Here is a 72,089-nt window from a genome sequence, read left to right on the forward strand (position 1 = left end):
GGGAGGCCCGGGCCCCCCGCGAAATCAAGTGGCATAAGCAAGATGACTGAACCCATAAGCAAGATGACTGTCGTCCGTTACCTCGTCTGTTTTTCCCTAATTATATAGCACTTTTCGTGCAAAATTGGCAACTGGAAACAAAAATCGCAAGGAGTTGAGAAATTAAGCGATCTACTAAGGGAGAGAGCCAACGCAACAACCAAAAATGTTGACCGTTGTTTATGAGAATATTTATGGATCAACATCTTTTTATTTAAAAAGGAAGTAGAGGAAACGGCGCCGGAAGTGGAGAATAATTATTTCCTTTGAATGACGCTTCTACAGTTATCGGTCGAACCGCCTCACGTAGCCACTTCTCTGCTGTGCTTATGTGGGTGTTTTTCTAACCTTTCTCGGTGAGCGCAGTACGTCTAGAATCGCAGAGTCCTGCGCTCTACGCGGTTGTATGGGACTGGCGGCCGCACAGCGTTACGCAATTCGCGGAACTGTCAAAACTGATCCACAAGACGAAAATAACTGATATTCGAAACTATAACATGAGAAAGACTGAAGAAGCCGTAAAAAAATGAACGCAGCCTGAAATCAGTAAAAAGAAACCTGGCATAGGACAAACCATGATGTATGCACTAAAAGATAAGAAGGATAATATCATAAGCAATCTCGAAGGTACAGTAAAAGCAGCGGAAAAATTCTAAGCTGACCTGTATACAGTACCCAGAGGAGTCACAATACCGCTTAGAAACAGTAATGAACAGGATACAGAAACTCTCCTATAACTAGCGATGAGGTCAGAAGGGCCCTGCAAGACATGAAACGATGAAGAGCGGGAGGAGAAGGTGGAATAACAGTCCATTTAATCGAAGATGGAGGAGACATAATGCTTGGAAAACTGGCGGCTCTTTATACAAAGTGTATATCGATTGCAAGGGTCACAGAAAACTGGAAGAATGCAGACATTATACTAATCCACAAAAAAGGAGACGTTAAAGAAATGAAAAATTATAGGAGCATTAGCTTGCTCCCAGTATTATATAAGATATTTGCCAAAATAATCGCCAATAGAATAAGGGCAACGCTGGATTTTGTCATCCAAGGGAACAGGCTGGCTTCAGGAACAGATACCTTACAATGGATCACATCCATGTCATCAATCAGGTTATCACGAAATCTGCAGAGTACAATGAGCCTCTCTATGTGGCTTATATAGATTACGAAAATGCATTTGATTCAGTAGAGATACCAGCAGTCTAGAGGCACTACGTAATCAAAGACTACAGAACGCTTACGTAAAAAGCTTGAAAAATATTGCTACATGCGTGTGGTATTTGTTTGTTTGAACGAGGTGCGTGGGCGCCATCACTCCAGAAAAGAGGAGGAAGAACGAACTGGGCTCGCGCTGTGAATCTAAACGGTCAGCGCTGCAACCATTGTTGTAAATATAATCTGTAAATAGTTTCTCGTCTTACTGACTCGTCCTTCGCGTAAGAATATATACAGAGGTTTTACAGCTACCTTAATTCTGCACAAGAAAAGCAGGGAGATACCTATAGAGAAATGGGTCAAACAGGGAGACACAATTTCTCCAAAGCTATTCACTGCGTGCTTAGAAGAATTCAAGCTATTAAACTGGGAAGGCTTAGGAGTAAAGATCGACGGCAAATATCTCAGCAATCTTCGGTTTGCCGGTGACATTGTTCTATTCAACAAGAATGCAGACGAGTTACAACAAATGATTGGAGACCTTAATTAACAGAGAGAGTGTAAGAGTGGGGTTGAATATTATTATGCAGAAGATGACGGTAATGATAAATTGCCGGGCAAAGGAACAAGAGATCAGGATCGCCAATCGGCCACTAGAGACCGTGAAGGAGTACGTATACCTAGGTCAATTAATCACAGGGAACCCTAATCATGAGAAGGAAATTCACAGAAGAATAAAAATAGGTTGGATCGCATACGGAAGACATTGCCAGCTCCTGACTGGAAGCTTACCACTATTATTGAAAAGTAAGGTGTGCAATCAGTGCATTTTGCCAGTGCTGACATATGGGGCAGAGACTTGAGAATGAGTTAAGGACCGCGCAAAGAGCGATCGAACGAAGATTGCTAGGCATAACGTTAAGAGAGTGAAAGAGAGCAGTTTGGATCAGAGAGCGAACGGGTATAGACGATATTCTAATTGACATCAAGAGGAAAAAATGTAGCCGGGCAGGTCATGTAATGCGCCGGTTAGATAACCGTTGGACCATTAGGGTTACAGAATGGGTACCAAGAGAAGGAAAACGCAATCGAGGACGACAAAACACTAAGTGGAGCGATGAAATTAGGAAATTCGCGGGCGTTAGTTGGAATCGGTTGGCGCAGGTCAGGGGTAAATGGAGATCGCAGGGAGACGCCTTCGTCCTGCAGTGGATATAAAACAGGATGATGATGATGATGATGATGGTGATGATGATGATGGAGGTGGTGGCCCCCCCCCCCGAAAAATAATCCTGGGTACGTGCCTCTCTCGAAAGGTTACCAGGCTACCGCGTCAGTGACTTATTGGCCACTTTTTTCTTCTCGCTAAAATGTATGCTGCGCTTGAGCTGGCAGGAATACGGGTGCGGCGCAACAATGAGCCACGTCAGGCGGGTGTAAGCTTTGCAGACTCCTGTTCAGCTTAAAAGGTCCTCGGAAGACTTAAACTGCATGCTGCCGCGCAGCCTGAGGTTTTAACCCCCTTACACCACGCAGTGTAGAAATTTCTTGGGTTGCTACTTTGGCTCTGTTTTACTTTTGTGGCTTTTCAAGTGGGTTATTATTTATTCAGCGATTGCGTTCGTTGGTCTTCTTACCACTTTGGGGTTTGTGTGTTTCTGGCCATTTTTGAGACGCAAGTCCACTTGGGCCACAAGGTATGTACTGGCTGCTGCTTTGCTGAACGGATAACATGGACCATAGGAGGAGGTCGCTTGTACGAGGTTCCGAACTGGTCCTTGAAGAAGTGATGCTCGAGGTAGCGTTTGGCTCCCGCATACGGATAAGGCACGGTGGCACGGAGAGTGTCACCCATAACAAATAGTGCAACGTAGTGCCACAAAAAACCTACCTCCCAAAGCTTGCTTAATGCATTCTTAGAGAGCAGCCAGGGTTGGTTATTCATAATTTTACAGAGTAAGCTGTCATTGGCTCAATGCAATAGCCGTTTCGCTTGGCGGCCTTGTTCGCCGCCGCCAACTATTTCAGTGAGTGACCTTTGATGCCGCTGCGGGCACAAAGAGTGTTTTTGAATCGACACCACATAGACTAGGCAATGTTTTGTGCCCATTGTTGTGACGTCACGCTCTGGCACAAACGTTGACATGGCAAACAGCGCAGTGACGAAGCTATGGACATAATGAATCCTAATCTGATTTCGGGAGACAAGAGAAAGCACTCTCGACTCGTTTATCTATTGCAGTGGAAGGCCATGGAAAGGCGTGCGCCCCGTTCCTGCTTTCCAGTGTGAAGTGTTGAAAGGGATCGCCGCCTTGAAGGTACTCACCATGTGGCTGGTTACCTTTGTTCCTTGATAACCAGATGTTCACCACTCTAATAACTGCAGCTTCGTTAACGTATCATTCGATGTCACTATGTATTTTCGGCAATCGCTAGTTCTTCAAGAAATAAGTAGTAAAATCGTTTGGAATTTCCCAAAATGAATACTGTTAGATTTCGCTTGTCATCTGACCTTAAGAGCTTTGCTACTCGTTTAACTGACAGCTTATGCATTCCTGAGTTTCGTGAACTCAGGAATGAGTTTCCTCGGTGTGTTTAGTGTCAATCGAGACTCAATTCACTTTGATAATTTACCAACATTATGTAATCGGTGTTAAAGGCCATTTGAGGCGTTGTTGCTCTAGAAGGATGTGCAAATCTTCACTCTAAAACAAGTTTGCACCCTTTGAGTGGTATCGTGCGACACAGCAATAAAAGTCATCTGTCTTGTTCGCATTTCCTTTCTCTAACGGTGCGAGCCTGGTACTTCCCAGTAACGAACGGCATGCGCGTTATCACCGTGACATAGCATTGCCGACAGGAAAGTAGCGGGCGCGGCGTTTTCAAGAAAAGAAACGCTAGCAAGTCAAATGACAATTATTGTTGTGTGGCAGATATACACCCTTTTGGGTGTAAATATTTTTGAGAGTGTTATCGTTCATTGTCAGTCTGCATTTATCCCTCGCTATAGTTTGGTATGCTTTTCTTTGTAGAAGTAGAATAAAAGGCGCACTCTTTCCTCGGTTTTTTCTGTCATAGAGGGTGATCTTTAGCTGAACATGTTGTTAAATACGTAAGCACTTCTGTGCTCACCTATTGAGAATCCTGTCCGTCTGTAACTTAAGACTAATGGAATGCCTCATACTCCCCTAAACAATGGCTCATACCTTCGAAAGCAAGCAAAAAATACTATGGCTCATACCCACGTAAGGCCAAGACTACAGGAGGAGGAAAGAGAAAAGTAGAAGACAGGGAGGTTAACCAGAATAACGTCCGGTTTGCTACCCTACACCCGGGGCATGGGAAAGGGGAAAACAAAGATCACAGGGAGAGAGAGGAGGGAAGGAAAGAAGGAAATTTTGGCAAGTTCGCTGACGCGTGTGGTTTTACATAAATTGCAATAATAGTCACAGATGGTCGCACAAACCCGTCGTCCTTAAGAAACACAAAAGCGCCTTCACCGCTTTATGGGCCGACGGGCGATGGGGGTGGTGTTCCAGCAGCACCTGCACAGAAAGCGGCCGATTGTCCCGTTTTTGGAAAGCTTTGGCAAGTTCTTGTATCTCTAGGGCATATCTTGGACAGTGGCACAGCAGGTGGTCGATGTTTTCTTCGGTGCCACAGACCTCGCATGCTGCACTGTCAGTCACTCCAATTAATGTAGAGTATGCCTTTGTGAAGGCAACTCCTAACCAAAGGCGACAGAGAAGCGTAGCTTCACGTCGAAGATGTCCGAGTGAAGGTCGGAGTTGCAGGGAGGGGTTTATTCGATGCAGTCGTGTAAGTCGTAAGTTTGGCGAGTTCCACTCGGCCACTGTGAGACTGCGTGCCAGGTGTCGAAGCTGCCTTGCAGCGTCAGTCCTCGAAAGCGGAATTGTAACGCTGTGCTCTTCTTGATGTGCTGTGCGAGCAGCGTTATCGGCGGAATCATTGCCACTGATTACACAGTGGCCAGGTACCCATTGAAAAACGACCTCGTGGCCTTTTTGTTGGACATCATGGTAAAGTTTCACGACTTGGTATGTCAATTGGTCATAACATTCGTGTCGGAGAACTGACTGCGTGTACTGTAATGCCGGTTTTGAATCACAGAACACAGCCCATTTTCCAGATCTTTCAGAATCAATGAATTCCAGTGCTCGACGCAGGGCCATTAGTTCTGCCGCCATTGAGGTCGTGACATGCGATGTCTTGAACCGCAGTGTCATTCCTCGCGTTGGTGTAACCATGGCACCACCAGAACTGCACGACGTAGTCGATCCATCTGTATAGATGTGCACGTGGTTGGTGTACTTTTCATGCAGAAGAAGTAAGCTCAGCTGTTTTATAGCAGGGGCCGGTAGATCTGTCTTCTTCTGTAGTCCTGGAGTCATTATATGTACTTGTGGACGGCTCAAACACCACGGAGGAAACGCTGGCTTGGCCGCAGGTGCGTACCCTGAAGTAAACGACGCACGATGTGCACTGACAATACCGCTAAATGTCGAGCAGGGCCTTGCAGCAGTGAGGCTGGCCAAGTGGTGGGAAGGGGTCCTAGCATAATGCCTGAGATGCATACGCATTGTCTCAACGATAATAAGCGTCGTGATTGGGTAATCCTGCGCAAGGGCAATGGTTTCAGCCGTTGATGCACTGCGTGGTAAGCCAAGACATATCTTAAGGGCTTGGGCTTGAATGCTCTGAATCGTACGCAGGTTAGTCTTGCAGGTGTTGGATATTGCAGGCAGGCTGTATCGCATGAATCCAACGAACGACGCCATGTACAATTGTAACATAGTGTGTATAGATACTGCCCAACTTTTTCCTGCAAGGAACCTGAACAGGTGACAGTTAGCAGTGAGCCGCTTTTTCACGTAATTGAAGTGCGGAATCCAAGACAGGTCTCTGTCAATTACGACTCCCAAGAACCTGTGTCTTCTTCTGTATCGTATAAGTTTTCCGTTAATAGATACGCCGTAACCAGACATTGGCTTCCTCGTGAATGCCACCATTGCACACTTTCCGCATGAAATTTCAAGTCCTTGTTCACGAAGGTAGCAAGATGCCATTGTGACTGTCTTCTGAAGCCGAGCGTGAAGCTGAAGTCATGTCACACCTGATGCCCAAATGCAGATGTCGTCCGCATAGATGGAAAGTCGTACGGTGCTTGGCAGGTTGTAATCTAATCCACTGAGGGTGAGTCGGGCTAAGCACTCCACCTTGAGGGACTCCTCGGCTACCGTAATGCTCGGATGTCGGGCCATTTTCTGTGTGCATGTAGAATGGTCTCCTCTGTAAGCAGTTGCACACCCACATATACATCTTACCACCAAGTCCGACGGCTTTTAACGTGCGAAGGATGGCTTCATGGGTGACATTATCATAAGCTCCTTTAACGTCTAGAAACAGAGCAGCAGATAGTCGCTTAGAGGCCTTTTGGTGTTGCACAAATGTTATCAATTCAACAATACTGTCTGTTGACGAACGGCCCCGTCTGAATCCGGCCATAGCATGTGGATAGATTTCATGGTACTCTAAGTACCATTCCAGACGTGTTAAAATCATTCTTTCTATTGTTTTGCTGATACAGCTGGCAAGTGCGATCGGACGGTATGAGGAAATGTCCAAAGGCGACTTGCCAGCTTTGAGAAGTGGAATGAGGCGAGTTGACTTCCACGCTTGCGGAACCGTACCCGTCTGCCAGGAGTCGTTGTACAAGAGCAAGAGTCCCTTCCGAGCTTGATCTTCTAGGTTACACAGGGCACGGTATGTAATACCGTCAGGTCCTGGCGCTGGAGAACGCCTGCACAAAGCCAGCGCAGCTTCTAGTTCTTCCAGGCACGTACCCAGGGGGAGGCCCCGGGGGGGCCTGGGCCCTCCCACCTCCCCACCCACCCATGCCACCACTCCTCACACATTCCTATAGCGTCGTCAGATCAATGTTGAGACTTGACAGCTGTTCATCGGTCAGCATTATGCTGCCTTTCTCACCCCTTTTAGATTATAGTTATCGGCATCTCTTGTAATGTGAAGGACAGTTTTCTCATAGATTCCGCACCCGCGCGATTAACTTGAGATGCGTTCAGTTGTCACCATCTATTAAACCGTCACGCGCATAGCTGTTGCTTTTGTTAGTTCAACCTTCTTTGTTTAGGCTGATCCTGGGACCAGGAGAGGGATGCGGCTGTTGCTCAGCTGGTCTGTACTCTCATGGAGCGAGTTGCGGACGGAGAAAACGCCAATTGCGCTTATCTTTTCCCTTTGCTTCATTATTTCCTTGAGTTACGACTCGCCGCGACGCTGGCAGATGCCCGGAACCATATGCACGTGATATGGGTTAGATAAGGTGGGAAATAAAATAATGTGAAAGAGCGTCCATCATGAAACCCTGCAATAACCCTTAAACCCATAAGCAAGATGACTGTCGCCCGTTACCGCGTCTGTTTTTCCCTAATTGTATAGCACTTTTCGTACAAAATTGGAAACTGGAAACAAAAATCGCAAGGAGTTGATAAATTAAGCGATCTACTAAGGAGAGAGCCAAGGCAACAACCAAACTGCAAGCAAAAGCGAATAATAAAAAGTTAACCGTTTTTTATGAGAATATTTATGGATCAACATCTTTTTATTTAAAAAGGAAGTAGAGAAAACGCCGCCGGAAGTGGAGAATAATTACTTGCTTTGGATGACGCTTTTACAGTTATCGGTCGAACCGCCTCATGTAGCCACTTCTCTGCTGTGCTTATGTGGGTGTTTTTCTAACCTGTCGCGGTGAGCTCAGTACGTCTAGAATCGCACAGTCCTGCGCTCTACGCGGTTGTATGGGACTGGCGGCTACACAGCGTTACAAAATTCGCGGAACTGTCAAAACTGATCCACAAGGCGAAAATAACTGATATTCGAAACTATAACATGAAAAAGATTGAAGAAGCCGTAAAAAAATGAACGCAGCCTGAAATCAGTGAAAAGGAAACCTGGCATAGGACAAACCATGATGTATGCACTAAATGATAAGAAGTATAATATCATAAGCAATCTCGAAGATATAGTAAAAGCAGCGGAAAAATTCTAAGCTGACCTGTATACAGTACCCAGAGGAATCACGATACCTCACTTAGAAACAGTAATGAACAGGATACAGAAACTCTCTTATAACTAGCGATGGGGTCAGAAGGGCTCTGCAAGACATGAAACGATGAAGAGAGGGAGGAGAAGGTGGAATAACAGTCGATTTAATCAAAAATGGAGGAGACATAATTCTTGGAAAACTGGCGGCTCCTTATACGAAGTGTCTATCGACTGCAAGGGTCCCAGAAAGCTGTAAGAATGCAGACATTATACTAATCCACAAAAAAGGAGACGTTAAAGAATCGAAAAATTATAGGACCATTAGCTTGCTCCCAGTATTATATAAGATATTTACCAAAATAATCTCCAATAGAGTAAGGGCAACACTGGATTTTGTCAACCAAGGAAACAGGCTGGCTTCAGGAAGAGATACCTTACAATGGATCACATCCATGTCATTAATCAGGTTATCGCGAAATCTGCAGAGTACAATAAGCCTCTCTATGTGACTTATATGGATTACAAAAATGCATTTGATTCAGTAGAGATACCAGCAGTCTAGAGGCACTACGTAATCAAGGACTACAGAACGCTTACGTAAAAAGCTTGAAAAATATTGCTACATGCTTGTGGTATTTGTTTGTTTGAACGAGGTGCATGGGCGCCATCACTCCAGAAAAGAGGAGGAAGAACGAACTGGGCTCGCGCTGTGAATCTAACCGGTCAGCGCTGCAACCGTTGTTGTAAATATAATCTGTGAATAGTTTCTCATCTTACTGACTCGTCCTTCGCGTAAGAATATCTGCAGAGGTTCTACAGCTACCTTGATTCTACACAAGCAGGGAGATACCTATAGGGAAAGGCAGACACAATTTCTCCAAAGCTATTCACTGCGTGCTTAGAAGAACACAAGTCAAGCTATTAAACTGGGAAGGCTTAGGAGTAAAGATCGACGGCAATTACCTCAGCAACCTTCGGCTTGCGGATGACATTGTTCTATTCAACAACAACGCAGACGATTTACAACAAATGATTCGTCACCTTAACAGAGAGAGTGTAAGAGTGGGGTTGAATATTAATATGCAGAAGATGAAGATAATGATAAATCGCCGGGCAAAGAAACAAGAGATCAGGATCGCCAGTCGGCCACTAGAGACTGTGAAGGAGTACTTTTACCTAGGTTAATTAATCACAGGGAACCCTCATCTGGAGAAGGAAATTCACAGAAGAATAAAAATAGGTTGGATCACATACGGCAGACATTGCCAGCTCCTGACTGGAAGCTTACCATTATTATTGAAAAGTAAGGTGTGCAATCAGTGCATTTTGCCAGTGCTGACATATGGGGCAGAGACTTGAGAATAAGTTAAGGACCGCGCAAAGAGCGATCGAACGAAGTTTGCTAGACATAACGTTAAGAGAGAGAAAGAGAGCGGTTTGGATCAGAGAGCGAATGGGTATAGACAATATTCTAATTATCAAGAGGAAAAAATGTAGCTGGGCAGGTCATGTAATACACCGGTTAGATAACCGTTGGACCATAAGGGTTACAGAATGGGTACCAAGAGAACAAAAACGCAATCGAGGACGACAAAACACTAAGTGGAGTGATGAAATTAGAAAATTCGCGGGCGCTAGTTGGAATCGGTTGGCGCGGGACAGGGGTAAATGGAGATCGCAGGGAGATGCCTTCGTCCTGCAGTGGACATAAAACATGATGATGATGATGATGATGAAGGTGGTGCCCCCCCCCCCGTAAAAAAATCCTGGCTACGTGCCTGAGTTCTTCCATGGAAAAATGGCATTCCATGCGGGGCTCGCGTGAGAACAGTGGGTGGCCGAGCATTCCCGTACCCGTTCCATCGGACTTTGCCCCACCAGCAATCTTTCTGTAGAAAGATTCAGCGACGTCAGTATCTTAACATTGTAGATAAAGTGCCAGAGATTTAAACGGCTGGCGCTGACCAAAGGTTGTGCGAAGGCCACGAGCAGTCCTCCATATAAGCGACAAAGGTTTTCGCGGGTCCAGGGACCCGCAAAAGGATGCCCATTGTCGCGAAGCCAGCTTGTTCATGTGACGTTGTATTTTCTTTTGCGTTCGTCTAGCCAATCTCAAATCATGATTGGATTTCGTGCGTCTATATCTTCGCTCCGCACGACGGCGAATTGCTCGAAGTTTTGCTAGTTCGATGTCGAAATCGGTGCGGGGAGAACTCCTCGAAAGCAAATTCGTGGTTGTTTGTGTGGCATCCTTTATCGCGCCCTGTAGGTTATAAGAGGTGCCGTCACGACAACAGTCTTCCATTATTATTTTGTATTTAGGCCAATCGGTGCACTGGACGGTTGTGGAGGACTTGGAGCTAGTCAAACCTTCGATCTTGAAATAGGTTGGGATGTGGTCGCTACCCCGTGTTTCTAAATCGGAAAACCAGTGCACTCTTTTCGAAAGCGACCGTGAAACGAAGGTTAGGTCCAAGCAGCTGCTATACGCTGATCCACGCAGATAAGTAGGCCTACCATCATTTGACAAGCAAAATTCGCGTTCAGAGGCAAAGGACACCAACGTTCTGCCTCTAGAGTTAACTTTGGGGTTTGCCCTTAGGTAATGGTGGGCATTAAAGTCACCAGTGAGCCCCCACGGCTGTGGAGTCGATGTCAAGATTCCCCGTAGGCGCTCACAATCTAGACGGCTTGCTGGAGATAAATACGCTCCAAGAATTGTAAACGTGAGCATTGTTCTTCACTGTTAAGCAAACGTATTGATTTGCTTCGTCAGGAGGCACTGGGTGATGTACATAAGTCAAGTCACGGCGTATAAACACAACAACCTTGCTGCACTCTCCGTGGGTAAAGGACATAAAGCACTCATACCCGGACAGTCTGATGGGAGCTGACCGGTTGGGCTCGCAAATCACGATAATGGGGAACTGGTGCGTAACGGCAAACTGTCCAAAGTCGGACATGCGTGACTTAAGCTTTCTGGCGTTCCACTGAACGACAGATGCACTCTTGACTTCCTCTTGAAATGACGGCATCTCTCGGGCCGTGGTTTCACCCTAGAGCCGCAAGCACCGGACTCAAGGTGTCCAGCCCCTGCAGTGCGCTCTGTGCCGACGGGGTTTTCATGCTGTTCAGTAGAACGCGCATGGTGTCCATAAGTGACTTCAGCATCACTATGACTTGGCGATCCTCAGTCGTCGTCCCATCCGCGGTTCGTGAGGTCATTGAGGGTGGCGCAATTTGATGCGACTCCGAGGCAGGTTGTGCTCGTGGAAGTGTAGGCCACTCTTCGTGAGGTGAGAGTGTTGCTCCAGTCTTCGTTTTCGCAGTGTCTGTTTTTGTGGAAGTCGGCGTTGATACGGTAGCCGCTTTGCCGGAAGATGGTGTATATCTTTTAGCAGGCGTAACTCTTCCTGCTGCTCTTCGGTGCCAATGTCGCCTGAGAGTAGCGGCAGCCTCTTTGTGTGTTGAATGGTCCCGTACCATACGTTTGAGTACCGCACGCTCGTTCCTCCCCCGCGGGCAATCATTGGATGAGGCCTCATGAGTACCATGGCAGTAAGGGCACTTTAACACAGTTGCGTGGCAGGCATCTGCTTAATGAGATTCGGCGCACCATGGGCGCACGAGATTATTCCTGCAGACACCTTTTATGTGTCCCATCTTGCAGCATTTGTAGCATTGCAGGGGCTTCGGTACGTATGGGTGGACTGGATGGCGGACGTGGCCAACTTTGACGTGTGAGGGAAGGCTGTCTCCATCAAACCACAGCTTCAGGCAACGGGTGTTGCCAAGTCTTGTGATGTGCATGATAAGAGTGCCCTCTGTAGTTGGCTTTATTAATATTGGTAAGTCGTCGGTGGGTATAGAAATACCGACATCATAAATGATGCCGATAGTCCCATTGCAGCCAGTAGGTATCATGGGATCGCACTTCTACTTTGTCGATCTCCGTTACGTGCCGCAGGCTTTGCAGTGCACTACGGTGTAGAACATCTACTGCAAGGACATTCTTTCGTGCGTTTATTACCACGTCCTTTATCTCATTTGGCGCGATTCCCTGAAGAAACGCAGAAAGGACTTGCCTGTTTAGGAGTCGCAGATTTGACACTGGGTCCACAGGCATGAAGAGCATAGTGTGCGGCCAGTGCTATGGTGTTGTCTTCATGGTGGAGAAACTTGGCGACGATGACCTCCGTAGCAGTCTTCTTTTTGTGTTTCGGCTCATGACAAGCATGAAATCGTTGTCCGACGAGTCGACGCTGTCCGAGTACAACTTGGTTGCCTCGCTGTCCGTGTCACTTGACACATTTCCACGTTTCCTGGACGCGACCCCATGTGATGGCTTGGCTCCAGGAAGGTCTTCGAGGGCATCTTCGTCCATTGCCACAACACGGGAGTGGCAAAGCACAAGACGGGCTCAGCAAATCAAAGCGGACAGTGCATGAAATCAGCCATACAATACACAGAACAGCATAGTTTTCAATAAAAAACAAGCTCAAAACAAGCATCTGAACCATCAATAAAGGATTGCATACCCCCATCAGCAAATGTGGTGGTTTTGCAACAGCTTCGCCGGAGATCAATGTTGATAAGAACCAATAACAGTTGATAAGGGTCGTATCATGTTCAATCAGATTGATAACGACTGATTAGAGTTGATAAGGGTTTTAAGGGTATTATCAAATTTCATACCAGTTATAATCACACTGGGCTCCGTGGAGATGAGAAAGTGGCACAATGCTTACGCTTACTTAGGCAACTTCCAACGGAATTTCCGCGTGAATCTTTTTCTACAAGAACTTCGCAATACTTAAATTTCACCAGACAAACGTACTTCCTGAAAACAAACTAAAAACCAAGTAATGTTCGGTACTACAAAAAAAATAAATTAGGCAATTAATTATTGATTTACTCCTAACAAGGAGGAAGCAAACAAAAACAAAACTAGTGGCACAATTTAAAAAGGAGAAGCACTGACTAGTAACTAGAGTGTTTTATTAACTTGAGAGGCATTACATGTTGTCCCAGCTAACGCGGGCTAAACTGCTAAAAAAAAAGTGGTAACGAAATGCGAGGATCGAACCAATTGTATTTTGCTAGCCATAATCGCCTTGCGCAAACTGGGAATCATTTTCCGATATCCTTGATTAGCGTTTTATTAAAAATTAATGACTGAACAAATACTTGCATAACTGCGTAATCTCGAATGTGAAATTGTGCATCGCATTCGAAACGACCATTAGAATAGTTTGCTGCCCGCTGCACTTTCATTAGAAAGTATTTTCTTCGAGTTTATAAGTTGTGGCGCAAAACCTGAAAAAAGAAATTCGAACTACATTTAATATTACAGGTCGCAAAACCTACTTGAAGCAGACTATGAAAACATCGATGCACTATGCAGAACTAATCAAACATTCTACGGGCGAAAGACAGAGCCTCTGTATTTGGCGGTCAAAAAAATAATACGATGCATATTTCAAAATAACTAACCCATACTGGTTAAAACTGTTTATTCCGGCACCTAATAAGACATGTAAACTTAGTTAAGACAAAGATTGAACCTAACATTTATAAGATATAAGGTTCGTCACGAGGATTAATAAAAATCTAATTGTTCTGATCGCCTTGTGTTCATGCAACTATTTTTATTGGTCCTTTGCCTTTTAGGGACGACCCAGGGAACTCGTAGGTTGCCTGGTTGCCTGGTTGCCTCGTAGGGAACTCATAGGTTGGATTTTCAGAATACAGCAAGTCCTTAAATGGCAGCTTTCGTTCCCATACCAAGTTTTGAACTCTCAGCTAGCCTAAAATCACGCGAAACTTAAGGTCAGATGACACGCACGCTTGCCCACACGCTCACTCCTGGCCGCTCTAGGCTAGAGCCCTTGGCAGGCTTTTCTTCGTATTCAGCTATTGACAGCACTTTGAAAAGCGCAATTGGAAATAGGTTAATATCTGTCGCTCAAGCTGGTGCAGGACGAAGCCGGTCCGCTACCAAGTAACACGGCAAGACAGGAGCATATGAGCGTGCGCGCGAACTCAAACCCTGTCGTGCACAAAGCAAACACTGCGCATGCACTGCATTTCCACGTACTCGTATACCTGCGGTCTGCTATGTAGCGTAGATACCGCGGCCACCGCTCATAGAAAGCAATCGCGTTTGGCACGTCTGGCGCATCGTAGTGGCCAAAATCAGAAATATAATGGCGTCTACGGGAACATCCAAAGTTAAATCTGAACTGCGCGCCTCGGTGACGTTCAGTAGGTGGAGTGTTATGGTCGCGCCCAGCTCCGCCGTATAGTCTTTCATGTGCAAGGCATCGCGGAAGGATCACAGGATCATAGGTGACATTCAGTTGCCAGTAACTCCGCTTCTGCTGAACGCACTGAAGTACTTTTTTTTTTTTACGGAAAGTATTTCTGAAATAGTCTATTTTACTTCAAATACACTTCTCGATATTAATAAAAAGTGGTTCAGGGCCCGCTAAAGGCTCACTCTTTGCCCCACAAGTGCTGACCAATTATTATTTCTGCATAATTATATGTATATGACGTCACTTACTGCCCAGAAAAGTACAGATTATTTCGTTAGCCACCGTCTAATACGCGTATCTTGGTAATGTTACTTAAGGACCTCGAACGCCATTATTAGAACTTATTTGTTGAAACGTAATCACACCTAGTGCCCCCACCGCGCAAACCGCATTGTCGCAGGTATCGGAGAAGAAACGGTGGATAGTCATTCGCCCCCGAATGTGTGCGAAGTGCGATGTTGCCGGTGCAACCCATGCTGCACACCCTTGACGAAGGACCTGCAGCCCAAATATCCTAATATGAGAAACGTAACGGCACTTGCCGTGAAGATTAGTGGTGATGACGGTGGCGATGAAAATTTACAAGAGTGACATACTCAAGAAACCAGGGATCAAATAGCTACTACGTTTAATCAAGAGGGTCGCATAGAGCTACCACTGTCTATTTACTCATTATCATATAAGGCTGGGGGGCATTTAGAGCGCTTTGAGAATGCTGCTTTTGTGCCCATGTACTGTGCAAGAACGCGAGAAACCCAAATAAACTTCAGTTGCTATAGAGAGCTTCCGCATGTGTAGTGGCGTGTGTGGCTTAACATACACGCTGTGTCCTTGTGGAATATTCCTGAACAATATATATTTTCAGCAGCCTGCATCAAGCCTCACTGACACAGAAACCACGTGAAGTTTATTTAACAATGAAGTAATCGTTTTGCGGGCGCGTTGCACTGAAGGAAATAAAGCATGCTTTGCTCAACATTGAGCGCCTATGGTAACTTGTTTTTTCCAGTTAGGGTACAGTGCACTTGTTGCGGGTGACGCAGGCCTTGTGCTGGTATCGACAGAAGCCATCAGCGCAGTAGCAGCCGTAGCGACAGTCATCGGTGCACGCCGGTCCCACCACCGGGGGATCGCAAGTGGCCTCAGCGCAGCTGCTGCTCACGCACTCCTTCCACGTCTCGCCTTCGGCGCATGGCTCAGCAGGTGGCGGCCGCCCGCTTGCCCTGCTGTCCGACTCATCTGCATTTGAATAGGGCAATCAATGCGTATCAGGAAGGAAGGCAGACATATTTTATGCGGTGCCGCCAGCCTGCGTCGCGTGTATCTATATACAGACTATGAAAATAGCGGTTTTCTGTTTTAGACTACGGGAGCAAGGAGCCCGAAGCCGCTGCGCTCTGGTTGCACGCTGCTGGGTCACGTGCTAGAACGTCGCCACTAGGGACGCGGCTTTGCGCTCGCTGCAGCTTTCCAGTTTCGGTCTTTCGCGCACTTATAGCCGAAATTCGATGGGCCACATTCCACGGGTAATCGCATCTATCCAGATCCAAAAGGTAAAATCGTTTGTAGAGAGAGTTCGCTTCAATTTCCTCATTACGATAAGCACCCTGCAACGAATAGCTTAAAGAGGTAATTGGTGGCTTTTTTTTTTTAGGTTGAGAATAATTACCCCGTATCACTCGCCACCCCGTGGTCACCACCGCTTAAGGCATGTCTCCGAAGGAACCTTACTTTTATTTCATAACAGCTATTTTTAACTATTACTTAAGGTCTTCGTAGAAACACCTAGTATATCTGTGAAAGTTTCACTATAACAGCAAGAAGGAGTGAACGCTGTCGAAGTGCGTCAATTATCATTCAATCAGCCAGTCAATTAATCACTCAGGAACGTCATTAAACAATAATTCAGTTAAATCAATGAAGAATTAATTTTCAAGCATTCTAAGTGCTATAGGCACACAGTCAATCTTGGAAGGTTACAGACCACGGCATCTGAGAAAAAGTTGAATTTTCAAACCATTTCTTGCCGTAGCCAGTCATGCCATACGACGTGTTTCTCGCATTTACTAAATAGAGGTTAGAAATCCATACACCAGGTTGTATTTCGACGCTGCGAAGATGATGAATTCATCTTTACCTGAGATCTCGTGGTCCGTAAGCCTTTGCAGTTGACTCTACGTGCATGAAAGTTTCATCATAACAGCAGGAAGGTGGGACGGCACTCGGAATGAGGCAACCATACTGTTCAGTCAGTCAGTTAATTCATCACTCAGAAATTCTGTCAGTCAATTAAACAGTTAGTCAAATCACGTAAATAAAATCATCAGCCACTCCACTCTGTGAAGGTGGATGACCAGCGAAGCTGTTTGGCACGCGGCACAGAGGTGACACAGAATTTTGAACAAAGCTACGAACTCGTTTACAGTGACTGTTATATATATTCGCGTAGACCACGGGACCGCCACCCCGACGAGCCGGAGGAAACTAGACACGCGTGACGTTTCGACGAGACTGCCCCCAAGGGAGAGCGAAAGGAAAGGAAAGGAGGTAGGCAAGCGCTTTGAACGCAGACAGAGAGAATGCGGTGCGAACGTAGACGTGGCCGATGGGGGTCAAAGTGCAGTATCTGTTCGTATCGGCTTAATATCTAATACGTGTTCTATTTGGACCGAAGGTATTGAACTTATATTTGCAAGTTGGCGGAGTGCTTGAAGCCTGCTCGACCTCCGCCTCGGGTCGGCCCGATATCGCACCGCCTCCGCGATCGGCCCATGGTTTTTGCACACGCAGCAGAAAAATGCACGGAGCCCTAGCCATAAGCATCTTCACTGTACAAAATAATTTGCAGCTGTTATAAATTTTAGACGTACCGTATTAAGTTGTTACAAGATGTCTTGCCAATGCAAGCGCTACCCACGCTCTCCCACGCAGTAAGCAATCTTCTAGGCTGAATTTATTGTCTCCCGGAACAGTATTGTCCCGTCCTCGATACTTGTGGATGCATGTGTTTGCGCTGTAACAATTTTTATGTCAAGTATAACCAGAGTCATTCTAATTTGACATTTCTGTAATTAGGGCTCAAATAAAGATGTGTGAAGCCGCCAGTAGTAAATAGTCGATGGCGTCTCTTTCTTTCCTCCGTGCAAGTTCCTATAATCCTTGCAGGCCCGCGTACACCGTATGCGGATCTAATGACCTTGGACATTTGATTCGCGTTTAAATTTACACCTATTTTTCACCTACACTGAAAGCTATTACAATTGTTGACTTTAATGAATGAGCAGATGTACTAGAATTATGCTGTACACCACGGCAAACTAAAGAGACTACGCTGGGCTGGAATCCTACAATTACTTCGAAAACTATAATGTATTAGTTTCAAAGTTACCTTTGCAATATCGCAGGCAACCATACATACGTCAAGCATTTATTAATAGTCACCTCCTAAATGCTGCGCTCCAAAGCGATAAATGCAAGTCAGAGGAGTATATGTACTACCGGCTACCGAACATTATTGAGTTGACAAAAGCAACCTGTCATATGATTTTTTTTTCCTTGACGAATGTTTTAGGACCGTTAACATTAGCAATTTTTTCTCTCTGGTTTGGTCAAGACGCTGGTTCGCCTGTTCAGAATAATGTTTACCAAGTTCTGGGTAAACCGGTGCACATTATTCGCATTTTGCTGGTGCACATTATACGCTGACAACGACGTCAATACCAAAACGAAAAGGGAATGGACAAAGCGCTTCCTTTCGTGATTTGTTCATGGACTGTGAGCATTGTGACATCCTGTAAAATTATGTGGTACAAGATACCTTATCAATCCATTGAAATCCACAGTCAAGAATCGGGCTGACAGACGTATTGAGAGAGAAGTCATAAGGCAAAGGCAGGGAGGTTAAACAGGCTGAGCCCGGTAGGCTACCTTGCACTGGGGAAGGGGGAAAGCGGGTTCGAGTTGCATACTTTGGTATAAAGGTTATAAACAGGGACAATGTGCCTCAGAAAAGCTGGAACGCGTTTCGACAGGATGATCTATCGTCGTCAAGGGCCCTTGACAAGGCTAGGTCCTCCTATCGAAACGTGGGCAGCCTATCTCGGCCACTTAGAGATACACTGCACACCGGTTACGACGGAGTGTTCTTATCAGAGTCTTTCATCCAGCCGATTTTTGGCTGTGTCTCTGAGACATTTTCATGTCAAAAATAAAGATTTGATTTGATCTGATTTCTCATTGAGTGTTCTGCGTGAGTACGCCGCCTTGGGGTCAATATTTGCAGGCAAATATTGCTGTGAAAAAAATTTCCTTACTGGTACTATATCAGACTGACCTTGTGCTGTCTCTTTTTTCTCTTTATTTCTCAGCATTTCTTCCATAGCAATATGTCAAAGTGAGACGCCATTTCAAAGAACAAACGTCACTATTGCCATTTATCTTTAGCAGAGAGAGCTGCTCGAAGAAATTTTACGTCGACAACAGAATCTCACTATTAGCAAAAAGGAACGTCTCCATTGGATCAGGCCAAGTCAGTTAATTTTTTTAGAGACCCCTTTACCAAGGGTGTTACGTAGAGATCACAGAACCAGTAATCAATATTCTAACGTAATAATATACGCACACAAAGAAAAGCAAGGCACACTTCCAAGAATAAAACAAAATAATAAGTAGAATAATAATAAAGCGCACATGTTCGGACCACGCGTTAAAAAAATATCACTCTTATTTTGGCAACACTGAAGACACATATTCAATGAACCTAGAATGGATAGAAATGACAGCAACATGGAGGGAAATTTGATGCTGTTCAGAAGAAAAAAAATTAGATCAGATTGTGCTTGCGTGTGACTGCGGGCGTTACCAGTGCTTCGTAATATTCTGATGGGCGGCGTGACACATAGCACACGGTTTAGTAATCTATATAGATATGCTTCTGTGTAATCAGTAGTATGAGTGAACCTGAACTGAAGTGCAATTTGGAAAAGACATTGACTTACATGTAAAGGCCCCCTTCTCGAGGTTTCATATTTACAAACCTTTCTCTGCTACAATGTTTTAGGCGACATTCTTCGAGCTGATAATTGGCGACAGAACAATGTTTTCTTCGAATCCGTTCAGGAATTTTGGTCGTACCAAATTCGCGAGCAAGACTCATATTCAGCCGGGGTTCCGCGGGTATGCGCTGATCTGTTAATTAAACAGGTATAAAAAAATCAATCAAGAGGTTTTTCACTCGCCATCGGAAGCCAAGGTCAGTGCAGCGCAGCACAGGAAAGCTACCACAAAGGTGACACTTTTCACTGAACCTAATATCGAGTCTTCAGGCTAGCAATGCCAAAAAAAGGCTTTTACGAAAGCAAGAAAGATGGACACAGCGCTGGACACTGCGTCTGTTATATATCAAGTTATTAGCGAAGATCAGCGAAGACGCTGATGTGTTATTGTCGGCACCTGCAGAAGGCGCTTCAGCTACATCTTTCACCCTGACTATCATCCCAGAGCTATCATGAGCGATAAGCGCTTGCCTAGAATTTCATCCTACTCCATGGTCCTCTAGAGAATTCTTGGGACGAGAACGACGCTCCCGTAGATATGTTTAGCAACACATGCTGTCTAGACGATTTTAACGCGAAAGCGCTAAGGACCCCATCTCGAAAAAAATCCGGCGTTGGCGTCCCGAGTCGGAGGTCGTTTCGGCAAAAAGAATTTCGTACCACGCATACCCAGGCCCTCCATGTGGTGCAAGAAAGTTTCTGAACTAATTGAATGTCTGAAACTAAAATAGATAGAAAAATTGTAAAGTATGACTAACACAACCTACAGACATGATAGGGTCGGATTGTAATTTGAATATACGAGAAAATATAATTATGTTATGCAAGAACGCAACCAAACCTGTTTTCCAGTGTTTCTACCATCCATAGAACGGCCCCGGCGTTCGCCATTTACGCGTGCCGGAGCACGGAGATCTTGGAGGCCACGGAGCGGTGCGCCCGGTTCCTTGAAACAACTCCAGATGGCGCTAACCTCCGCTGCCTTGCGGCCCAAGCAAGAGGTCGGGTTTCTACCAGAAAGCCTGCCTTTGCGTATAGCGTTTGCCACCAGCGTTTCCTGGTAAATGTTACGGTTACATGCGCTGCAGTTGCCGGGAAGCGTGAGACGCCGTCAGCGATCTTTGAATGCCGTCGCGTTCCAACCTTAAAGGAGAAACTAAAGCGTCCTCTGAAATTTTTAAGCGATGACGATGGTATACCGACAGCGTAACGACGACATGAGGGCCATAGGATGATGGCGAGTGTATAACGACAATTGCATGACGAGAGTCAGATGACAAAGCTGGAATGACGGTGACAGAACGACCACCACGGCATCGTGACCACGAGGACATGCATAGTGGCGCAAGCTTATAGAGAACTTGGCCCACTGGTCAGGCGTAAGGAGAGAGATAGATAGATAGATAGATAGATAGATAGATAGATAGATAGATAGATAGATAGATAGATAGATAGATAGATAGATAGATAGATAGATAGATAGATAGATAGATAGATAGATAGATAGATAGATAGATAGATAGATAGATAGATAGATAGATAGATAGATAGATAGATAGATAGATAGATAGATAGATAGATAGATAGATAGATAGATAGATAGATAGATAGATAGATAGATAGATAGATAGATAGATAGATAGATAGATAGATAGATCAAAATGGGTCAAGTAGGCAAAGAATGCTAATCGCATTAATAAGGAAAGCATAAATGAATGGGCTCGTCACATTTTCCGCCTTACGCATGCAAGGCTCTTCCTTCAAGCTGCCATGGCGACCGTCCTTCCACACACTTTTTCCGGTATTTCCGCATCTTCTGGGAGTGTTAGCCAGCGCCATTCACGACCCTTGGCTCAACGTATTATCGAGGGCTCAATTTTAGCCCTGTGGGCTGGTTTGGCCAAGTTATGAAAGCTTACTTGCCGCATGAATTCCAATGGTCATTTCATACATACCGATGATTGACGGACAATTCAGAATACCTTGTCATTTGTGTCTTTTTTCCTTTGTCTTACTCGCAATTCAGTAACTTACGGAGGAAATAAGATTTCATACAACGCTGCCACATGTAAGCATACACTGCTGCGTACATTGTTTTCCCGTGTTCATGCTTTAAGATCTACCTAGCTGCCGTAGGAGAGAACAAAGCTAGAACATTCCAGCTGAATTTGAAACATATTAAAGGCAACAGCCACGAGAATGACCTGGCCATAGATGTCCAACATGCGGCCGCATTAGGCAACTTGTGCAAGATATCAGACATTGCTGGCATGTAACTCTGCTATAATGTTGCGTGGGGCAAACAGGTCACCACTGGTGTTATTTGCGGCATCAACAAGGCATTTACGATGCTAAATTGCAATTACTTCAAAAGCGAGCTAACAATAAAGCTGATACCATACAAGTATACAAGCGTCCTTCGTTGTCAACTCATTGTCGGAAGGTTATGCCTTAAGCAGCAAGTCCCGTCTGCCGTATATCAGTGGGGGTCATTCTAGAGATGTAGTTTGTTCTTCCATGTCGAGACCGCCCCAGTACCGAAAATACATAGAGCTAAAATATGTGAGCAGTCTACGCATGAACACGAACACATGCTCCCGCTGCACAGACCCGCGCAGCCTTGGCACCTTCAAGGCTACTGCTCTGTTAATGCTCTGTCTCGGGACCAACTATGTCACTTCCAAGGAACGCTCCCGGATTCAGAATTAAATGGCCATACCGAAGCAGACGTAAACGTATCGCGAACAACCCTCTAGCGCCTGTTTTTATCTCGACGCCCCCAGAGGTACTGCATGTTTTTAACCAGAACTTCTCCCTGTGTTCATTGATTGTGTGTAACGTAAATGTAAATACTATGGTAACATATGCTAATACTTGCGATAAAGAGTGTCTCCATTTATTTGAAGGCTCCATTTATTCAGAAAAAAACTTTTATTTAAACAATTCCAGTTAGAAGCTTCGGCATACTATATTTCTTCTCGTATCTCACTTGATGTTTGCTTTCTTTGCTCCTTAACGTCCGCTGTCACCCACGATTGTCGACCCCTGCTGCCTGCAAAGAGAACAATGAGCGCTATGTGAAAGGCAAGAACTCGCGTCGCTCGCTTGATAATGTTTACTATGCAATACTGCAGCCCATTTGTTTCTACTGCCTTGTGCGAATTGATTAATTCATGGCGTGCCCCTATACACCGAAAGCGTAGGTGATTCAAGGCGCCTGTACGCCTCGCAATCATGATCTCTACACCTGTACAGCTTATCCGCGTCGCGGCCTCGTGTACATTTTCGGAACTCATTAGAGGGTTTTAGAATAGGGGCCCCAAACGTTTTGGGGCCCCAAAGAAATAGCGTCGAAGCCACATGCGTCCACATGCGTCGAAGCCACAGCGTCCCGCATGCGCGAGACGCAAACTGCGTTTGGGTTTTGCGTTGGGAACGCTATTTCACCGATTTAGCGGGAGCTCAAATAGCGTTCCCAAAAGCTTTGCGTCAAAAACATGGTGGCACCCATCGAAGCGACGGCTCTAACCTAGCACCAAACTGGGTTCGATTCGCGGTAACGCGTGAAGTTCGCAAGCTAGGAAAAATGACTGCAGTTATCGCTTTCTCTACACTAGCGTGTGTTATTAAGATTGATTCATTAGACGCCGCTAATTCCGAATTCGAGTGTGGATTTTATGGCTCGTAGGCCTAACACGGCTAAGCTTAGCTGGTGAAGGCACGTAAAGTTGGTTTTGTTGCTCAAAACTAAGCACAACTAATTGTTTGCTGCTTTAAGAATAACCTCTAAATTGTAATTAAACGCGAATACACGCATGTCAAAATTACTATTCATATCATAAAATGGTATATTTTATTTAATTATTTTTAATCATTCTTCTTAGACGCCGTAGTGGCGCTGTCAGCGGAAGACGCTATCCGCAAACGCAAAGCCCCATTCTAAAACTCTTCACTCCTGCGTGCCCCAACGCTAACACCCGCAAAGCTCTTTGGGGCCCCAAAATATTGGGGCCCCTATTCTAAAAGTCTCTATTATACGCGTACTTGTAGGGACTCAGCATATTGCGTGGTGCAACCTATCCTCGGTCTTTTGTATAGCTGCATTCCAAACTGTCTATAACTATATATGGGCTTCATTTGCTTTCTTTTTCTAACTCCGCTCTATCTTTCCTGAATCAGTACTCCTATTTGTTATTCCGCAATATTTTCCTATTTCTTTTATTCTCATTATTACGAGAAAAAGAAGTCGCCGTCATGGTTATAGGTGACTAAACCTTTGCTTTTGTTTTTCATATCAGTAAAAACAGGGCGTCACACGTTCTACACCTGTCTTCTACGTAAGAGACACTTTGTCTTCTTAATAAGTATAAAACGTATATAATGTAAAAGTAATGTAATGTATATAATGTAAACGTAAAAGTATATAATGTGCAATTACTGAACTTTCATTACCAACCGATGAAATTTATGAACAATGCATGCAAGCCACGTGCACAGCCTCCTGTGCAATATATTGCCCGAAAAAACGTCTAAACCACCACGGAAAGTGTAACTACACTATACCACAGATTCCGAAGCATATGGGCAACACTATTGTATGGACAAGAGCCCTGCCACATTATTATATCTATCATAAATTACAAATTTCTCCAAGCTTCTTCACTAAATACAGGAGAGGCTCCGCGTACAATAAAGTCGATCGCTCACAAATCAGCAGTGCTTAACGATATCAAAAGTTATTTCTGTGAAACCTGCTGTATTTTCAAAGTTTAATCTAAACATAGGGGAGGGTCCATGAAGAATAATGTTGGTCTCTCACAAATCAATGCCGTTAAGGATAGGAAAACTTATTTCTGTGAAACCTCCTGTATTTCCGAATTCTTAACTGAACATCATGTAACAGCACTGATAAAATACCCATAAATTACTAAAATACCTGTATTGTTCTTCTCGTCAGATGAGATACGTTACTAAAGCGTTCGCGCATATTGCATCATAGCCCATTGTCTCTGCACCCACTTTCCGTTTATCCATAACTTTTCTTTTCGTTGTCTTCAGCGGAAAGTTCAAGTATATGTATAGCTAAAAGAGTGTTTCAAAAAAGAGGGGGAGGACCGCGAGATTACAGACCGGAGTGGAAACAAAGTAATATGTCGCTCTGTACCCTCCATCCGTTACCCCTGCCCATCTTCCTTTGCGAAGAAACGTCGAAAATGTCTCCCGACTCAACAAGAAGCAAAATATCGGAGTACGTACCTCGATTACTGCGTTCCTAAAATTTATGTCACCACCCGTACATACAGCCTCTGTATGCATGCTTTGTCGTTTTCGTATCCTACAATGATAACTCGAATGTTCCTCACTATCACCGGACCTCTCAAGTATTCCATGAGATACCGCAAGTTTGGGTGACGTGCACTGAACCAGGTTACAACTTTAAGACGTTGGTGTAACAGCTGCATTTCATAAGGCGTAAAAAAAAGTATGCGACATAAAAATTATGCAGATGACACGCACATATTGAAATCTATGTGAAACGAAGTTTTAGTGAAGCGGTTAATGAAATGCTACAAATAAATGGTGTCAAGAATGAAATAGAATTTGTCCATTTCAAAGCTGGTGTCAAGGAACCTGCAAGAAAAAATTCGTCCCCAATCGGTGAGAAAAAAGGTGACCGTAACAACAAGCTACCGGCACCGTACACACTTGAACCGGCACTGAATGACCACCGACACGAGATTTCGAAACCGGCGCCCACAGTCATCCTTGCTGAGCCCGGAAGAACAGCAGCAGCCGGGGGTAAGCATAACCGTGCCTCCAGTGCCAAGGCCACGAGATATTCGTCGCAGTCAAGATCATTAATAGGCATCCGTGTAAGGTGGAAGACAACTGCCGTGTACTGAGCAACTGAAATGTACTTTAATCTGGCCGGCCTTTTGGAGCTTGACGCCTGCCTCCTGACGATGGAAAAGAAGCCTCTCTTGATTGCGCGCGCTAGAGAGAAGATCGCAATAAACACCATGACTGTTTCCTTGAGGGCCTAATACATGTTAGCAAACACAAGCGTGGGATCGTTATATATTTTTCTATTTGAAACATGTTCCCAGTTATTCTTAATTTCGCTTTGAATAAATTCACGTGGCTATTTCATCTGAGAAGCTGTTGAAATAGTGTGAACGGTGTGCGATCATGGCACGAAGCCGCTGCGACTGCGCTGACACGGATCGCCTACCCTCTCTGAACCAATGCTCATAGCATTTTGACAAAAATAATATTATAATGATAAGGCTATATTACGGATTTCCTGGTTGCTGTAATTAAACACACAGAATTGACGACGGCCTCCAAGCTGCTTGTCGCGGATTTTCCGCGTCCCCCGCCATATGCCGCTGCTGGCCATTTCCTTCTGCTTCTATGACTAAAAAATGCTCGTGATATCCGCAAGGGGGTGCTGCGTGTCCGTTAAGCACACTAGCGCTTTCCGTAAACACACACACTTCCTATAGGTGGTGTTGCTGTGCATCTCATATGGCGGTCATTGAGGTGATCGCGACGCTGGCGGAACGTCTACGTTAGTAGGACGCCGTTCCTTGCACTGCAGTTCCCCTCCGATGTGTGTTATTGTGTAGGCAAGGACGCGGTAAGATTTTGTTATAACTGTAGATATCTTGAGTACATAATGCACCTACATGAAGCACATAAATGCATAAATTTTTAAGTACTACAAACACAACAGCCTGTAGCGTTGCTGGTGAGAAATCATTGATGTTAGTTTCTCACAAGACATGAAATGATTGTGTATAATGCGCAGTAAAGTAGGAAAAAGTTCTTGATAATGCACTTTTCTGTTTTTTCTTGCATTTTACTGCGCAGCCTAGCCTTTAGTTCTCTACAGTATTGGCTGTCGAATTCTGCATGTGTGGCACTACGAACAACGAGTTGAAGATGAAACGAGCGAAGTGGAGTTAGCAGGTCTGTAAGCAAACTAATCCTAGAATTGTGTTTTGCACTTTGCGACTGAACAGCAAGAGCAACTCTGGAGGCAACTATATTTTATTGGGTTCCCTTGATCAGAAAACAGCGTAAGACTCAGACAAGAAGTCGGCTAGCAGTGAACAAACCAGCGTATTGACAAAGTAGTAAGTAAAAAAAATATATTGCCTCTTTTTATCAGTTTTACGGTTTCTGTATTTGATGAATGCAAGGAACAAGAATCAGCGTATAGGGATGACAAAAAGGGCTCCATTAGCAAAGCACACCAGCCAAAAATATGGACAGTGACTGCCGAAGATGTGAAGTTCAGGGATTATAGAAAAGGAACTTTCCTGGCGCTTGAGGCTAGGAATAATATGACGGGTTCCTTGATCGCACACCTTTTGTGATGCAACGAGCCACAGTGCTTCTAGCAACCATTCGCGGCTTTTTCTGTCTCACGGGATCATTGAGAAATCTCAATGCTCATGCTCAAAGGGCCTTAACTCCTATTCCTGAAGTAAAGCTTGGAATTCATTCAGTTCCCGTCAGCACCGATCTCACTTTTTTGGCATTCATCTTGACCCTAACCTTACATTTCGCTCTCACTTCCAACATCTCAAGCACAAGACTGTGTTTGATATAAGTGCTTTAATCAAAGCTCGCCCTTTTTTTTTTTTGCTTGTGAGGCTCTGCTAGCGTTATACTATGCGTTCATTCATAGTCACATTAATTACGACATTGTTTCTTGGGGCAACACGTACGCTTGTCACTTACCATCAATTCAACATATACAAAATCAGTCAATACGCATTATCACTTCTAGCTCCATGCAATCCAATGTCTCTTTGTTACTTCGCGCGTATAATATCTTGCCTATTACTAATTTGTTCCAGTTTAACATACTTGTCTAACTCCACAAGTTGCTTCATAATAACCTTACGTTTCCGTTGATTGCAGTTAAGTTTTTGCAGAATAAAAATATAACCAGATTTGCGGCTAACAATTTCCTGTTACCCATGGTTCATACCAATTACGGCAAAAAAACATGTTCCTTCGCTGCAATTTCTCTTTGGAATGAATTACCATCAACTATAAAGTCCTGCACTTCTCTTGAAATCTTTAAAAATCACCTTAATCACCTTAATTTCCTGCAATAACTTAACTACGATCTGACGGTGTACCTTTGACTTTTCTCTCACTTGACATTTCTTGTATTTCATCCATGCTTTTCTCCGACTTTCTTTTATAACGTGCTTTTTCGTGTTTGATTGTGAATGACAAGTCTAATGATGTATTTTGACCTGCAGATGTTGTTAATAATAGCGTTAATTTGCTGACTATTGATGTCACCATCCATGTTGTTATTAATAACCGAGGGTCCCACTACAGTTCTCTCACTTTGGAACCCCCGTCAGTATATTTGTCATGTTGTAATTACTTCTTTTTTCTTCTAACCAATAAATGTGAATCTGAATCTGAATCCGGAATCCTTTCTTTTTCCATGATTTAATGCGCAAACCAACATCTGCTTTCTCTGAATATCCCTTCCTTCGCTCACTTTATAAATGCGTTAACAGGCATGTTGCCCACACTGGTTTCTGTGCCAGAAAATCAAACAGTCGCAAGTTCTACGAAGCGCCATCACCGCGTCGCTTGTTCATAAACAAACCGCGTGAGGACGTCGCCGTCTAAGCGGTGAATAATGTTTTCGCCTCTCTTTCGCCATCTGCAAGACTCAGTCTCTCGTCTCACTAAATCACAACAGGGTACAGTAGCTGCCCCATTCATATATAATGTCAGCTTTCGAGAATCCTCGCACTGCACAACCGAGAACGGGAATACGCAAGTCGAGTGAACGTATTACCTCACCTACTCAAGGAATAGGGCATGAAAAAACAATGAAGAAAAGCGGCTGTTCGCGCAAAAGGATCTCAGCCCTCCCTTAATTATTGAACAGCATGCGCTTTGCGGAAACGTCACAACACAACTTCGTCGATTCAGGTACCTAGTTTCCGGGGCACTCCTCCAGACGGACGCAATTCCCTTGGTGGCGGTAGAAGCCGTCGGCGCAGTAGCAGCCATAGGCGCAGTCCAAAGTGCACGCGGGTCCCACGACGGGCTTCTCACACGTTCCTTCAGCGCAGCTGCTGCTCACGCACTCCTTCCATGTCTCGTTCTCCCCACAGGCCTGGGGCGTCGTTTGTGCTTTGGAGAAAGAAGCAAAACACAGAGTTGCATAAACTCACCCTTGAACACCCACATGGTCTCGAGATGAAATACCCGCTGCCGTGACCGCACTACGATGGGAATGTAGTGAAAGAACCAACCGCTTCTGACAGACTTCGCACAGGCTCCGCGGCCCCGAATCCGTGACTTTGCTAAGCAGCTCGACATGGCACGTTAGATACAACAGACGCACAACTTTTGGAAAGCCTCGACAATGCAACGTACAGCACGGATTAAGACAGCTGGTCCTCTCCGTCAAGGACCTTCGACATGAAAGGGGGCATCTGTGTGTGTACGCTGCAGGTACGCGTGGAAGGTCCCACGCACCGAGGAAGCCCACGCATCGAGGCATCTTATAGCGGGGCGTTTAATTGGAACACTTAATTGCGTTTCAACGCAATTAAATGTGGACGAACCACGCGGGGTCCGATGCCTGGGCGGAGGAAGCCCTTCAGAGAGCGGCAACGACCGTCCATGAGTATGCCACGACCTGCGGCCTGAGCTGCGCTCCACAGAAATCGGAGCTGCTGATGGTACAGCCCGGAAGACCAAAGAAAGAGCCGCCGCCGAACATAATCATCACCATCGACGGCACAGAGATCAAACCAAAGCAGCAGATCCGGATACTGGGCCTGCTGTTGCGCAGCGATGGCAAGGCGCACGCAGCCGTCAACAAAATCATGACCACATCAGAGCAGGTCCTGAGCATGATCCGGAGAGTCACCAACCGGAACAGAGGAATCAAAGAAGATGCACTGCGCCTGGTGCAGGCATTCGTCGTGTCACGTGTAACGTACTCCGCCCCGTACCTCCAGCTTGCGGAGGTGAACCGCGAGATGCTGAACACGACGATAAGGAAAGCAGTCAAACTCGCCATGGGCATCCCAGTCTACTCGTCAACGCAGAAGCTGCTGGAAATGGGCGCCTACAACAAGGTGGAAGAGCTGGTGGAAGCACACCTATCTCACCAGAGAGTAAGGCTGAGCCGGACAGAGCACGGTCGGGCCGTCCTACGCAAGATACAATGGCAACTTTGAACAGCAACCGACAACGGAGCCGCTCCATACAACGTGGAGAGACATTATTAAGACGAAGCCCCTCCCCCGGGACATGCAGCCGGGGAGGAACGACGAGAGACGCTCTGCGCGGGCCAAGGCACTGGCTCGACAGCTGGACGAGGACCCCGAGGTTCTCTACGCGGACGCCTCGCTTCCCAAGCACGAAACCAGAGCAACGGCGGTCGTCACCACCATCGATAAACTGGTCACAGGCGCGTTGATACGGACGACGCAATACAGCCGAAGCAGAAGAAGTGGCCGTGGCTCTCGCACTCGCACAACCGGGAGTGAGGACCGTGGTCACAGACTCCCAGACCGCCTACGCAAGCTGCCGCAAGGGGAACATCTCTCCCGCGGGACTAGCGATCCTCACAAAATGCAAATCACCGGGACGGACCATTGAGCTCGTGTGGGTCCCGGCTCACTCGCAAGTAGAGGGCAACGCACTCGCCGACCACTACGCCCGAGAACTGTCAATCCGGGCTGAGGACAAGCCAGAGCTACCGCACCCCGTGACAAATTACAAAGAAATCACCAAAATGTACAGAAGCGGCAGATGTAGGCTTCCCCGTCCACATCCGCAACTCAGCCGAATGCAGCAAATGATCGTGCGACACATGCAAGCGGGGTCGCTAGCGCATCCCATGCCCTTGCACAAGATGTTCTCAACAGACCATGACATTTCATGCCCGTCTTGCAGACGATCAAAAGGCACTCTAGCACACATCCTTGCAGAGTGCTTTAAGCTCAAGAACCTCCCACCCTCCCCAGCCCCAACCCCCCCGAGCGATGGGAGACCTTGTTGTCTAGTCCCGACCTACCGACCCAGCTCGCGCTGGCGGCTAGGGGCCAGGAACTGCTGGACGCATATGGGACCTGAGAAGAAGGTTCCACCCCATCTGGTGCCAGCGCGTACCAACCTTTACTAAGGGCTCAGTATAAAAGTTGATTCTCGCGCTCTCTCTCTCAACGCAATTAAATGCTCGTCTGCTTAAACGTACGGCGCACGTCAAATAACGAACCCTGTACCTGGTCAAAATTAAGCAGGACCGGTTCACTAAGGCGCCTCTCGCCGCCTGTAATGCAGCTTGAGGCCTTTAAATAACTGCAATTAAATGCGGGGGTAGGCTGATCCAGATACAGCTGTCACGTTGCAGTCACTAAGCTGCAGCATAGGAACCTAGCTCTTTTCATGGTTTATTGGAAGTGCAAACACACAAAACCAATGAATGATCTATACACGAACACATATGAATCTGCAGTTAACAGACATGAATCTACACCAACTGGCCTGGTTATCCACTCTTCTAGCTTCTTTGCCTCTCTCTCCGAGTTTGGAGAGGAAGCACTTGCGTAGTAGCGATAGCTCATACGCTAGGAAAGCGGCCCATAATTAAATGCGACCCAAAAGAGATTTATCAAATCATTTATTGTGAAGCGCAAATGATCATAGAGTGTGAAGCAGTGTACCTCATTCACATCGTTCAATGAGTAAAGTCTAATTCATTCTCGTGTATTGCGTCAACGCAAGAAACGTGGTCACATGCTCGACGTCAACTTAACAGTTGCATACCGTTACAAACTACCTGCATAAATTTAGCACTTCATAAAGTTAAAACATAATCAATACAACCAGCATATAGACGTGCACCCATTCCCGTAGTGGGTGGAATCCACACATCTTTTTTTTTCGTCATATGTTCCTTCGCTGCCGCCTTCGTCACAACTTCGGAGCGCGTGAGCAATCACTGTCTTGATTGCAGGCACTACCTTCCTTTAGATGCCCATCGCCAACGGAACTTGCTTCATGTCACGCGCGAGAGCAGATGAGGCTCACTTCATGTGTTTCATAGTGAATCATATGGACGGAAAAAGAACACGAACATCGGCAGCGAGCCCGCCTGTGCACGGAAATAAAAAGCAGTTGCCATCTGGGCTCCACGATGTCTGGGCGAGACTTTGATCACCCTCACCCCCCATGCCCTGAATACACAGACGGCCGCAACGACGTGCACTCATGAGGTTTATTCAATTGATAAGTTCACTCTGTTGCTTACAATAACCTACAGGGTTATTAGATACCAGCTCAGGGTCCGAAAAAAGACGAAGGTCCACATACTTAAAGTGATAAACAGTGGTTGAACGAGTGATGCCTCAGATCAGAGCCATGTTTCCGACAAGTCCCCCTGTCAAAACAATAGCTCCAGAGGCATATTCCTTGTTCTACCACTCTTCATCTGCAGTAAATAAGTGGTGTACGATTCAAACAATTGTTAAAGGGGACCCGGGAATTTTCAGCCTGGACGATTTTTTTTTTAGATCTGACAAGTTCACAGATCGACCTGCTTGGTGACAGATTACCAGTGCGTGATGGCGCTAGTAGCTTTCTGCACACGTGCACAGGGTATTCACATCAGTTCAGTTCGTGCTTCCACCTACAGCACCGGCAGAGTGAGAGCCGCACAGTTGAACGAACTCTACACGTGCTTCTGTGCTTGCCTGCGTTTCCGGTCGCCCTCGTCAGCCGCTGCTTGAAATGTCGATTTTCGCGTCCTCTTTGCCCACCCCAATAGTTTTTTTTTTTTACATACATTGCAAGCTCTTTTTCTGCGAATATGTGAGGAGACCAGATGTAGTTTTATTAGTGAAGTTACATAAATACTTCCATCCGTCTCTTCACGCGTTGCCATTGCAGGGTATTTTACCAATCGTCCTACTTCATTAACTCGCTCTCAATTATTCACAATGGTCTCGACAATTAGTGAAAGGATTGGCATGAGCTCCAGGAACAATAACCGCTAAAAGACAAGGCTGGAAAAAGAATTGAAACGAATACAGAGGCAGCCTAAGAAACACTGAAAAACACCTGAAGAAACATCGTCTTACCACACGCAAGTGCAATGACGCCTGCCAACAGTACCAGAACCTTCAGCTGCATGATGGCTACTTCCTACAAGGATCGAGCCACTGTACCCCGTATTTATACACTGCGATCGCTTTTTGCCTGCTTTGTCGAGACGCTACGTGTCACTTTGTTTATCGCTGAAGTCTCCTCCAGCCTTATCACGCGTTGTGCCCAAAGCACGCTCGTGCACTTGAGGAGATGGCTTCTTTGGCAAAATTGTGCTTCATGCAACTTTTTTTCTTTCTACGCTTTTGTACAGACGTAACTGACGTTCAGACAGCGCTGGCCTGTCTTGTCTCTCTGTGTAGACATGGTGCAGCAGATTTTTTTGCAGTACACATCAACACCTCCCACAGCGAGTCCCCTTGTGGCAGACAAGGAGGGTTCGTCTGAGTTCACACCACAGGGAATATATTCTGAAATGCCGTTGACTGAAGTTTGCAAAAATTTTAAGCCTGTGATTAATCACTTAAGTGATTATGCAACCGGCGTGATGTAATGGAAGGAACATCAAGGTGAAGTGGGAATGGTCTGTTGCTGTATGCGTATCTGTGAAAAAGTCATAAAACGGCAATGTCGCGACGAGCACTGAGGGGCTGAAGTGAAAAATTTAGCTTAATTTGCGTTATGCTGTTATGGTTCTCATAGTGGCGTGAATTGAAACGGGTGGCCCTATTCTGAACCATTTCAAGCATGTTAATTAAATAATTGTGGTAGGGGGACCAGATAGATGCGGCAAATCTAAGCTGTGGGCGAACGAAAGTCTGATAACTTAGTTGACGAACGTGAGTGGGACATTTATGTAAATTTCGACACAAATATCCTAAAGATTTTGAAGCTCTTGCGCATATGGTGGTAATATGGTGAGACCAGGAGAGGCTGGGTGTGAAATTAATACCAAGGTACTTGTAAGATGATTCCTGCGACGGTTGGTGAACTTTAATGGTGTATCAGTAGTTGGAAATGTTTTGCTTGCATGTAAAGGAGATTATTTTGCATTTTTCTGTATTCAGTGACATGAGACATTTTTTACACCAGTTGTTAATGCGGTAAAGGTCGTTTTGCAGCGTTAAGTGGTCGTCGGCACAGGTTATTGGACTATATATGATGCAATAGTCAGCGAAGTTTCGAATGCAGGAAGAAATGTTTTCTGGCAAGTGGTTTATATAGATTAAAAACAATAGGGAGCCGAGGGCGCACCCCTGTGCTATGCCCGAAGTTACGTGAGAAAGGAAGGATTGGAAATTGTTAATAACCGTGAACTGCAGGCGGAGTGAAAGGAAGTTACGGAGCCAAGATTAGGTTAGCGAGTCTAATCGAAGGACACATAATTTAGAAATCGGACGGCAATGGGCGACACGATCAAAGGCTTTTGAAAAATCAAGAAAGATAGTCACTCTGAAGGTTAATATTCATGTTGCAATGTAGTTCTGTACTTCATTCTAGTAGCTGGGTTTCGCGAGAGGAACCTTCTTTGAATCCGTGTTGGTAAAAAAAGAAATGGTTATATTCTAAGTGTCGGTAAACATGAGAAGCGATTATGTGTTCAAGAAGTTTGCAGCAGATGCAAGTTAAGGAAATTGGATGGTAGCTTTCGGGGGTAGCTTTCGCCCATATGTGGTAGGCGAAACAATCGTTACAACATAGATGGCGCCAGCAAAAGTACAATAGGAGTCTATGTAAACGAATAGCTGAGTGAAACAGAAAGATTGAAGAACAAAGCAAGCAGTTATGCAAGCAACAATGGGATGAGTTCTGCAATGCTATGCATGGACAAATTTGCGAAATCTTCTACACTGGCACAAAGGGAAACACGATGAACTCATCGCTGAGGCAAGCGCTACATACTTTCCCCCCAACTCAATCGTCGAGCATAGTCGGTATGAAGGAAAGCCTAACGAGCCCTTGGATGGGGACTTCACTACAGAAGAAACTAGAGCAGCGCTGCAAAAATTCAGTACGAAATCTGCCCCGGGGCCAGATGGTATTAATAACAAGATGCTAAGAAACCTGAATGATCATGCAATAGAGAATATCATGAAATATATAAACGGATGCTGGGCCAAGGGCTCCATAACACAACAGTGAAAGGAAGCACAGGTTATACTTAATCCCAAACCTGGCAAACCAATTATTATCGCAAAGCTACGGCCGATATCTCTCACCTCTTGTGCAGGAACGCTTCTGGAGCATGCATTTCTTATTAAAATAAACAATTCCTGGAAGAAAACGAAATGTATCCAAATACAATGTTGGACTCTCGCGCAGGACTCTCTACTCAAGACGTTACGCTGTAAATCAAGCAAGAAGTACTAGACAGTAAAGTGAGGTCCACCAAAGCTATATTGGGGTTGCATCTCAAGAACACATTTATTAAGGCAACACATTCAGCCATACTCAGGCGGGTCAGCAACCTAAACCTAAGAGAAATAGTGTACAATTACATCCGAGACTTCCTAAAGAATAGGAAGGCTGCCCTCACCATGGGGGAACTCAAGTCTGAGGTGAGGGGCATGGGAAGTTCGGGTACACCTCAGGGCTCCGTGATATCGCACATGCTCTTTAACCTCCGTATGATAGGATAGTTCGAAAAGCTCGAGGACAACGAAGGATTCAATCACTCCTTATACACGGATGATATTACCATATGGATCTCGCAAAGCAGTGACGGAGAGAGAACAGAAATTACAGGAAGCGATAGATGAAATGGAGGAGTACCTCACAGGCACGGGAGCGCCAATGCTCCCCAGAGAAATCAGAGCGTCACTTTTACATACAAACACTCAAGAGCAGGCCGCCCAAGAGATACATAAAGGAGAGAGACTACGAGGAGATATAGATTCGTACGAAGAATGGAGGCATCTTCCCCATCGTTAAATAAGTTAGGGTCGTGGGACTCAAGTTTGAGCCGAAGGGAACTAACGGTGAAATACTTAGACAGCTCGTTACCAAGGTCACTTATGCCGTTAGGCTGATCAGGATAATCACGAACAAGTATTGGGGAACGAACAAGCCTAGCACTGTAAGACTCATTCCCTCTTTTGCTATAAGCCACATTATTTACGTATCGGCGTACCTTAACTGGTACAAAGCAGGAAAGGAAAAAATCGACACTCATAAAGAAAGCTTTTAAGCATGACATAGGCTTGCCCGGAAGCACCAGTACTTAGATAATAATGCAGTTGGGCATGCATAACAGCTTTGAATAATTGATTGAAGCTCAGCAGATAGCCATTTGGAAAGACTAGCCAGCACCCGGACTGGCAGAAGTATACTTGATAAATTATCAATAAATTGTCATAACCAGCAAGGGCCCAAGGTTGCGTTGACGAGAGAGATTAAGAGCAGGATTCAAATCTCAAATTCACCCAAAAATATGTGCCCGGAATTAAAATCAGGGCAGGAGAACGAGCAGAGCTAAAGCTCTGCTCAAACACTATGGCAATGACGAGGAAACGCTGTTGTAGACGCCGCAGGTTATTCAAATCACCAAGCATTTACTGCAGTAGCAATTAAGACAAAGTAAGAAAGCGTACACACGTGCTCAATCAAAACCAAGATATCTGAGGTTGCGGAGGAGGTTGCCATCGCTCTAGCTATCACTTCTCCCAAATATAGATACATTGTTAGCGATTCTAAATCAACTATACAAAATTACGCCAGAGGACGGATATCAGTTGAGGTTGCAGCAATTCTAAAAAGTAAAGCCAAACTCATATCATCGGAGGAATTTCGCGACAAGGCAATCGCCTGGTTCGTAGCCCATACAGAGTTCGAATCCACCACCACCCCCAACCTTAACGAGTCTGCCCATCGTGCTGCGCGAGAAGGGGGGGGGGGGTGCTTTGGCTGAGGAGGAGATGGGACTGAAGGATATGGACACTCTCCTCATTCAGTGACATTACCCTATTCTATAAAATGTCGATGTGTATATTTCCACCCCCTAGCCTAAAATTGGACAGGTCTCCATCGGTTGACTTGGTTACGCCTTCAAACTAGAACTTAGAACGACAGGAAGCTGAGCTAGTTGGTAAGGATTCATTATGCAAAAAAAAAGGTGAGGCGTGCAGACAGGACACACGGGAAGAGTGGACAACACGAACGCCGACTATCAACTGAAGGCAACACTGAGGCGAAAAAAAGAAAGAAGGCACGAAACTCATCTGCGCAAGCTCTGGAACGGTATCACCACGTGTCAGTCGGGTACATGTGCCGGTGTACGTCAGAGATAGCTGTTAAGGCACTTAATCTCTTCCTTATGTGAAGTAATTGAAGGCTGACTTACGTACGCACTTCCACCATTATAGATATGCCATGCCTCTACCATAAGACCAGAGTTAGATGAATGCGCGATATTGTCCATTTCATATTTATTTTTATTCTCTTTTTCTCCCACTCTCCTCTGGAATCTTTTAATCCCATTCCCCATCCCTATACAGAGTAGCATGCCAGCGGTTATATACGCGCCGGCAAAAGTCTGTTTTTCTAATAAAGAGCCCTCTCTCTCTCTCTTTCTCTCTCTCTCTCTCTCTCTCTGCAGGCACAAGAATGAAGATACGCGTCTTACGGTAGAGTCATGGCATATCTATAATGGTGGAAGTGTGTGCGTGAGTCAGCCTTCCATTACTCTACATAAGGAAGAGATTAAGTGCCTTAACAGCTATCTCTCACGTAGACCGGCATACCCGACTGACACGTGGTGATACCATTCCAGAGCTTGTGCAGATGAGTTTTGTGTATTCGTTCTTATTTTTTCGCCTCAGTGCTCCCTTCAGTTGATCGTCGGCGTTAGTGTTGTCCACTTCTCTTCTCTTGAGTGCTGTCCGCACGCCTCACCTTTTTTTTTTGCATAATGAATTAGACTTTACACGAACCTGGTGCATTTCAACCACATGTTTCCGGAATTATACCTTGATGCCAAATGTAAATTATGTAATGATAGAAGAGACACCCTAGAGCATATGCTCTGGGATTGCAAAGTAGTTACGAGGGGAATGGCAGACCCCCCGGATGTGAACTAGAAGCGCGATGGAGAGCCGCACTGACTAGTTCAGATCTTCAGGACCAACATTGAGCCATCCAGCAAGCCCGGGAAGCTACCGAGAGTCACGGTCTGCCTGCTGACCCCGGCGCGACCTAGACCCAGAGCACGGAGCAGACACGTCTCTCACATCGGCTCCGTCTTTTTCGATGTTCCGCTGGCCAATTTTTCGAGGTACGACGATTTCAAGCACATCATCAGATTCGTGAAGTTGCCCAGACTCGACTGATACGAAGTTTCGAGGCGGGAACCAATTCTTGACAATTTTATTGGACTTTCTCTGTTCACCCCACTACGTGCGGAGCTAAGCCTAGCGAGGAGCAGGGCCCATTAGGCCTTGCCGGCCTACGCGCCAGGGGGACATGGCAGACTCCCGTATGGAAGACGAAGAGGACAACAACGAGGAAGATTTCGGTTGGCAAGTGGCTACCGGACGACGATCCCGTGCTGGAAAGAAGAGCAGCAACGCGGCGAACGCGACGCCAAGTACCTCGCAAGCGTCCGGCGGCAGCAAGGGACCCGCCACCAACACCGGCTCGATCAAGTACCGTATAGTAAAGGCATCAAGGATGCCCCAACTGCCCGAGGAGCATCGGAAAATTATAATCAGGCCACGAGGAGGACTAAATTTGAGCAAAGTAAGTACCACCGCTATTGGAACTGCAGTGATCGAGGCTTCAGGCCTAACGGCAGAGCAAGCAAGTGAAGACATGGTGTGCCCCAACTTCACGCAAAATATCGTGGTGGTGAGCACGCCAGAACCAGACCATGCGGCAAGGTACGTGAGAATGAAGTCCTTCAAAATTGTGGAAACGGAGTACGAGGTCAATGCGTACGAGACGGCCCCGCACGCCACGTGCAAAGGGGTGATTCGACAAGTCGACATCAGGGACTCCCAGTCTACTATCACAAGGAATATCGTGCATGAGCGCAACCCGCTCGCTTTGGCCGCCAAGCGCATAAAGACGTCAGGCTCAGTCATCGTCCTCTTCGATGGACTGAAAGTGCCAAACTTTGTGCGCTACGGACCGACCTTGTTGAGATGTTATCTCTACAGGAAACAATTTGATGTGTGCTTCACTTGTGGTAGGGTAGGACACCGCTCGGACGTGTGCCCCACGCCGGACTCTGTTCAGTGTAGAGGGTGTGGAGCCCCCAACCCACGAGCGGACCACGTTTGCACGCCCAAGTGCAAGTTCTGTGGAGGAGACCATCCCACCGGAGACAAGGTGTGCAAGCAGAGATTTCAAACACCCTATGTGGTACGAGCTCGCCGAAGGGAACGCGCCCGGTCACGATCGTCCACGAGGGAGAGAAGCCGCTCCAAGTCGGGAGGATCGCAGGTGCAAAGGGAACGCGCCCGGTCGCGATCGGCCGCGAGGGAGAGAAGCCGCTCCAAGTCGGGAGGAGCCCAGGCGCTCTTAGAAGATGGAACACCCGGTGCCAAGCCGACAGTTGGGACCGCCTGGGCGGATAAAGTAAAAGGTACGGTGAGAATCGTTGGTGGCGCCACTACGCCGGCGGTGACTGAAAGCAATGATGCCAAAATAGAACAGTTGATTAGGGAGGTACACTCTTTGCGTAAAGCTAATGCAGAGCTGACCAAGCAGGTAGCAGAACTGAAAAAGAAGGCACAGCCGAACCCTGCCAGCGTAGCAGTAGCAAGACCAGTAGGTCAAAGCAACGAACCAGGCGAGGGAGATAACTCCCCCGCCCCGAAAAAAAGAGCAGTAAGCCCCGAAACTGACTCGGTTTTCGAAGTCCTTAGCGAGCTGAAAGAGGTAATCAAAGAAATTAGAGAAACGACGGAAAGGACTAACTTTAAAGTGGATAAACTATGGAAATGGAGGTTAACGGCCGAACAGCGATTCAAGAAACTCGAAACGAAATGCGACGACGACGAATTCTTGCCGTCAGAATCAGAAAGCGTAAAATCGCTCTCCGGAACGTCAGGGGGCGCTCCAAAGAGATCGATCGCGGGTAACAGCAAAATTAACCCATTCAATAATCATGGATAGCGCCCACAGTTTTAGTGTGTGGCAGTGGAATTGTCGCGGATTCCACAACAAAAAGGCATCGCTGCGCCAATTAATTAGATCGATGGGGGTCAAACCAAAAGTAATTATGCTGCAGGAAACTTTAGCGGACGAAGTAAAGCTAACCGGGTACAAATCGGTTTGTAGAGAAAAAGATTCCGGAAGGGGATTGGCCACCCTCGTTGACAAAAAGCTACCCTTTATCGAACATGATATCCATCTCGGACTGAGTAAAATCGAGTATATCCTAGTAGAAGTCGTACTCAAAAGGCACAAGGGCAGGGCGCAGAATATCTTCTGCCTGAACATTTATAGCAGTCCCACCTACAAGAAACAAAGCTTTAGGGCACTTTTCAACAAGGCACTCGCAGTCGCAAAGAGCTCTCCGCTCATCATCGGAGGGGACTTTAATGCCCCCTACCAAGCGTGGGGATACGCTTGGAATACAAAGAAAGGTGAGGGGTTATGGAACCTTGCCACGGACCTGGGACTGTGCCTGATCACAGATCCGACTTTCCCCACCCGCTGTGGCACGTCCACGTGCAGGGACTCTACGCCCGACCTAACTTTTGTCAACAACTCGAAACAAGCTAGTTGGGAAAACTCGGGCACCGATCTAGGCAGCGACCACTATATCATACACATAGGTATAGGTATGCCGAAGCAAGAGACTAGAACCTTTCGGTGCACGGACTGGGACCTTTTTAGGAAAGTTAGAGCGAAGAGACTAGAATCGGAACCGATAGAAGCGGGCAGACAGTCCTTCCAGACCTGGATCAACCAGCTCGAAGAGGACCTCAGGGAGGCCACTAAAGAAATTAAGACAGAAGAAAACATAGAGAGCATGGACAGTAGGCTCGCGCATCTGATCGAGGCCAAACAATCCATTCTGCAAAGATGGAAAACGCAAAGACTGAACCGAAAGCTCAGGAAAAAGATAGCGTTGCTAAACGGACAGATCGAGGAGCATTCGAGAACGCTCGTGAAACAGCAATGGGACGAAGTTTGCCACTTGGCAGACGGCAGAATCAAACATGGAGGCAGTTGGAACATCCTCAAACATCTATTGAACGAGAGCGACACTAAGTCAAACAAGAGAACAGCAATTACAAAACTGGTACATCAAGTCAGCCAGTGCACGACTCAGGAGGTAGTCATGAGACAGCTCGCGGACAAATATCTCCCGCTCGAACAACCGGGCGATAGCGACGAACGCGTGGAGTACATGGGAGGACCGTGCGAGGAAATGGACCGCGATTTCACCGAGGGTGAGGTACGGGCCGCCCTCCATGGTCTCTCTAGTAGATCGGCAGCCGGACCCGACGGTATTACCAATAAACTCTTAATGAATCTAGACGATGAGTCGATCACTTTCGTGACGGATCATTTCACCGAGTTGTGGAGAAAGGGAGACTATCCGGAGGAATGGAAGATAGCTAACACCATCCTCATACCAAAACCGGGCAAACCACTCCATCTGGATAACCTACGTCCAATATCGCTTACATCGTGCATAGGCAAAGCTATGGAACACGTTATTCTTAACAGACTCACTAGATACGTCGAGCAAAATGACATACTCCCGTATAACATGATCGGTTTCCGCCCCGGACTATCGACTCAGGACGCCATGCTCCTGATCAAACACCAGCTCATACACGTTAGCCCGGTGCACGCGAGAGCGATTCTGGGACTAGACGTCGAAAAAGCTTTCGATCGCATAGAGCACAAGGCCATCCTCGAGGTCCTGTCCGAGCTGGGGTTGGGCGAGAGGCTACACAGTGTAGTCAAGGCGTTTCTGGGCGGTAGGCAAGCAAGCCTCACGCTAGGTGAACTAAAATCAAAGGTGATGAACCTGGGAAACAGGGGCACCCCGCAAGGGGCCGTACTTTCGCCCATGCTATTTAATCTAGCAATGACCAGAGTCGCGAGAAAACTGGAGAGCATAGAAGGTATACACTTTGCAATATACGCCGATGATATAACCATATGGAGCGCCAACGGTAACGTAGGCCAAACGGAGACCAGACTGCAAGAGAGCATACACGCCGTGGAAAGCACGCTAGGCGAGATGGGACTCAACTGTACGGCGGCAAAGTCGGAGCTTTTGGTCCTAAAACATCGACGCAGGGGTCGAAGACCCAGGGGCTACGTCCCCGGGGAGGAACCCAAGATTATGTTACGCTGTCACGACGGATCCGCGATCAGGCAGGTGGAAAATATTAAAGTTTTAGGCTTCCACATATCAGCGGGAGGTACCAACCTGAATGCCATTCAGCACATTTCCAACAAGACGGACCAAGTCATCAGATTACTAAGGAGAATCACCAACAGACACAGAGGCCTGGGTGAGGACAGCGCTCTAAGGCTAGTGCATGCCTTCGCTCTATGTCACTTCACCTACGTGGCAGGTCTATTTAAATGGTCGCAGGCCGAGCTGAACAAGCTAAACACTCTGATCAGAAAGTTAGTGAAGGCTACCCTAGGTATACCCATCAGCACCTCGAACGTGAAGCTCATGAACCTAGGCGTGCACAATACGATAGAAGAGATGGCGGAAGCGCAACAGATGGCGCAGCAGGAAAGACTGACGAAAACGCGAGCGGGCAGGCTTATACTCAAAGCGATAGGGACAGACCCAAATAGATCAATGAACCCGAAGGAATCCGAGGTAGAATTGAGCGCGAAACTTAGAGACGCGATCAGAACCACCCCCCTCCCGAGAAATATGCACCCGGAACACAATGTTAGCAGGAGAAAAGCGAGAGCGAAAGCTTTGTTGAAAGAAATTGAACAGCTAGGACAACAGGCGGCCCTTGTAGACGCTGCCTGGGTCAAAGGCAAAGAGGCCTACACCGCCGTGGTGGTCGACAGCCGGGGCGAGGTACGGGACGCCATCACCATCTTCACTAAGGATTCCACGGTGGCGGAGCAAGCCGCGATTGCTCTAGCCATCAGGAACCGTAAATGGTCTTTCATCTATAGCGATTCCAAAGCAGCAATTAAGAGCTTTGACAAAGGCTATGTAGCTGGGACTGCGGCTAAAATTATCCACAAGGTCGAAAGTATCAAAACTGAAATCCGATGGTTTCCTGCACATATGGGACAAGTGGACGAGACTCGGCCCAACCTCAACGAGGTGACGAACGACCTGGCACGAGGACTTGCTTGCCGTGCCGGTCAGAACCGAACCGACGCCCACTACCATTCCGGGGAACATAAAGATCACTTACTAACTTACAACGACATAACTAAATATTACTACTTGGGGCGTAGGCAATTCCCTCTGCCACACGTTAAATTGAACAGGGCTCAGGCAGTGACGCTACGTTTACTGCAAACCGGGACGTACCCCACTCCGTATTTCATAAATAAAATTCACCCAGAAAGAGAAATTAGGACAGAATGTAACGTGTGCGATGGCATCATTGACATCAGACACATGCTGGCGGGCTGTCCCGCGACTCTCGCCGACCCCGAAGAAAAATGGCTTTACTGGCACAAGTTCATAACAAGCTCTTCATATCAAGATCAGCTACGGGCTGTCCAGAGGGTCCACGATGACGCCATAAGGCTCGGCCTGGCGGTGCCGACGTGGACGCGGCCCGCCTCGGTCTGAAAAGACCGGGCTTCAGGACGCTAATAAAGTTTTTTGAATGAATGAATCAGTTTGCAGGATATTATTTAAAGTTGTCACACACGCACAAGGTGGTTCACGTAACTTGTGTCAAGGATAAAAATGATTAACTGCAGCTGAATGAAACCAATGGCATATAGTTTGCCGTCAAGTGGCGCTCCTTGGAGTATTTTTTATATTCCGCTTAATTAAGATGAATTGCAAAAAAATTTTAATATTCACTGCAGGGCCAAATGTATTTCTTTGTGTTGTAGAGGGGGTTCAGAAACGACCGATCCAATGTTTTGCGGCAACGTACATGCTGCATGGCGATTTTTTTAGCGTTTAAGAAAGCCCGCGAAATATGAAATAAAACCACGTGACAGCTTGCGCGCTGTCGTAACGCTTTCAACCGTGCGTCGAGCCTATCGCTTATCAGATAAGACGGCGCTTCCTTTCTGCGTGCCACTGCCAAAAGTGCTGACGCACTGTGAAGCCAAGGCCTGAACTCGCGCACAACTTTCAGTGGCAATTATGGGAAAGCTACGGGCGCGTGGCTGCTGCAGATGTGTTACGGCGCCAAGTAGTCCGCCAGCGTTTGACCGTAGAGAAAGGGATTGAACAAAAGCGGACACTCGGTGAAAATTGGAAACAGGAAACACGTCACGCTATAGTATTAACATCGACGAATTGGGGTCGCGAGCATCGAAAAAAAGAAGAATGTGAAGTGAGATTAACAGAAATTCTTTTATTTTTTTTGTTCTTTCCCGGAAAAATTAAAAATATCTGCGTATAAATTAAATTAAACTTTTCGGCTTACTTCCGTTGCCTAGCGACAGGTGAATCGGCGAATGACGAGCCAGATGTTTGCGTCATTCGTCAGACACACCGCCGAAGCGAGAGAGGCCGGCCGCGCATCTGAGCGTTGGACTGTTTGGGCACCCGTCTGCCTGTTTTTTTTATTTTGGGATTTAGCCTGGTTTGGTGACCTCCCGGCGAATTATTGCGTTCATTCGGAACATCGACAAGGCAGCACTGCACTATTGGACTACGGAAAGGTGAGAAACTTTGTTCGACAGTCTGCGACGCACTTCAAGCAATTAGGCCTACTGCCCTGCAACTAGGCTAGACTTGTGACGCAGTTAACGAAAAACAGCGTGGCCGATGTGGAGCAGTTAATTTGAATTAAAGAATCGTACTGGGAGATGTTTGCGACGCTTCCCATAAGCCCCAATATTGTTTTAACTAATTTCGGTAGTTTTTGGGCACGCTAGTCGCACAGGGTGCTGTTGACGCAGTTTCGCGTGTACTGAATTTTACTGCGACAAGTTTTGACGCTTTCTCTGACTGCCAACATTATTGAAACTAATTTCATTACTTTTTGGGCTACCTTTCGAGCACAGTGGGCGCGCCTGGTGCTGTGACTCTGTTAGCGAAAATCAGCTCGGCCGTGGTGCGCGGTTTCGCGCTTTAATGCACTGGCAAGTTCATGGCGCTTTTCTTTCTCTGACGCCCAACATTGTTGAAAATTATTTTCGATACTTTTATGTTATGAGGCCCGCTCGCCGCGCTTGTTGTGACGCAGCGAAAAGCAACTCGGCCGTGGTGACAGTTAGTTTGGCGCGTACTGAATCTTACTGCGACAAATTTGTCGCAATTTTTATGTCCCCGCAACAATTTAAGCCTTCTTTCGGTACCCACGCTTGTCGAAAACGCGACAAGCAGTCGTCAAGAGTGATAACACGGGAGTGCGTTGCTTGCGCCTGCAGAACGCACACGTGATAAGCCAAGGAGCTCAAACGCCAGGAAGTAGTAACTCGAAAATTCTGTCTTCTAAACGGCACCCACGCATTTTGTCTTGAGTGCGAGTAGAAGGAATTCTGCGAGCGTCCAGCATGCTCTGGTTGAGAGCCTATGTTGTGGCCACCTCTGTGTATTCGTAGCGTACTATCGCGTCGGTTGTGGCCAAGTTCGCGAAACGCGCCGTTGCCCGCGCATTCGTGCGATTAAAGTGCAGGAAGTAAGTATTGGGAAGAGGGGAATGCTTGGAATTAGAATGTGTTTGTGGTATGTACGGTATTGCTTGGGATGAGTCGGGTATTTTCTACGCTGTGTGTGTAAATACGAACTGCCTTTGTGTGTAATGCCGCCCACTCACTACTTTCGCACGCTTCGCCTCTACAGGCATTATTCCTAATGTTAATACCAAAATAACGCTTGTAATTTTTTCAGCTCACGTCGTCTGGTGGAGCTTCCTACGGAAACTACTGCTGCTTACCTGGTGCCACAACGCTGGATGAATGCACAAAAAGCCCGCGACGAGCATTTGCAAAGAATAAAATAAACGTTAATTTTTCCACATTTCACAAGGTGTCTTGCGTCTTTGTGAAATTGCACCTGGCAGATATTCAATGGAGGCTTGTGAAGATCGTTCGCAATCAATTTTACTTAATAAAATAATTTGCAAATAAATACTTAATAAATAAAAAATAAATATGTGAATAAATGTTTGCTGCAAAAGCAAAAAAAAAAACGGAGCCGGCGTGACGCGCACCAGCTAGAATTCAAAACGCGCGCGCACAAAACCGAAACCGGAAGTGTGCTTCAGGTTTTAACATCCACGGCTTGGTGCGCTGCAGTCAATTCGGCCACTGGGCGCTATGGGAGTGTCCGCTCTTGTTGTATTCCTTTCTCTATGGTTTGACAGTGCTCTTGGTTGGTCGGAACAGACGCTGAATCGACACAGCTTCACGTGCAACGGTTTCGCGTTTGCGGGAGAGAAAAGCCGCAAAATAAATAAACTTCTTCATTCAGTGCTGTGTTTTACCCAACTGTGGCTAATAGGGCGTTTATGTTTTCTCTTCTCCAGCTGAAACTAACGTGGATGAAGACACGGGGTGCTTTTCAGAAGGGCTCTCACTTGTGCGCGCTTGGCCTCCGTAGCTTTATCTTCATTGCTAGAGGAAGTTGTCCGCGAGTATATAGCCGCGGCCGCTCACTTCGCCATAGTCCGCACGCACGCTTCTTTCGCTCGAAGCATCCGTTAAGGTAATAAAGAATGTTACTCGCATTAATAAGGTAAGCGTAAATGAATATCCACGTCACGTGTTACGCATTACGCTTGCAATATTATACCCTTGAGCTACCAAGGCGACTATCCTTCTACGTGCTTTCCCGGTATTCGTGCATGTTTTGTGAGTGTTAGACAGTGCCATTCACGACCATGGGCTCAATTTATTATTGAGGGCTAAATTTTAGCCCCATGCGCTGGCTTGGCCAAGTTAGAAAGGCTCAATTAACGTACGAATCCCGATGAACATTTTATCTATACAGTTGATTCACGCAAGATCCAGAATACGTTGTCATTAGTGCCTTTTTACCGTATTTTACTCGCAATTCAGTAAATTAAGGGAGAAATAACATTTGCGAGGACAACGCATCTACAAATAAGCACATACTGCAGCGTACATCCTTTTCTCGTGTTGATGGTTTAAGATCTCCCTGGGTGCTGTGGGAAAGAACAAGGCGAGAACATTTCTGCTGAATTCGTAGGCAATGAAAGACAACACCCGCGAGAATGAGCCGGCCATAGATGTCTAACATGTGGATGCGTTAAAACCATTCTGCAATATCTCAGACCTTGTTGGAATGCAAGTTTGCTCCAATGTAGCGTCGGTAAGAGAGGTCACAAACTCGTGTTATTTACGGTATCGACAAGGCATTTATGATGCTAACTTGCCAAGACATACAAAGGAAGCTATAGATGGAGCTGTTATCACACATGTATACAAGCTTCTTTCGTCGCCAACTCATTGTGGGAAGGTTATGTCTTAATCCGCGAAACGCTTCTGTTGTATCTCAGGGGAGGGGGGGGGGTCATTTTGGGCATGTAATTTGTTCTTCGGTGTCGATACCGCTCCAGTACAGAAAATACATGGGGCTAATGTACGTGACCAGTCTATGCTGTTGCGGCACTACGTTATGTGGGCATAGAGTAGGCATGGGATGGCAGCAATGGTGCAGATCTTGCTGAGACCGTTTGTCTTTTACATCCAAATACGTCCACTAATCGGGCTGTTTCGTGTTTGCGCCTGGAACCCATCCGACGGAGCGTGTACCATGTCCTACCTTGCTGAATACCCTACCTTTGCATCAAGCAGCGTGTTGCGGTTCCCTTCTTTGTCTGCGCCCGCCGGAGGAGTCACTGGAATCATCGTACCGGATCTTGTCATCAGACCAACGGCATCGATGCATGCGTCACCCTGTGGTGCGCATATGAATCGGCCAACGATGACGACCCTCGTTAGTGGGCATGTGATGGCAGAAATGGCGGCAGACTTTGCTGAGACCGCTCTTCTTTTACATACGTGTTGGTAACTCATCATCATCATCATCAGCCTGGTTACGCCCACTGCAGGGCAAAGGCCTCTCCCATATTTCTCCAACAACCCCGGTCATGTACTAATTGTGGCCATGCCGTCCCTGCAAACTTCTTAATCTCATCCGCCCACCTAACTTTCTGCCATCCCCTGCTACGCTTCCCTTCCCTTGGAATCCAGTCCGTAACCCTTAATGACCATCGGTTATCTTCCCTCCTCATTACATGTCCTGCCCATGCCCATTTCTTTTTCTTGATTTCAACTAAGATGTCATTAACTCGCGTTTGTTCCCTCACCCAATCTGCTCTTTTCTTATCCCTTAACGTTACACCTATCATTTTTCTTTCCTTAGCTCGTTGCGTCGTCCTCAATTTGAGTATAACCCTTTTCGTAAGCCTCCAGGTTTCTGCCCCGTAGGTGAGTACTGGTAAGACACAGCTATTATACACTTTTCTCTTGAGGGATAATGGCAACCTGCTGTTCATGATCTCAGAATGCCTGCCAAACGCACCCCAGTCCATTTTTATTCTTCTGATCATTTCTGTCTCATGATCCGGATCCGCAGTCACTACCTGCCCTAAGTAGATGTATTCCCTTACGACTTCCAGTGCCTCGCTGCCTATTGTAAACTGCTGTTCTCTTCCGAGACTGTTAAACTTTACTTTAGTTTTCTGCAGATTCATTTTTAGACCCACTCTTCTGCTTTGCCTCTCCAGGTCAGTGAGCATGCATTGCAGTTGGTCCCCTGAGTTACTAAGCAAGGCAATATCATCAGCGAATCGCAAGTTACTAGTTGCAGCGGTGGCGTAGAGGTAGAACACCCGCCTCGCGTGCAAGAGGTCCGTGGTTCGAATCCCGGTGCCAGTATGTTCCACCGGATTAAAAAAAAAATCCGCGTGTTGATAAAAATTGCATAAACAGGCCTGGAGTGTGGCCTGATCCCGGTGACCAGAACCGGTAACGCACTCCCTCACCAGAGCAGGATTGGCCACCCTGGTGCAGTACTTGGCCACAACCTCCTATATGAACAACACAATCAGTTGGTAACTCGGCTTCCCTTTACTGTAAGAGCTCTTGCAATCGCGCTTTGCTGCTCGTCCCATGCCCTTACATGTTGTAGTGTTTGTTTATCGACTGTGTAGATGTTACAAAGTTGCTTGTGATGTCCGGTGACATTGAGCTTAACCCTGGCACTTCTAAACCTGATCCCAGTTGTGGCACTAGCCTGGTTTTCGATGCCATAAACTCTCTTGCTACTAAAATGGATGTACGTCATGCTGAGTTAATCTCAATTCTTGATGAAGTGAAAGCCAACCAAAAATTACTTCAGGAGCGTGTTACCAGCATGACTTCCAGATTAGCGTCCTTCGAGGAAAAAGTTGTTGCATTTGAAGCTCAGCAGGAACATGTTCATATCCAACGCATCATTACTAAAACCATGAAACGTGAGAATGCATCGGTCTAATCTCACCTGGACGATTTCAAGGACAGGTCAAGGAGAGATAACTTGATTGTATATGGTATCGCCGTTAGTGCCACTGAAACTTACACGGAAACAGAAAAAAAAGGTTCGTTCAATTCTTGTGGAATCTTTCGTGCTGCAAATACCCGTAGAGGAAATTGGGCGTGCGCATCACTTTGGTGCTTTTGTAAATAACAAATGTCGACCAGTGGGCATCATTTAAAGGAAAGGCGAACATGCTAACATAAAAGAAAGAACTAAAAGGATCTAGGGTATTCATTCAAGAAAACTTCTGTCAGGCAACTAGAATAACTAGGAATACGTCAATTTAATTCGGGAAGTCCACCGGTCAATTGGATCATCTCAGGTACAACTAATTGTTCATCAACCAAACGTGCTACGTGTATTGCTCACTAACCGATGCTGTTTATGAACTTCAGCAGAACAGTATTGCTACTACCAGCGGTATTATAGGCAGCAGAACAATAAACTTCCCTGCGAATATGCCCTCCCCTGTTTCGAGGAGTTAGCATCTCGTGGCCGTACAGAATAAGCAGGACAACGATTACTCTGTACAGTTCACTCACATCCGCTCCATCATGAAAAAGCGCGATGCCCCGTCTGTGCTGATCGACACGTGTAATGCAGATATTATTTTAGTCTAGACCTGGCTTTCAGATAAAATTGAAAATTCAGTACTTTTCACGTGCAGTAAGGATTACAATATTTATAGAAATGACCGAATAGGACAATGGTGGCGGTCTGACCTTGATCGGTGTTTCATCTGATATCCCCTGTCTTGATATAGGTATCCGTTCGCAGATTGATTTCATCTGCTGATGTATTCACATAAACAACAAAGACGTAATTTTTGCCGCTATATATCGGCCACACGATAGTACGTCCACATTTTGCAATGAACTATTTGACTGTCTTAACCAAATCGTTGTTGAACGCCCATCAGCACCAATATTCTTGCTCGGCGATTTGAATTTCCCCGGCAATGACTGGGCTGTTGATTTCCCATCAGTGACTCTATCTTCATCTCAATGTTCAACCTTTCTTCATATATGTTCGACCTTTGGCCTTACCCAGCTTTTTAAACAGCCTACCCGTGTCACTGAAATTTCTGCCAATGTCCTTGACTTCGTTTTCACGGCATCTCCTATTTCAGTTTCTTCATAATCAATTATACCTAGTTTAAGCGATCATTGCATGATTCATTTTGCTATGCCCTTACGCTCGCCCCAGCGTGTATATTACTATAGGAAAATTCATGACTACAGTAGAGCACATTTTTGCTCGATCAATAACGAGTTACAAAGTTTTGCCGATTTCTTCTTTCCGCAGTTCTGGGGAAGGTCCATCGCAGAAAACTGGCTCTTTTCAAAAATAAGGTTGAAACACTAATTGGAAAATGTATTCCGACTCGTCTGTTATCTCCATGCGATCGGGCTCCTTGGTTCACCTTTTGTTTAAAACTGCTTCTTCACAAGAAAAAACGCATTTTTCAACGCTTCAAGCTGTCTGGGGGAACCAAAGCGAAAGCTGCCTACGTAGCTACCACATCTGAGTAAAAATGGCCATCCGCTCAGTCAAGTATGAGTTTTTTTCTGAAACACTACCACATCTGCTCACAACTAAGCCTAAGTTTTGGAACGTTATCAAAGTGTGCAAACCTAAAGAAATGGTTCTAAAACTGACGCTGGATTTTCCGTGCCCCGTGAGCTCTGATCAACGGCTTTTAACACATTTTGGCTATATTTTTCTGACGCTATAACAGATACTTCCCCGTCCGCACGTGCCTTTACGTCCCTTGAGATTGAGCCAATTTTGATCGACGTTGATGGAATATGCAACTTGATTAAAAAAGATAAACTTCCCTCTTCGCCAGGTGTGGATAACAATAATTACAAATTTTTTAAGAGCACTGTAGCATATTCATCTGCTTTCTCCTCACATATTTTTACTCAGTCTTTGCAGAGTTGAACACTGCCGAATGACTGTAAGACGGCGAAGGTGATTCCAGTCCACAAGTCTTGGGATATTCACAACCCCTTAAACTATCGGCCGATCCACTTAACTTCTATTCCATGCAAGTTAATAGAGCATATAACCTACTGCACTTCGTTAGATTTTTCGAGTCTAATGACTTTTTTAGGTCACAGCAGCATGGCTTCCGTAAATATTATTCTTATGAGACTCAATTACTAACCTTTACTAATGATTTGTCTTGCGCTTTATATCGAGTGTCAGTGATTGAATGCATCTTCCTTGACTTCGCTAAAGCTTTTGATACCGTCTAACATCGACTACTATTACTGAAACTTAGCGCACACCATCTTGATTGCAGCCTGCTTAAGTGGATTGCATGGTTCTTGCACAAAAGAACACAGTATGTCTCTTTTAATGATCGTGACTCTAAATAATGCTATGTAACATCCGGTGTTCCTCAGGAGTCAGCCCTTGGGCCTCTTCTTTTTCTAATTTATATTACCGACCTGCCTAATTTTGTTACTTCTAATATAATGCTCTTCGCAGACGACTGTGTTCTGTACCGCGTAATTTCTAATGAGTCCAACTTCTCCGTTCTTCGATCTGACCTTAATAAAATTTCCTTCTAGTTTGACACATGGCTTGTGAAACTAAACATTAGCAAATGTAAAGCTATGAGTGTCTCGGAAATTTGACTAGTCCACTTCTCAAGGCGATGATCTTAACGGTTTCCCTCTTCAGTTCGTCGACAGCTACAAGTATCTAGGCGTCCATAACACTAAAAGCTGTCTTGGCAGAAATATATCCATTTTGTTATTAACAAAGCTATCTGTACCTTTGGTTTTCTGCGCCGAAATTTCCACCTCGCTCCCGTTCCGTAGAAAGTATTACTATATAAAACACTCGTGCTTTCAAAGCTCGAGTAACCTTCACCCATGGGGGACCCCTACACTAGCTCACTACCACATTCCTTAGAATCAGTTGAAAACCGCTAAGCAAGGTTTATCCCCTAGAAGTACTATTGCTTATGCAGCGTTTCTAGCATGAACCAACAGCTTGACCTACGTCTCCTTTCTACTAGACGTCGAATTTCTCACTTATGTCTGTTTCATAAAATATGCTACAGTAATAATGAAATAAAAAAATGACACTTTTTTAGCTTCCAAGCCATTTGTCATCCCCTTTTGATCATCGAATGAAAGTTGAGGGGCCTCAGTGTAAAATCAATGCATACCTGGAAGCCTTCATTCCTAAAACAAGTCGACTGGAATCACTTTCTCGCCTCCATCGTCGCTTTCACAGATCATAATGTGTTCAAGTCGGCTATCTGTGATCATATGCTGCCTCAGTAGTCATTTTTTTTTACTATTGCCACTCCTCGCTGTAATGCCTGAACGGCCTTGAGAGCAAATAAATGAAATGAAGCGTCTCGAACCCCGCTCTATATGGTAGCGTGGCGGAGGATTCGGGTTGAAGAAGTCAGAAGCAAGGAAGTTGAGAAAACCACAGGTTTATTGTTACTTGAACAAAGCTTATTTACATCGTTGAATAGAAAAACCAGAAAAAGGACAAATGTTTAGCAAGGAGCGTCTCGCTGAGCCTCGTCTCCATGGCCCAGAGCAGCTTCTTTTTTCTCCGCCCCGTCATTATGAAACCTCTGTTAAACCATCCCTGCTGGCAATAGCCAATCCCACACAGGTCACAACCCACCAGTACAACCTCCAATCAAGAAGCACAATCGACACTGTTGCAGACGGAATACCAGACCGGCGAGCACCCCCCCCCCCCTCCAAATTCCAGCGGGCGAAAAACGGCCGTGAGAATAGTGGACATCTTTTACTCCCAACTGGTCTTCTCCAGGTCCAGGAGTCCTTCGCTTCGTCTCTGCCTCCCATGGAGTGGCCTCTCTCTTCCCTTCGTGGCGCTTCTTCTCTGGCAAGGGGAGCTCGCTGCGGAAAAATTAGCAGCCTCCGACTATCTTTCCAACGTGGCTCTCACATGCTACTTTTGCGCGTGACAAACACCATGTTGTATACTGCAGTCATAACAGCTTTCTCCCCCGCCAAAAAAGTCGCGGAGGTTAGCAGTCACTGGCCACATTTCGATGGAGGCGAAATGCGAAAACACCCGTGCACTTAGATTTTGGTGCTCATTACAGAACCCCAGGTGGTAAAAATTTTCGGAGTCCTCCACTACGGCGTGCCTCATAATCAGAAACTGGTTTTGGAACGTAAAGCCCCATATTTTTTTATGCTAGCAGGCATCGCTGCTGCACGCAGAGACGACTTCATTTTCTGCTGATGAATGCCAGAAACTCGCCGTCGATTGCCACATTCTCGAGTATGTCACGGTCCTGATTCTTCGAGGTGTCTGTCAAGCTCAAACACGTGCGCAAGCAAGCGCTCAGCGCCCTCTGAACAAACGAGGTCAAAAGAGGCATGGCGATCTATCTTTTTTTAGTAGCTGTTGGCGAAATGGACGCACTCAAAACTATCTGGACTCGCTTATGTTGATAAACCAGACGTGCTACGTTACGCATCTAAACACACGACCTCCGAAGCAAATAAAACTCAAGTAGAAATTTCGAGTAATGGCGAAGAGCAACCCCTGACTGCTTAGAAAGAGCGACTATGTGTATCCGCGTTTCCATTCTATTTGCCCTTCTCGTACTCTATGTCAAAATTATAATGCTGTAGAATGAGGCTCCACCTCAGGAGGCGACTATTCTTTGATGTCGCGGTTTGCAGCCAGGTCAGGGGACTATGGTCCGTCTCTACCGTAAATTTGGCGCCCCTGAGATAGCATTGCAATTATTAAACGGCCCACAGAATACAAGCACATTCTTTTTCCGACGTGCAGTATGCCCTCTCACGAAAGCTCAGTTTTCCGCTCAGATAGAGCACGGGATGTTCGTTACCGTCGTAATCCTTCTGGCAGAGGGATTACTACGAGGTTCAGTACTCTGGCAGAGGACTGCACCTACTCTACAATCACTGGCATCGCACTGGACCATGAATTCTCGGTAAAAATCGGGAGCTCGCAATACCAAACGACTAATTAATATCGCCTTCAGGCTTGAGAGGAAGCTTTAGCTCGGGCCCAACTCCGACTCGGCCTATTCAAATTCATGTAAAACACATACATGCTTTTCTGAGATAACCCCTGAACAGATTTTAATGAAATTTGTCGCATTTGAGAGAGAACCTAAATTGTAGTGACTGTTGGAAGCGGAAGTTCGATTAATGTCCTGAATTTTCTTTAAAAGATTTTCACAAATTCGATAGCTTGGAAATAAATGGAAGCACGAAGTTTACAAATTCATACCTCTACGTGAAGAAGTGATGTCGTGGTTCTGGAAACGGCATTCATTATAACATTGAAAGCGGACAAATTCCATATATCATTTTATATGTTACGTCTAATTGTTACGTTGTTTACAAGGGTTCGGCAAAAGCTGTATTTCCATGTTGCGAAATTTTATGCGATTCATGTGTAACATATCAATTTTGTCCACTTTAGATGTACTATTAGATGCAATTTACAGAATTCTGTTATTATTTTTGTTAGTAAGTTACAAAGTTGTAAACTTGATAGTTTCGTTTTATGAAAGTAATCTATATTTGCCAATTTTTAATAAAAAAAGAACGACCTAAATAAAAAATTCGAAGCGAAAAGTCACTAGATTTTAAGTTTTCTTTTAAATGCAACAAACCTCGTCAAATTTCGTGCAGTGTTTGCCGAGAAAAACGAATTCTCCTTTTGCATGTATTTAGATAGGAGCACCCGAGCTAAAGCTTCCTCTTAAGAAAGCAGCTTCCTTCTTTTCGTCCCAGCCTACGTTTGTCGGTTCTGTCCCACTGAGAGCATCAGTCTGGGGGCTTGAAAAAGTTAAATATTCCCGCATGTAATGATTATAATACTCAGCGAGCCCCAAAATTCCTGAATGTCCATCTTAGTTTTCGGTCGAGGATAGTCTGCTACCGCTGATATTTCAAACTCACTAGGTTTCCTAAAACCTTGACCTATGTCTCGACCTAGGTAGTCCAGGGTCGCCCTTGCAAGACAATACTTGCCTTTACGGTGAGCCCAGCCTGACGCAAACGGCTGAGCACCACTGTAACAGGCACCAAATTATTTGCCATGAATCAGACAAGACTGCGATGTCCCTAAGTAGGGCACGACAAATGCTTGCCATCCCTTTATAACCCTATCCATGTGGCGTGAAAAACAAAAGGGAGCGTTTTTGAGTCAGAAGCTCATCACTGTCGGTTGATAGCTGCTTGATGGTGTGACGAATGACGCGTATCTGCTGGCTCGCTCCGTTATCAGTACTTGACAATGCCTTCGAGTAAGGTCTAGCGTAGTCACATAGGCTGCTTGACATGATTTGATTTGATTTGATTTATTGATTTCCATTTGCACACACACACACACATGTACAGAGGAGGGGTAAATGGAGGGGGATGAGGGAAAAAAGCCGCACAGACGCGGCTTGAGGTAACCTCACCCCCTTAGGTACAATATGGCTGCATGGGTAACACATCAAGCGCCATATAAATTACGTTTCCATAGTGGCCATAAAGCATTGCAGTTATGCAGTATATGAAAAAACAGTGAAATATTTCCACAATAACAATTCAAAATACACTGCGGCATTGAAATAATTAAATGATTTACACTTAGTAACATGGACAAAAAAAGAACATAGCATACATTATTAATCATTCACAAACGCACTCTAAAGAGGTGAAAGCAATAGACTTTTAAATTCTGGCGGCGATAAATGCTGTAAATTGTAGCCTGCTCTATCATATGAATTTAGTAATATTGGAAGGTTGTTACACAACATTTGACAACCGTAGTTAGTTCTAGAGTGCGGAACCTTCCATACTTCTGGTGTACGAGTTGAATAAAGGAATGAATTGGCGGATAGATTTGCAAGTTCTACAAGTAAAGTATTGTTACGTTTGGTACTAAAGTAATACTCGCGTAATAGTCTGCAGTTATAGATGTTATGGGCTGTAGCAATGTTGTATTTCTCCAACAGGTTTTCAGTATGGGCAGCAAACGGTACATTAGCGATGACACGTATTATTTTCTTCTGCATACGAAATAATTTACTCAAGTTGCCTTCATTTGTGGTGCCCCATACTAGATGCCCATAATGTATGTGAGACACAAATAAGGCATTTTAAATTAATAATTTTACAAAGACGGGTAAAGTATATCTGTAGCGATTTAAAACACCTGTTATGCGGCTAAGTTTTTGGAGTACAAAGCTTACATGGTCGTCCCATTGCATAGTACTTGTGAAGTGTACCCCTAACACTTTTGCAGAAAGAGCAAGTTCTATATTTTTGGATCTATACGCTAATGTTAGATCTGGAGGAAGACTCATGCCTTTGGTATGAAAAATTACAGCCTTTGTTTTCGCCGTATTTATTTTTGAACAGTTCTCTGTAGACCAATAGGATAGGCTGCACAAGAAGTCATTTGCCATAGTAATTAAATTTGTGCAAGAACCGGACGAGATGAAAACACATGTGTCATCTGCGTAAATCATAAATTTTGCCTTTTCGTAGGTGGAAATAATATCGTTAGGATATAAGTTAAAGAGCAACAGGCCCAAAATGCTATCGTGTGGGACGCCACAAGATATTTCTTTGGTTGCCGATGTATTGTGGCCTACAAAAACAACTGGCGGCTGTTATTAAGATAAGATTTTAAGAATTGGAGTGCAATGCCTCTAATCCCATATTTCTCTAGCTTCTAGAATAAAATGTTGTGAATCATATGATCAAACGCCTGTGTAGAGTCGGCAAATATGCCTGTTGTTAATAGCTTATGTTCGAAGTTCTGCAATATAAATTCTTTTTGATCGAGCAGAGAAGAATTTGAACTGGACACACTTATTTATTCAACGTACGCCCAAAGGCCCTCAATACGAGGGTATTACATGGCGGGAGGGAGGGGGGGGCATTGGTGACAGCTTATACACAGTACTAAAAAAAGAAAACACAAAATAACAACACAGTGAACATATAGGTAATATACAAGCTCAATCACAAATATTGCACAGAGAAAACAGTACATATTAGGAGAACATAAGGTAATTGCAATGAAAAGCAAACAGAAACACACATCGCAAGAAAACAAAAGAAGAACGAAGAAACACTGTAAAGTCCCATAATAATAATAATAATAATTATAATATTTGGTAGCAAGCCGTTAGCGAATTAGATCCTGAAACTTCGTTAAGTAGGGTACCGTGGCAATGTCTGATGATAAGGCGTTCCATTCAGTTATTGTGCGTGGTGAAAACAGATATGCATAATAGGATGACTGGCAGGTAATGCGTTTGACTTTATATTTTTTATTTATTTCTATTTGTTCAGCATTGATTCAGACACAGTGAAGGTCTTGGATGGCAAGGCTAAAGGCAGTACATTGTCTGCCTGACTAAGGCCCTGTCACCCATACATTGCTCAACAGTGTGGTAGCATATAACATACAGATAGTATACACACATATCTATAGCATGGATTAGACGTACATAGCATGCATTGCAAACATACGTGAATTAAATACAACAATAACTATACAACTTTCTAAGTAGAAACAGTTTAGGATCAACAGAGTAATATGAACACAAAAAAACTTTATATATATACAAGCACAAAATGAAACGCACTTGAAATATTTGTACATAAGACACAAAAAAAAACAATTAGCACAATGTGAATCAGAAAGGGAAAGCAAATATTTTTTCATGGCACTTTTAAAGCAGTTTAATGATCTGAAGTTTTGCGCGATAGTGATCGTGTTAGGATGTGCATTTATGAAGGATGGGACTAAGTATGCTAGTTGTTTTTTACCGTAGTTCGTCCTGCAAAATCGAACTCTAATATGGTCATGCCTGAAATTGTATTGGGTGTAACTTGAGAGGTGGTTTTGATAAAAAATGAATGAATTTTTCACGAGTTCACCTCGTATGTATATAGCGAGCTTAAGTTCATACAGTTGATTAATTCTTAAAAGTGCATGCTTTATGAAAAAAGGTGCCGTGTGATCGCGGGGTCCAAGGTTCTCAACACAGCGAACTGCTTGTTTTTGGAGACATATCAATCGATCCAAGTTTGATTGGAATGTAGTCCCCCATACCAACAGGCAATAACTAAGATGAGACTGAATTAAAGCATAATACAGACGGCGTTTCAACCAAGTAGGAACAAGGTATCTAATTTTAAAGAATATGCCTATTGACCGACAAATGTTAGAATAAATCTTCGTTACATGAGGTGTAAAACTCAGGTTCTCATCAAAAAGCACACCTAAAAATTTAAAAGCTGAAGTCCGCTCGATTACACAACTATTGAACTTCACACAAAAAGCACAGTCATCAGGCCTATTTCTAGGCTTAAAAACCACATATTTTGTTTTATTGACGTTTAACTGCAGGTGGTTTGCTGATAACCAAACTGAAAGTTTATCTAACCAATTATTAGCTGTAATTTCTAGCACTCGTAGACTGTCACCTGAGACTAGACTGTCGTAGACTGTCACCTGTCACCTGGATGGTCACGACGTTGAAATGGTGGTGACTGAAATAAATCATCATGAAGTGAAGGATGGCGATAAAGCTTATGGAAAAGTGATAGGCTGGTAATTGTACGGCGAAGTGATAAGCTGTCCAACTCAGCTTTATTCTTTAATGAGATGACGTTGGTGTAACGTGAATAATCTGAAAAAATATCAATCGCACTGCATGTTTTTTCAAGATTTCAATGTTACTGATGAAATAAGTTTGTATTGGATACCAACTCACAGACGCATATTCTAGTTTGGCATGCAATAATGTGGTGCACAGTAGTTTCTTTATATGTATTGGAGCTTCTTTCAAATCATGTTTAAGAAGTGTGAGAGTATGGTCAGTGGAGGCAAGGGTAAAGCTAATATGATTATTCCGTGATAACTTTGACTGAACATTAATACCAAGATACTTGTAAGGTGTGGTGAATTCCACAGCGTTGCTCTACATTGAATAGGTCGTATTAATTCGTAGACTATTGGTGAAAGACATGACTTTAGTTTTGGAAATATTTAATAGAATTAACCAACTAGAACCCCATGGACATATCGCATCTAGGTCAGTTTGTAGTAAGTGGTTACACTTACAGTAAGTGGTACTTGTTAAACATCGATAAACTACTCAAGCATCTGCAAATAGTCTGGTTTTTGACGTCACGCACCTGGGTAAGTCATTAATATAGATTAAAACGAGTAACGGTCTAAGTACGCCACCTTCTGGAACTCTAGACATAACATCCGCATAACATGAGTTAGATTTGTTAACCGATGTAAACGGAATTCTAGATGAGATAAAATCGGTGATCCATGCAATTATATTAGGGTGAATGTTAAGTTGTGAAAGTTTGAGTAACAATCTATGGTGTTGAACGCCATCAAATGCCTTAAGAAAATCTTAAAATATAGCGCCAACTTCAAACCTAGCATCAACACTACGTGTATGTCGTTAATAAATCCGGCAAATTGAATGTCACATGAGTAGCCCTTGCGAAAACCATGCTGCTGCTTGAAAATGAAGTTATGGTCTTCAAGGAAGCTCATGGCTTAACTGAGTATGATATGTTCGAGTAATTTACAAAAGGTTCTGGTTAAAGAGATGGGGCTATAATTAAGCGAAGCACTGTCATGTGATTTAAAAGTGCCTACTTTATTAGCTACGCGCCAGTCATTAGAAATGCAGCCAGTTGATAGTCACTGGGAAAATAGAATGATTAACATGTAACAAATACTATGCGACGTATTTTTTAAATTTTATTATTGAAACCTAGATGATCGGAACTAGATGACATGTTAAGATTGGTTAATACAGATAAAACACTTGATGCTTGATGAGATCATTTAATTTCCGTCAGTCTGCTACGGGCATTGGGTCTTTACCTGCAGAGCTTCCACCAACATCATAGGTGAAGCGTATTCGCTCTCGGAGGGCTTAATTACTCCTAATTCTAGTATGCGCTGCACTTCCCTGTCAAGGATTTCTCTCTGCCTAGGAGGGAATCGATAACATTTTGATTGCACTGGCTCCTCTGACGCCATATCCATATCGTGCTCAGTCAGATAAGTTCTACCCGGTCTGTCGACGAGACATTGACCAAATTCTGCTATAATTTCGCCGAGATCAGATAACTAGGATTCCTTTAGTTCCTCTCTCTGCACGGTCCTCTTGAGGAGTTCTTGAGCGCTGCTTCCCCTTCCACTTAGAAAAACCAGGTTGTCCTCCACCCCTTCCGGAACGTTTAGGGTTATATTCACCACTGCTAGTCTTTGCCCATAAGGTTTCATTAGGTTCCAATGAAAAATGCGCACCTGTTTACGTTTCTCTGGGGTTTTCACCTCGTAGTTGTTGTCACAAAGCTTTTCAACCACTTCAGCAAACGCTTCCCATTGTAATTCGAGCCTCTTTTGCCTTGAGGCTCTTAGTAACGTCACCTTGTCACCGATACGGAAACTCCTCTGACGGGCGGTCCTATCATCACATACTTTGGATCTAGGTTGAACTGATTTCATGCTGGCCTCCACAAGTTGTTTAGCATTATGCAGACGCTCCAGCTGATTCAAAACAAATTCCACCATGGTAGTGTCGTCTCCGCGCCCTTCCCACGATTCCCACCCCATTCACAACGGTGCAGTGACCTTCCGTAAACCAACTCGGCGGGGCTGAAACCAGTGGATTCGTGTGGCACCGACCACAAAGCAAAAATTGCTGCTGGTAGGCATGCATCTCAGTCGGCCTCAGTTTCATAACACAGTCCACTAAGTATGCACTTGAGAACGGAATGCCATCCTTCTACACTGTTGCACTGCGGATGATGAATTTAGCGGTGCACTATTTTTATGCCGCACCGAAATGACGTCGTGAGGACGCTTGTGAACACGCTGCTCTGATCCCTTTGGATCTCGGATGGGAATCGAACTCGGGAAAAGATCAACAACAGCGAATCCACAACACTCTCCGACGTCACCTCACGCAGCGCAAGCGCCACTGGAAACTTCGTGGCTGGGCGTAACATATTTAGAATGTACCAGTACCCCGTCTCTGTCACAGGAAGTGGCCCGATCACACCCATCACTAACCGCTGAAACGGCTCGGGAATAATCGGTACTAACAACATCGGTACTTTCCGATTATCCTGTGCATTTCCGACCCACTGGCATGTGCCGCATGACCACACAAATTTCTTTAAGTCCTTAAAATATCCAGGCCAATAATACTCTTGTAACAGCCTTTTACTTTTTCATCGGTATTTACGCGCGAACGTTTGCAACCGTTAGCCACCATAACTCGCACTGATTCGTTTATGTCGGAAATAATAATTACCGATCCTGGAATTTATTCTCTCCTCACTAATCTTAAGATTTCATCTTCCGCTGATAACACTGGCTTAAATAAAACAATTCTAAAAAATATTGCCCCAAGCATCTTCCCAATACAGTCCGCCTTATTTTCACAATCACTATCAACAGGAGTTATCCCTCACGATTGGAAGGTGGCTAAGGTAGTGCCATTTTTTAAGTCTGGGGATCGTTCTTCACCGCTTAATTATCGACCAATTTCCTTAACAAGTAACATTTGCAAATTAATCGAACATATTATACATTCCCAGGTCATTAACTACCTTGAAGAACATAACCTCATATTTAAGCAACAGCATGGTTTTCGCAGAGGCTATTCATGTGACACTCAGCTTGCTGGTTTTATTCACGACATACATTCATCAATAGACACCGGATTTCAAGTAGATGCCGTTTTCCTAGACTATTCAAAAGCATTCGACCGTGTCCCTCATCGTCGACTTATTCACAAACTTACACAGCTGAACATTGACTCTACTGTTGTCACATGGATAAAAGACTTTCTTTCTAACAGGATGCAATTTACATCGGTTAACAATCACAACTCATCTCTAGTCCCCGTAACATCTGGTGTACCACAGGGAAGTGTACTTGGGCCACTACTTTTTCTAATTTATATTAATGATCTACCAGACGGCATTAAATCCAATATCAGACTATTTGCTGATGATTGCGTCATATATCGTAATATTCACTCTTACTATGATCACGACATTCTTCAATCTGACCTAAACGCAATAAACGTATGGTGTTCAACTTGGCTAATGCCTCTAAATCTTACTAAAACTAAATTCATGTCTTTTACTAATCAGGTGCCCCGAACATCAACATCTTACATCTTAAACAACAGCCTTATTGATCAAGTTTCCAGCTACAAATATCTTGGCGTACACTTAACCCCTAACTTGACGTGGAATAATCACATTAACCATATTCTCGCTTCCGCAAACCGTTCGCTTGGTTTCCTTAAACATAACCTCAAACATGCTCCCGTACACTTACGCAAATTGGCATACACAACACTAATACGCCCTAAAATAGACTACGCGTCCGCCATATGGGATCCCCATCAGGCATACGTAATAACTAACTTAGAAGCCCTGCAGAACCGTGCTGTACGCTTCATCTTTTCAGATTATTCACGAGAAACCAGTGTAACAGCATTAAAACATCGCGCCGAGCTTGAAGCCTTGTCACTTCGCCGTAATATATCTCGTTTAACACTATTCCATAAACTTTACTATCACGCATCTCTTCATAACGAGTTCATGTGTGAACCCTCAGCCATCTTTCCACGTCGGGATCATTCTTGCAAAGTAAAGAGCATAATGTGTCATTCCCTCGCATTTGGTCAGTCATTTATACCTCGCACCGCGAAAGAATGGAATAATCTTCCATCACACATTGTCACCGAAACAAATGCCTCAAAATTTACAGACGCTCTACGCAGTACCATGAATACATAATATATCACGTATGACTCTCTGATTTGTAAACATTTTTTTTCTTTTTTTTCGCTTTTTTAATGCGCCGTTAACCAAAGCTTCCACGACAGTGTCCCATTTTGTACAAATCATTTAGAGTTGCTGTACTGATAACTATCATTATTTTTGTGTTTGTACGTTGATGCACTGTAATTATATTTTTCCCAGTTTTGTTTTTTCCATTGTAATTACATTTACGCACTGTTCACCTCACCTATGTAACATTTACCCTATGTAATACCCTCCCTAGAGGGCCTTTAGGGTTATTGTGAAATAAATAAATAAATAAAGCCTCTGCTTCGTTTTCCGGGTTCCACGGTGATACGACCACGAACTGCGATGGGGAAGCCGCAGCAAGTCTGCACGACACTTCTAGGGAACGACTATAGTTTACCTGCTATAAGCGATACAACACACCGCTTCTGAGCTAGAAGAAAATATTCTTCTTTGCTGGAGTACTCCTTCTCTGCCGTTCTCTGCGATACCCTGAGGGGTGGGGTCCTCCACCTGCTCAGTAGCCGTTGCCATTTAGGAGCGTAGAGAAACTACTTGACGCTGGCGGCAATAACGCATTCACAAGGACATCCTCGTTCTGCGGTTCGCGAGACTCACTCTCCAGTTGACCGGTCTCGGAGGTCTCGTTATCGCGGTGGTCTACACTGCGTTCATCCGTTTCCACCCAGACTTATCGGGTGTTTCCTCTACAGTGTAACTCTCGGAAATCAGTTGAGTTGCCAATTCTCGCGCCTTTGAACGGGTTAATGCTTGTACAACCCGGCCACCGAAAATAATGCCCTCTCTCGCAATAACATATCTGACAAGTTTGAGAACAACAACGGATAGCATTAGGGAGCTTTCCTGAAACGCCAGCTTCAATTGTGAGCTTACGGAAAGGACCCTCAATGACCTCTGTCGCCGATTGGCAAGCACGCGCCCTTTTCATCCACCACCAGGCGGATCCATGCACATTGGCTTGAGTAGTCAGATGGTGACACATACGATGGACGGTGAAGATCCACTGTTGCCACCGAGTCGCACAGTGCTATGCAGTTTCCCCCCGTTTACTACCAGGCCATGAATGTAAGGCTGCAACAACTTGATGTCTTCTTCGCAGTCATTGACATACGAAAATGCAACCCTTTCCTTCGTGCAGTTTACCGCTATGTGACCCGGCTTATTGCATTTGTAGCAAATGAGCGGGTTCCTAGTCTCAAAAGCGTTCTTTGCCTTTTGTGCGTTGGTCATTTTTTCTCTCGGTTGACTGTGCACCTTTCATTCATTTTTACCTGAAGTGACCCTCCCTTCCTCTCTTTCAACTCGAGAGCTTGAAATGGGCTTCATATAATGGTTATTCGCGCTTGTTTTGCAATTCTCATCATCATCATCAGCCTGGTTACGCCCACTGCAGGGCAAAGGCCTGTCCCGTACATCTCCAACTACCCCGGTCATGTACTAATAGTGGCCATGTTGTCCCTGCAAACTTCTTAATCTCATCCGCCCATCTAACTTTCTGCCGCCCCCTGCTACGCTTCCCTTCCCTTGGAATCCAGTCCGTAACCCTTAATGAGCAACGGTTATCTTCCCTCCTCATTACATGTCCTGCCCATGCCCATTTCTTTCTCTTGATTTCAACTAAGATGTCATTAACTCACGTTTGTTCCCTCCCCCAAGCTGCTCTTTTCTTAACCTTCAACATTAGATCCATCATTCTTCTTTCCATAGCTCGTTGTGTCGTCCTCAATTTAAGTAGAACCCTTTTCATAAGCCTCCAGTATTCTGCCCCGTAGGTGAGTACTGGTAAGACACAGCTGTTATACAATTTTCTTTCGAGGGATAATGGCAGCCCGCTGTTCATGATCTCAGAATGCCTGCCGAACGCACTCCAGCCCATTCTTATTCTGATTATTTCAGTCTCATGATCCGGATCCGCAGTCACTACCTGTCCTAATTAGATGTATTCCCTTATCACTTCGAGTGCCTCGCTACCTATCGTAAACTGCTGTTCTCTTACGAGACTGTTAAACATTACTTTAGTTTTCTGCTGATTAATTTTTAGGCCCACCCTTCTGCTTTGCCTCTCCAGGTCAGTGAGCATGCATTGCAATTGGTGCCCTGAGTTACTAAGTAAGGTAATATAATCAGCAAATCGCACGTTACTAAGGTATTCTCCATTAACTCTTATCTCCAATTCTTCCCAATCCAGGTCTCTGAATCCCTCCTGTAAACACGCTGTGAATACCATTGGAGAGATCATATCTCCCTGCCTGACGCCTTTCTTTTTTGGGGATTTTGTTGCTTTCTTTATGGAGGATTACGGTGGCTGTGGAGTCGCTATAGATATATTTCAGTATTTTCCATACGGCTCGTATACACCCTGATTCCGTAATGCCTGAATGACTGCTGAGGTTTCGATTGAATCTAACGCTTTCTCGTAATCAATGAAAGCTATATATAAGGGTTGGTTATATTCCGTACATTTCTCTATCATCTGATCGATAGTGTGAATATGGTCTATTGTTGAGTAGCCTTTACGGAATCCTGCCGGGTCCTTTCGTTGACGGAAGTCTAAGGTGTTCCTGATTCTATTTTCACTTACCTTAGTAAATCATTTGTAGGCAATGTACAGTAAGCGGATCGGTCTATAATTTTTCAAGTCTTTGGTGTCCCCTTTCTTGTGGATTAGGATTATGCTAGCGTTCTTCCAAGATTCCGCTACGCTCGAAGACATGAGGCATTGCGTATTCAGGGCGGCCAGGTTTTCTAGAACAATCTGCCCACCATCCTTCAACAAATCTGCTGTTACCTGATCCTCCCCAGCTGCCTTCCCCCTTTGCATAGCTCCCAAGGCTTTCTTTACTTCTTCCGGCGTTACTTGTGGGATTTCAAATTCCTCTAGACCATTCTCTCTTCCGTTATCGTCATGGGTGCCAGTGAGACTGTATAAATCTCTATAGAACTCCTCAGCCACTTGAACGATCTCATCAATATTAGTAATGATATTGCCGGCTTTGTCTCTTAACGCATACATATGATTCTTGCCTATTCCTAGTTCCTTCTTCACTGCTTTTAGGTTTCCTCCGTTCCTGAGAGCATGTTCTATTCTATACATATCTTACTTCTTTATGTCAGGTGTCTTGCGTCTGTTGATTAACTTGGAAAGTTCTGCCAGTTCTAGCTGTAGGGTTAGAGGCTTTCGTACACTGGCGTTTCTTGATCAGATCTTTCGTCTCCTGCGATAGCTTACTGGTATCCTGTCTAGCGGAATTACCACCGACTTCTATTGCAGACTCCTTAATGATGTCCATAAGATTGTCGTTCATTGGTTCAACACTAAGGTCCTCTTCCTGTGTTAAAACCGAATACCTGTTCTGTAGTTTGATCCGGAATTCCTCTATTTCCCCTTTTACCGCTAACTCAGTGATCGGCTTCTTATGTACGAGTTTCTTCCGTTCCCTCCTCAGGTCTAGGCTAATTCGAGTTCTTACCATCCTATGGCCACTGCAGCGTACCTTGCCGAGCACCTCCACATCTTGTATGATGCCAGGGTTAGCGCGAAGTATAAAGTCTATTTCATTTCTAGTCTCGCCATTCGGGCTCCTCCACGTCCACTTTCGGCTATCCCGCTTGCAGAAGAAGGTATTCATTATCCGCATATTATTCCGTTCTGCAAACTTTACTAATAACTCTTCCATGCTATTCCTAGAGCCTATGCCATATTCCCCCACTGACTTGTCTCCAGCCGGCTTCTCACCTGCCCTGGCACTGAACTCGCCCATCAGTATAGTGCATTTGGTTTTGACTTTACCCATCGCCGATTCTACGCCTTCATTAAAAAATTAAATTATGGGGTTTTACTTGCCACAACCCCTTTCTGATTATGAGGCACGCGGTAGTGGAGGACTCCGGAAATTTCGACCACCTGGCGCGCCTAAATCTAAGCAGTACTGAAGTACTATATAGCGCCAAACAGACGACACAGGAAGTGTCTCTTCTTCCTGTGTCGTCTGTTTGGCGCTATAGTACTTCAGTAATGCACCAACTAGCCCAACAAAAAATGGCTGTGGCTTAGCTAAGGTTAAGCCCAGGATGCGAAGCATACTAGCCTTTATTTTAACGCGACAGCGTTAAGGAGCTCGTGTCGCAGAAAAGCCGGTGTCGTCGGCGTCGGCTCAGGCGTGCGGCGCTTGCTCAGGCGCACATTTCGTTGTCGCGCCGAACGCTGCGTTGCTCGACGCGCACCGCGTCCGATGCGGGGCGCGACGCCGCGAGCGACGGCGGGAGTTGGAGCGCCGGTTCTCCTCTGTCGTGACGTCACGGTGTCACGTGATTTCATGGTCACCGCCGCGCCTGAGGAGCTGGGTTGAGCCCTCGTAATATGCTTCGCATAACGTCGGCTCAGGCGTGCGGCGCTTGCTCAGGCGCACATTTCGTTGTCGCGCCGAACGCTGCGTTGCTCGACGCGCACCGCGTCCGATGCGGGGCGCGACGCCGCGAGCGACGGCGGGAGTTGGAGCGCCGGTTCTCCTCTGTCGTGACGTCACGGTGTCACGTGATTTCATGGTCACCGCCGCGCCTGAGGAGCTGGGTTGAGCCCTCGTAATATGCTTCGCATAAAAGTTTTGCTGGTAAATCTAAGCACACGGGTGTTTTCGCATTTCGCCCCCATCGAAATGCGGCCGCCGTGGCTGGGATTCGATCCCGCGACCTCGTGCTCAGCAGCCCAACACCATAGCCACTGAGCAACCACGGCGAGTACACGTCTTCATAGAAGCTTCCGACTTCCTGGTCATCATGATTGGATGTCGAGGCGTAGACCGGTACGACCTTCAAGTTGTACCTCTTATTAAGCTTCACAACAAGAACTGCCACCCTCTCGTTAATGCTATAGAATTCCTGTATGTTACCAGCTATATCCTTATTAATCAGGAATCCGACTCCTAGTTCTCGTCTCTCCGCTAAGCCCCGGTAGCACAGGACGTGCCCGCTTTTCAGCACTGTATATGCTTCTTTCGTCCTCCTAACTTCACTAAGCCCTATTATACCCCATTTACTGGCCTCTAATTCCTCCAATAGCACTGCTAGGCTCGCCTCACTAGAGAACGTTCTAGCGTAAAACGTCCCCAGGTTCAGATTCCAAATAATTTGGAATTGTAGACCCTATCAACTCCTAGGCTGCTGCTAAGCTGTCGGCGCGATAGGTACTCCTCGACGAGTTCGGCCGCCTTCGTCGCAGAAGGTATGTCGCCCCGGTCCTGTAAGCAATTCCTTTCCTGCTCTGGGAGACAGTTGTAAAACTGCTCTAATAGAATCCTCTCCACTACAGCGTCATGTCACTGCAGGACTCATTGCCTTTTAACCATTCGGTTAAGTTTACTCATCAATTTTACAGAAACTCAGGATAGCTCCCATCCCTCGAGTTCTTGGCGCCCCGAAATCTTTGTGTAAACGCTTGTGCGCTGTCTGTAAATTCTCAGAAGGCAAGCATTGACCTTCTCGTAGTTCTCGCTGTCCTCCTTGCTGAGCCACGCAACAACTTCTGCTGCCACGCAAGGCAGAACCGTCAGTAGCCTCTGAGACCATGTGTGTCGCTCAAACGACAGTTTCTTGCACGTTCGTTCACATTTCTAAATTTGCAAGATAAAGACCGATATCCCCTGATACAACATACGGGTGCATGTACCTAGACTTGTTGAATTCTGCCTCCTTGTTGAATAGAGGTACTATATGCTGAGCACAATTGCCGAATTTATTGCTCAAGTTCCAACTTGCGGAGCTCAATCTAGCGCTCCAGCCTTCTTGCCTCATGCTCCTGTCTTTTTCCTCCCTTTCGCGCTTGTGCTGTTGTCTTTTATGCTGCTCTTCTGTTTTTCTGTTCGATGACCCTCCATGCTTCACTGAGCTCCTCATCATCCGCCCCCAAATCAACGATTGCCTGTCTGATCGTGGGTTTTCGTGCCAAACCCTTTGTATCAATCCCCGATTCCTCACACAACAGCAACAGGTCCGGCTTCTGCAACCTCTGCAAGTCCATGATTCTTTCAAGTGCCGCCTACTTCCAAAACGACAATCCGAAAGTACCTAACCTCTAGGCTTTCAGCAAAGTTATCTAGCAGTTCTAAAATTTAACCCTCTTTTAGACCCTGGTTCACATCAGAGGAAAGTCAAGCACTCCCCACACATGACTGATGCCTCCAGAGAGCTGCTATGCCGCCGGCCGGCCGTTGTTGCCGCATGTAGCTTCAGATGTCACCGCTGATCACTAGCTGTTGCAGCGCTAGGTTATGTCTCGAACCAGGCTGCATATGGTAGTGTGGCGGAGGCTTCGGGTTGAAGTCAGAAGCTCGGAAGTTGGGAAAACGATAACCAACAGGTTTGCTGGCACTTGAACAAAACTTATTTTCATCGTTGAACAGGAAAAATATAAAAAGTCAAGTGTTTAGCAACGAGCGTTTGGATGAGCCTCGTTTCCAAGGCCCAGAGCAGGTTCTTTATTCTCCGCACCGTCATTATAAGACCTCTCTTCAAACCATCTCTGCAGGCAATAACCCATCACACACATTTCACACCCCACCAGTACGACCTTCAATCAAGAAGCACAAGCAACACTGTTGCAGACGGAATATCGGACCAACGACTCACGTTCCCCCCCCCCCTTTCCCACGGGCACAAAGGCGGAGAGAGTCTGATCGTAGGAATTAGTGAGGAAATCATTTACCCCCCACTGGTCTTCTCCGCTGCTTCTTAGTAGAGGGCAGGCACAAGTTCGTGGCGGCTTTCTTCCAGGAAACGTCCACGAGTCCTTCGCATCCTCTCAGCCTCCCCTGGAATGACAACTCTTTCTTCCCTTTATGGCGCTTCTTTTCTGACGAGGAGTGGTCGCTACGGGGAAATTAGCAGCGCCCAGCATCGCACGAGAACTGTTCTCCGATTATCTTCCCAGCGTAGCTCTCGTATGCTACTCTTGCGCTTGAAACACGGCATCTTACCTGCAGTAGTCATAACAATGCATAAACGCGAACGCATGCTCCTGCTTCAATGAGCCACGCTGACTTGACGTCTTCAAGGCTACTGCTCTGTTAGTGCTCTGTCTCAGGTCCATCTATGTTGCTTCCAATGAAAGCTCCCGCACTCAGAATGAAATTGTCATCTCCAAGCAGAGGATGAACGATCACCCATCTTTCTGAGAAGCTTTACATAGTAAGAAAGGACGCCGACACCACTCCCCGTTGCTGACCTTCGTCAAGAACTGCCACAGTTTCTACGAAGCGAATGCCATATCTGTCATCACTACAAACTCTTTTATACAGGCCAAGCAGACATGATTCCAAGCGCAAGGCCGCAGTGTAAAGCATGGCTGCTAACGGTTTGCATGAGTTGTCCTCCCCTTCCTTAAACTTAACGTAAACTTAAGGTACTTGACGCTGCCGTGCCAGTTTTTATCTCGCCACCATTAGAAGTAACTGGATGTTTATGTCCAGAACTTTTCCTAGTGTTTCATTGATTGTGTGTAAGGTAAAAGTAAACACTGGGGTAACAATTCGGAATACTTGCAATAAGGAGCGTCTCCAGTTGTTTGAAGGCTTCATTTATTTCGCAAAAATATGTATATTTATCTATAGTCCATTGCAGCTCTAAAGGCTTCTGCGTACTATTTCTTCTCGTAGTCCTGCTTACTTCCCTTGCTTAACATCCACCGGCTCCCACGATTGTTGGACCAAGGTGCCTGCGAAGAGAACAATCAGCGCTATGTGAAAGGCAAGAACTAGCGTCACTCGCTTGATAATGTTCAGTAAGACGCTTTGTTTCTAGTACCTTGTGCAGGTTGAGGAATTTATGGCGCGCCCCTATGCGTTGAAAGCGTAGCTGTTCCAAGTCTCGTGTTCGCCTCACAGTCGTAATTAGCTATGCGCGTATTATGCTATCTGTTTCTTCTTTTCTTCATTTGTGGACCTGCTCAGGCTTTTCTGTGCCTTCCTTATGAGTCACATCCTTTATTTAGCAGCTATGCACAATTGGCACACTTCTGAGTAAAAAAAAGTTGAACAGGATTATTCGGAAAAACATCAAAAGGGTACTCGGCATCCCCGTGACCACCAGTACAGAACGCCTCTATTAACTACGAGTACACAATTCAATAGAGGAGATTATCGAGGCGTAGGAATCGGCCCAACTGGCTCGACTGTCCTACTCTTCGGCGGGGAGAAGAATTCTGGCCATCCTGGGCCTTAACCTAGTACTTGTTGAAGAGATAAGTCATCAAGTCACTGACGAGCAAACAGAAAGCATTTACGTTGCGCCAATCACTCGCAATGTACACCCGCAGCATAATGGGGGAAGGTGGAGGGCCAGGGCGATCGCGATCCTGAAGAAGATCAAGGACGAACCTCAATCGGCCTGCTTTGTGGACGCGGTTTAATATGGCCCCTCATCTCACTTTGCCACAATGCCAACAGATCACAGAGGCCATGCTGTTTCGACAGCCTCGGTGGCTGGGACCACTTCTTCTAAAGCGGAGCAGGTTGCTGTTGATTTCGCTGTTTTTGGCGAGAACAGAACGCAAATATACACAGACTCCAGATCGGCAGTCAGGGCGTTCGCCTCGTGCTTCATCGCGAAAGAGGTCCATAGTGTTCTCAGGAACAGGGCAATCACTCGACATACGATTACTTGGTTTCCGGCACACCTGCGCCTAAATCTGGACTCGCTCACCAATCTCAATGACATTGCCCACTCTCAGGCACGCGTACTAACTCTCCGCGCGGGAGGAGCCTTGTCACAGTCCAATGTCCAAGAGTTCCGCGACACACTCTATTCA

General features: G+C 45.5%; 1 long non-coding RNA gene and 1 other non-coding gene across 2 annotated transcripts; one reads left to right on the forward strand and one right to left on the reverse strand.

Annotated features, from left to right (window-relative positions):
* Positions 1-17,197: 17,197 nt before the first annotated feature.
* LOC135909125 (U2 spliceosomal RNA) lies at positions 17,198-17,381 on the forward strand. Its single transcript, XR_010566586.1, has one exon. It is a non-coding gene; the product is annotated as a U2 spliceosomal RNA (small nuclear RNA).
* A 5,188-nt stretch (positions 17,382-22,569) lies between these two features.
* LOC135909123 (uncharacterized) lies at positions 22,570-32,919 on the reverse strand. The gene is made up of 3 exons (XR_011509929.1): positions 32,803-32,919; positions 28,638-28,837; positions 22,570-22,709 (listed from the first exon to the last, which is right to left on the reverse strand). It is a non-coding gene; the product is annotated as an uncharacterized lncRNA (long non-coding RNA).
* Between the last annotated feature and the right edge of the window lie 39,170 nt (positions 32,920-72,089).

This window comes from Dermacentor albipictus, unplaced genomic scaffold (genome assembly GCF_038994185.2).
Source record: "Dermacentor albipictus isolate Rhodes 1998 colony unplaced genomic scaffold, USDA_Dalb.pri_finalv2 scaffold_24, whole genome shotgun sequence".
Classification (NCBI taxonomy): domain Eukaryota; kingdom Metazoa; phylum Arthropoda; class Arachnida; order Ixodida; family Ixodidae; genus Dermacentor; species Dermacentor albipictus.